The 72,089-nt window shown below is 43.1% G+C and overlaps 2 protein-coding genes across 3 annotated transcripts in view; one reads left to right on the top strand and one right to left on the bottom strand.

The window, feature by feature from the left end:
• stmn2b (stathmin 2b) overlaps positions 1-9,186 on the bottom strand; it is a 16,106-nt gene extending 6,920 nt beyond the window's left edge. The window contains exon 1 of the mRNA XM_079522787.1: positions 9,116-9,186. Within this exon, the coding sequence (XP_079378913.1) occupies positions 9,116-9,134 (19 nt within the window). The 5' untranslated portion in view covers positions 9,135-9,186. The remainder of the gene's footprint in view (positions 1-9,115) is intronic.
• A 12,906-nt stretch (positions 9,187-22,092) lies between these two features.
• On the top strand, positions 22,093-57,370 carry LOC306938609 (Y+L amino acid transporter 2). 2 transcript variants are annotated; one of them, XM_079522870.1, is made up of 12 exons: positions 22,093-22,219; positions 29,519-29,989; positions 30,630-30,805; positions 33,962-34,104; positions 41,108-41,233; positions 41,904-42,048; positions 43,786-43,909; positions 47,164-47,267; positions 47,605-47,701; positions 49,342-49,491; positions 51,223-51,406; positions 53,266-57,370. In XM_079522870.1, the coding sequence occupies exons 2-12, from the start codon at positions 29,861-29,863 to the stop codon at positions 53,358-53,360; spliced, it is 1,473 nt and encodes a 490-aa protein (XP_079378996.1). In that variant the 5' UTR covers positions 22,093-22,219; positions 29,519-29,860; the 3' UTR covers positions 53,361-57,370. The 2 variants fall into 2 exon arrangements, with proteins under 2 accessions (XP_079378996.1, XP_079378997.1); XM_079522871.1 differs by having other exon boundaries at positions 22,094-22,219; positions 29,522-29,989.
• The last annotated feature ends 14,719 nt before the right edge of the window (positions 57,371-72,089 follow it).

Consider the following 72,089-nt stretch of genomic DNA (forward strand, 5'->3'; position numbering starts at 1 on the left):
GGCAGTATCCCAACCTTTTCTGGCTCAGGACCCACGCGTTTGTGGTTCCACTCATTTGACCAAATTATGCGCCAGGCGCCAGCGAATCATTGGGTGTCAGAGCGATCGTAAGGAATCAGACTTTGGTAAACACATTGGTAAACACATCGTGCACATGGATGGTGTTCTGGCTAAGATAAACAGGTCGGCGACAGAGTAGAGCATCTTGCAATGGGTCTGGTCCACAAGATTCGATACTCCACCAAGATACCCATGTACCTGTGTAGATACTTCCTTAATGTTAACGAAGTCCACACCCACAACACCAGAGGGAGTGCAACGAACCATGTTCAACCCAGATTCGGCACAAACAAGGGACTAAATTCTTTTCGCTCCTATGCCACCAAAATGTGGAACGCCCTACCAACAGTCATTAAGACATGCAAATCCCTTGACTCCTTCAATACCGCTCTCAAAGGGCACCTATACGGATGGCTGCAATTCGAAACTGGCCCCCGTAAAATCTGAATCACCCCCCACCGCCCCCCCCCCCCCCCCCCCCCCTTTTCCCCTCACTGTATATGTTTCTTTTCCCTTTTTACCTCCATTATGATGAATTCCTGTACTGTTCTTTGTCTATATAGAAGTGTCTATTTGTACGTCTCTTAATGTTTTGATGAATTGAACATGGTGGACCCTATTGGAAACAAGTGTAATGCTTAATTGGGTCGTCCACTCACAGTTAACAGCCTTTGTATTGAGTTTGTGCTTGAAATGTACTGTAATTCTGCAAACTGTTAATACAATTTTCAATTAATCAATCAAAACATGATATAGTTTACTTTTTGATTTCATCGGTATCACAGTGACATTGTTACTGTCCGGCAGAAACTTCTTATCTCGATGTTTTTGGTGTATTTCCGTAAATTAACGCCCTATACTTTATCATACCACAGCATAACACAAAATCTTCAAGTAGCAGACATATCATCTCAAAACGTGGCGCAAAGCGACGCCTTTAGAGCTTGTAGATCTGCTACTTTTGCTATTTTTTTATTTGAATCCTGAGAACTTTTGGACCAGACAGAGACGATATTAATGTTATATTATCATAAATCATATTTTGGACATAGTTGGAATGATGATTAATGATTAATAAAAGAGCGCTGACGCTCTTTCAGTTGGAAACATGCTGCTTTTCTAGGTCTACGCAGTCGACAGACTTTATACTAGTGGAAAACAACCATCTCTCTCTTTCTCTCTCTCTCTCTCTCTCTCTCTCTCTCTCTCTCTCTCCTTCTCTTGGGATCTGCAGCCCCGCAGACCGGCAGACGCCAAAGTAATGTGATCAAGTCTCTACAGCTCTCACCAACTCTCCAATGGCCTTGTTAACCCCCTTCCCTCGAGGAGAAAGAAAGAGAGACAGAGAGCGCGCAGCGGGGGTGGTAGAAAGATTTTGGATAAAAGGAAAGCCGGGGTGGTGGTGGTGGTGGGGGGGTGTATGGAGAGGGAGGGGAGTGTAGCTCGAAGGAGACGAAACCAAGAAAAATGAAATTTAGATGAAAGGATGGGAGGATGAGAGGATGGGAGTAGGGATGGGCCATATGCCAATATCAGGATTATTTCAAACTTTTGCGTAGCTAGGTTATGACTAAATAATACTAAAAACACGCTGCAGTGAGCTTGTATTTTTTGTGCCAGTATGCGAAGTATGATACAATACAATAAGACAAATGACTGTATACATACATGTATAAATCCATTTTATAACCAAAAAATCGGCAGATCAGTTATTTGTTTAACCTACACGAGCAAGATTAAGTTGGGTTGGTAATATCGGTTTCGATATATCTTAGGTTAATTGCTCAGCCGTAGATGGGTCGAGAAGGTGGAGGACATAGAAAGACGAATGGTAGAAGGGTGGGGAGGTTGTGTAGGAGGAAGAGAAAGTCAAACACCCTGGGAGTGTAATACATGTGTGTGAGGGCGAGGGTGAAGGCTATTCCAATAACAACCCCTCCACCACCACCAGTGCTAGGGCTGTCTTTTAGTCCATTAAACAACATAAACAAAGGTGATGGTTCTTTATAGGGCAGATCATTTATGATAACAATAATCGTGACAATGTGTCACATTGCAACGCATTTTGAGCTTTGAGTATAGATCAGCTTTTCTTTGCTAAAATATTTAGCAATTCTTTTTCACACCTCTACGGTAGACTTGTGCGAATGGGCAAAAGTTGCATCATTCTTGCATATTTGATTTGTTGCGTTTGCCTTCATACTGGCTGTGTCAAACTGCAGCAGGGAACGTTATCAATGTGTTCAATTCAATGAATTCATAAACTAGGCCTATACAGTGAAATATATGGTGTTAAAATATATATATATTTGAGTAAAGGACATAGGACGTAAAGTGAGGGTTACGAGGATGCAGTGTGTCGTTGGGGACTGGACGTTAAACCTGGTAGATTAATAGGAGTAGCACCACTGTCTACTCTACACAAACACACATACCACTTTTATCTGAATGACTCCAGATCAGCCTGTCAGGATTCCCGGTCCAAGTCTGTAGTACGAGCGCAAACCTTTTATGCCACATTGTGCAAATGTACGATGGAACCCAATCGCCTCCATTCTCTTGCTATATAATCCTGTACAATGCATTCATTCGTTCTTGTGTGTAACCTTCAGCATTTGATAAATATGATCGTCTGGCCATATTGCAAAAAGGGCTTCTATTTCTTCACGTCTGTCCATGGGTTATCTTTACGCTGCATAATAATGCCTTCTCCTTCCTTCTTGTGTGCCAAATACCAACTTCTTCATCCCACAATGGTATGCACAGTAGCCATATTGGAAAGACATTGGGCCGATACTTCCTTCACAGGTGTTACCATTGCCAATGATACTAATGAAGGTTTTGTTCCATTCAGGCCAAACTGATATTGTGCATGTTGGCTCACTGGAAACATTCTGCTACACGGTAGACCTCATGGTTCCTTGAAGGGGTTCCAAATGGCCCCTTACATGTCCATTTGGTTCCAAGAGTTATGAGGGTCAGAGTTACGAGAGCCTTCATCTTCCATCATAAGGAAGAGGCCCAATGTCTTTCCAACATGGCTGCTGTGCATATGAGCCTATTAGTAGACTGCTTGGGCAGGTTGCCGGCGGCCATTTTGTCCCCCTGTGCGCGACAACACGACGTGGTGCAATTGGCCGTTCAGCGGAGCAGGTAATTTGTGTTAAGTACCTACGGAGCGGGCGTCAGGAGAGGCCGCGAGGCGCTCCTTTGGTGGCTGTCATGTTTCCTGCATTCAGGGTTTTAGTCCAACGTTGTTGACCCGCTAATAGCTTGCTGTTTGAAGGAGGCAGGTAGGGTCATTTGGAGCGTCTGGTATAATTAGAGAGAGCAAGCGAGAGAACACGGGTCAGACGGAGGCAACGCGCAAGACATGAAAGATGAAGCCCTCTCTTAAATAAATGTACTTTAACACTTTCAACCTGGCATCCCTATTTTGGGCATGTCCTTATAACAACTATTAACTAACTATTATTACTAAATATTTTCAACAAAATATATATATATTATATAAAATGTATTAACCTAATATGTTTTAGCACACACATACAGTTACGAGGTTAATGTATTGTCTTTGAAACTACTAAGTAGCGATGTTAAATCAAGACAGAGTTTGAGACAAAAGAACCAAATCTCTTCTCTTCTCTTCTCTTCTCTTCTCTTCTCTTCTCTTCTCTTCTCTTCTCTTCTCTTCTCTTTTACAGCCTCACTGTTCTTTTAACCGGGCACTTACCTCTTTTCACCTTTCTTGAAACATCAATGATGAATGAATAATTTCACATTGTTCTTTACACCTCAACATAGAGTTCAGTTGATTCTTTGACTCTTCTCTTCAAAGACACCAATGCTTCTCATTTGACTCATTTGTTACATCTCGAATACCTTGATAGTCAAAAGCTCCTGTTCCCTTCATAGTTTGATGTGAAGAAGCAGACTGCAATTCCTCACAATTCAAAGGATTGTCTTCTCTGCTGTGCCGACGGTGTTAAATCAAATGACACAGCTTGTTGGACCAGAATGAAAAGGCCATGTAGCTTCAGAAATCACTCCAGTGGTCCATGATTAGTGATTACCGGACATAATGATGCATACTGATGAATGAATGAATGATAGCCCTCACACTGCCTCACACAGACAAAAATAGCTGATCTACAAGCTCACAACACGTCACGATGCAATGTGTTTCGCCTGTATAGGTCAGATATTGAATCGGAAATGTACATTCTTTGCGACATGTTGTGAGCTTGTAGACCAGCAATCTTGGTCTGTAGATCAGATATTGAATGTGTAGCCAAAGTTTTCACCCCAAAATCTACTATTTAAATCGATAAATAAATCGATTATAATTTATTTTTAATTCACTAAAGGGATTAGATGAACTGTTACACCCCTAGAGTTAAATGAACACTGAGTATTTTCCTGTGCTGCTGTCATGATATAAACACATTTTATCACCATATAATCGTCTTATTTCCTATGCCAGAACCTTCACGTCTCATAAAGCACGAAGTCCTTAAAAAAATAGGTTGGAGGGAGTTGGAGGCAGCCATGCCTGTGTGTTCCCAGTTACTCTACTGTCAGCTCAGCATCATACTGTGTGTGCGTGTGCATGCGTGTGCGTGCGTGTGTGTGTGTGTGTGTGTGTGTGTGTGTGTGTGTGTGTGTGTGTGTGTGTGTGTGTGTGTGTGTGTGTGTGTGTGTGTGTGTGTGTGTGTGTGTGTGTGTGTGTGTGTGTGTGTGTGTGTGTGTGTGTGCGTGCGCAACTGTGTGTGTGTGCGTGCGCAACTGTACATGCATGCATATTGTATGAGTGTGACACAATTTCACCCAGCACACTGGCACTTGCTGTCACACACTTCACCGGTTCGGTACATCCTCCACCTCAGTCTTATCATTATGCTGCTCCATTCCTCTCTCTCTCTCTCTCTCTCTCATCTCCAACAAGTACAGCTGGGGCATCAGGGTTGAAAAGTTTAAAACCACCATATAGAATAGTATATTGCTTTGGCAAACCTGCCCGGCAACACTACTGACTGACTGGCAAACCGTGGCTCCATAAATCACAGCGATTCTCAGACCTTGCAAAAACCCAGAGTTTGATATCAATAAGGCAACAGAACCGCATTTGATAAGATTTTATATTATCTATGTGACCTCAATCTACACCTGTTAACTTAACTCTGAGAGTGTACAAATGGAACCGGTGACCAAATGAACTATTACGGCTGTGGTTTTCAAACTGGTTTGAGAACTTCCGTATTTTGTTCCATTTTGTGCAATGACCCCTGGGTGTCCCCCAGACTACACATTGAGACCCACTGCCATAGATCATGGCGCTGATGGCCCTCACACTCACGTATACGTGGGCTGTGGGCCAGCTGAACAGGACAGATAAGTCTGCTGTAAACCAGGCCACTAGACGACAATATATTCACAACGTTACGAGGGTAATGCTGAGGCCCGATGTGAAGTGGGAGGTTATGGAACCTGGGGGGGTGTTAACGGTCAGATAAAACGGTTCCATGCTACTCTTTTGTGCCGAAGACATTTTCTTTTCCTCCAAACCAAACCACGCCCTGCTCTGTCATATTCCAAAAATCACACTCGTCACACACTTTATTTATATATGTATTTTTACTACATTTTTATCCCACGATTTTGCAACCCATTTTTTCACCCAGTGTCAATTGTCTAATGTAATCCTGGGCGCTACACTTCCTCTGCCAACCTGGGGAGGGCAGCTTCCTTCTATGCATGAGGAATCCAAGCTGCTTCTTTTCACCTGACAGGGCGTAGCGCGTGGAAGGAACTCGTTATTCCAACCAGTTCCTTTCCCCTCCATCAGTCCACATGACGTCTCACGTCGTAAATGTTTAACTGCTACCCTAAACAAACATTAAAAGTCCATAGACTTGGCTGCCATTTGATTTACGTCATAAGTGCTCTAAACGGTTTGTTCTCTCCAGCTCCGTAAACAGAAAATAAATTTGTTGGGTTGCCAATTTCAGCCAATCAGGAGAGCCAACCGATGTATCAGCTTAAAATTTGTAGTGTTCCAGTTTTTATTGTGTCTGCTCTGATCATGCATTTCATTTCTTTATGCCATCACTTCAAAATCCAATTGTTTATCCTGTATGCTGTGTGAGTTCTCTCTCCTGATTGGGTCAAATTGTTATCCTAACCTCATAAATAAAATATATTTTCTGATTACTAAAGAGTTGGAGAGACTATCAGTGAGTATAAGTGTCAGCAGGGAGTGTTGGGTGGGAGGATTAGAACGAAGGATCTATGACCTCCCGGTGCGGGGCTCCTCAGCTGAGGAGGACACAACAGCAGTGACAACACAGAAATGTGTGTGGGGAGGAATCAATTGGCATAACGACAAAAAAGGGGTAAAAAATAAGAAAAAGACTAAATAATCTGTCTAGAGTAGACAAATGACATTGGGCCATAAGTCATGTATCTCTCATAATCATGTCCATCAATGGGGTACTCTGTAATTTTGCAGTGGTTAAGAAGACCACACCTAGCTAGCTGAGTGAATGACAAGATTTATGCGTATGTCGTTGCATTCATTATGTCAATAATGGCACCGGTCATGAGTTGCAACTAAAGTGATGCCTGATTTAGACTTACATGTAGGCCTAATACTGGAAGGTGCAGTGAAGGTGAACTTTTATTTAAAAAGAAGAAAAGAAGAAAAAGAAAAAAAGATTACCTCGCCTGACACAAAGGAATCAATAGTGGGTCCCAAGAGATGGAACTCACATAATGGCCTGATGACTGTGCCGCAATGTAGGCAAGAGAGAATCTATTGGGAGCCTCCATACGGCTTTGTGCTTAGTTGAGAATTCCAGCCTCGACCTACAGCTAATGGCATAGTCACCACTATACCAGAAGAAATACTATTCAGTACGCGATCATCGAGAAATGATGAACGTATAGGTCGATGTCGACATATTTATCTGGCTCAGCTCGATGCCGGTATGGAAATATACAACTGGTGTGACACATCAATAGCCGTGGTCCCGTTATTGGGTGCTTTGCTGACCGACAGTGACCGGCTCTGAGGAGTGAGGATGGATTGATGACTGTGTACCTTCACTGCCAGACCCATGGCCCGTGCAGCCTGCACTGCCCTGCCCTGCCCTGCCCTGCCCTACCCTATCCTACCCTACCCTACCCTGCCCTGCCCTGCCCTAACACACACCACTATAAGAACCAACGATGACACCAATGTGTTAGAACTTACAAGAGACAATGTCGGGTTTCCATTGATTCAAGCAGGAAACCCAATGGATTTACTGATCGTTGATCAACAACGGCCTGAAAATACACATCACCGGCCCACTTTCAAGATTTCCACCCATCCAGAAAGAACCCGCTGGCCCGCTGGCTGACATAATATATAGGATGACTCCTGGTAGCATTGGTCAGCCGCTTATTATATTGCCGCCCATGGCTGCATGTCAGTCTGTTTGTCTGTCTGTCTGTCTGTCAGACTGCCAGTCTACCATTCATCAGCCGTCTAGTCAACTGAAAGATAAGCATTAAGTATAACCACACCTCCACCCTCTGCCCACACACGGGTTCAGATCTACGTCACGTGACCCGAACACTGTGGCTTTCTATGCCAGTGTCCAGGCAGGGACCCCCTAGAGGAGTCATTGAGGGGGGTTCCTCTTGGGGTCCCCACCAAAATGTGTTAATATAGCATCAAAAGCACGTTTTAACCACTTCTCTATGGTGTCTCAACACAATCTTTTGAGATAAGGGTCAACTGTCAAATAATAGCCTATACATATTGATTTAGGGGTGCTTGTTTGAGAGCCACTGTTCTACCAGAATCTTCCATTTCTTCATTGGAGCCTGGTTCAGCAACAGAGGACTGTTTGTCATCTGTCATACAAATAAATAAATAAATAAATGTCATCCAATATAATTTCTTCACATAAACAGTCATAATAATAAAGTGTCCAATTCATTTGTAGGTCCAATAAGATGTGATCAAGCCGAATAAATCACAATCATAGCAGCCTATCGGAGTAAAACGCACACAGTCGTTGCTCTTTCATTGCCAGTCATAAATCTCTCTCCGTTATAAAAAGAAAGAAAGAAAGAAATATACGCCTACAAGTCATGGATCAAGATGAATTTTCTCCCATTCGTGCTTCTAAGTCACTGCAACTGCACTGTCTGTTCATTAGCCTAATGGCCCAAATTCCCCGATATATACGGGCTTTGTCACGGCCAAAAATAAATAAATAATTGCCACCCGTCATGATGCGAGAGGCCGGTTGTGTCTGAAGGGGCCGGCAAGGCGAGCTGTTGTAGGGTGGGGTCGACAGACTCTGCATTATGCTGCGCGGCTGTGACAGTGTGGCTGGCACAACGGCAGGTGCATGCGGGCGTGCGGCAATAAGCGACGACACTATGAATACCGGTATAGTCACATTAACACGTAGGCTATTCTATATAGCATGTTTAGTTAATTTGCTCGTTTTGCATCAAATTTAAAATGGTATGCGTCAGGAATTGGGGGGGGGCATCATAAATTGAATCAAAGTATAAGCCCATGCGCGCGAGGGCGCTCGCGCGCGCGCACACACACACACACACACACACACACACACACACACACACACACACACACACACACACACACACACAGTACACACACACTAGCATTGGTTTCTTTGGGTGCAGGAATTATAGCCTATAAGGTGAATGATGATTGTGACAAATTGCACGCAGCTTGGTGACGATTAAAATACTTAATAATGTTTTTTGTTTTGTTTTTATGTTGAAACTATTATTTGTAGCATGACTTGCAAGAGGAGTTGGACCGCTCCCCAGTCCCCCGATAATCAATGCTGAGCATCCTTTTGTGCTAGAATAATGGGTGTCGCCGCCCGGCAGAGCTGTCCTCAGCACCACAACCCTGCGTGTAGCCTAATAAATAACAATATTCTTCTAATTGTCTATAGGCTACTAATCCTCGCTAAGAGAGTATAAAATAAATAAACCTACAAATAATAAAACATACAAAACTTACCGATCGCAGTCTTAGCCATGGCGGTTGGTTGGTGTGGTGTCTAGGTGAAGAGGTGGTGGAAGAGATTATGGGCGCGTCTGCGTGTGGCTCTTGTCCTGTGCGTGTCTGGAGGCGAAAGGACTGCTGGTAAGGCACTGAGTCAGCACTACCCCGGCGTGTGTGTGCGTGCGCGCGCATGTACGTGTGCGTGCTTGTCTGTGTGTGTGTGTGAGTGTGGGGGGGGGGGGTCGTTCGGAGCAGATTGGTTACTGCGCCTGCCTCCGCTCTCCATCCTTAGAGGCAAGAGGCGGCGAGGCCTATACATGCATTTTGAAACCTGCATGGAATGCCTTCATTTAATAGAAGTGGCTGAAGGACTGTGTCGGTTATTGCCGAAAACAACTGATATCTTCAAGATGTCACGCTTGAGTTGTTATCACCTTATAGCTTGGGCGAATGGCGCGATCGAGCGAGAGCATCCAATTACGGTATTTAATTGCATATAGGCTATTAGGCTCGACGGCACGATGCGCATTTTAGATCATTTATTGGTTAATTGTAATAGCATATATCTTACTGACATAAACCAGCTCTGTCTATTACCTGTATACTGTTAGTCCATAATTGGACTAGAAAGAAAGAAAGAAAGAAAGAAAGAAAGAAAGAAAGAAAGAAAGAAAGAAAGAAAAAAGAAAACTCTGGAGCATCAGAGTAGTAACCACTAGAGGGCGGCAACACATTACCGTATTTAATGTCAGTCTGCCTGCCTAGCCTTCTCTCTCTCTCTCTCTCTCTCTCTCTCTCTCTCTCTCTCTCTCTCTCTCTCTCTCTCTCTCTCTCTCTCTCTCTCTCTCTCTCACACACACACACACACACACACACACACACACACACACACACACACACACACACACACACACACACACACACACACACACACAGAGCCATGGTTTTAAACAAATCAGTTACAGTTTTTCACGATTGTTAACACACGTTTTTCACGTTTTTCCTGGTACCACAGCACCTCAAAGGCCCTTAAAACTAGGCTCCAGACTTCCCAAAACAAACTGGTCAGGCTCCTATTGGCCTCACCCCCCGAACCCACCTCACCCCTGCCCACTTTCACAGACTGGCATGGCTTAGGGTCGGCGACAGAGTACAGCATCTTGCAATGGGTCTGGTCCACAAGATTCGATACTCCACCAAGATACCCATGTACCTGTCTAGATACTTCCTTAATGTTAACGAAGTCCACACCCACAACACCAGAGGGAATGCAACGAACCATGTACAACCCAGATTCGGCACAAACAAGGGACTAAATTATTTTCGCTCCTATGCCACCAAAATGTGGAACGCCCTACCAACAGTCATTAAGACATGCAAATCCCTTGACTCCTTCAAAACCGCTCTCAAAGGGCACCTACGGAGGGCAATTCGAAACTGCCCCCCGTAAAATCTGAATCCCCCCCCACCGCCCCCCCCCTTTTCCCCTCACTGTATATGTTTCTTTTCCCTTTTTACCTCCATTATGATGAATTCCTGTTCTGTTCTTTGTCTATATAGAAGTGTCTATTTGTACGTCTCTAAATGTTTTGATGAATTGAACATGGTGGACCCTGTTGTAAACAAGTCTAATGCTTAATTGGGTCGTCCACTCACAGTTAACAGCCTTTGTATTGAGTTTGTGCTTGAAATGTACTGTAATTCTGCAAACTGTTAATAACATTTTCAATCAATCAATCAATCAAACCTAACCGCATTCTCAAAACTGCACACACAAATCTGAAAACAATACACACAAAATGCTAAACCCTGACTCTCATTTTCCATGATGACTCTTTGCTATCAAATCTCTTAACTGTTCCCAAAATGGAACTCGTGTTTTCATTTGGTACACACAGCCATATTTTCAACACACATACCATTCATTGAGTACACATCAACTAGCATTTGGCTACACAGCATTTACAGCACAATGAAGTGAAACATTGAAAACACAATCATATAAATGGAACACACATGAATGACAATGACTCTGGAGAATGAGCCATTTCTCCTTTTGTAAAATTACTCTGTGTAGGCCTACTTTTTCATATAGTCAAACATAAAACAGCACACAAATATGCAGCCGAAAAAAGGTTTTATTTCTGTTTTACTGTAAACCAGCCTGCTCAAAGCCGGCTCCCCAATAGGATTCAGGAAAGGAGAATAAGGTGGAAAAATTCTAATGATGCCAGCAACTGTGTAGTGGCTGAGATTGGGTTGGACCCTCAACCACAGTTGCCCGTTCTCCTTCTTCTTTCTCCTCTTCCTCTCCCTCCTCCTCCTCCTCCTCCTCCAACTTGTTCTCCTCCTCCACCATGTCCTCCTCCTCCACCATGTCCTCATCCTCCACCATGTCCTCCTCCTCCTAGTCCTTCTCCTTGTCTTCCTCTCCGTCCTCCTCCTCCTCCTCCTCCTCCTCCTCCTTCTCTCTGTCCATCTACTCCTCTACCTCCTCCTCTCACTCTTACCCCTCTCCTTCTCTGGTTGTTGATCTCTTCAAGGTTCTCCATTGTTCACCAAACAAAATGCTGCAGTCCTGATAGAAAATTGCTCACCAGACCTGAATGTTTAGAGATTTGACTATTTGTGTGTTGTAGGTTGATGCTTTGACATTTGATGTGAGAAGTGAACATTGAACATTGTGTGTGGTGTTTGGACAGCAAGGTGTGTTGTATAGGAGATTTTATGTGAGAAGTGTGTGCAACAACTGAACATTGTGTGTAGTGTTTGGACAACAAGGTAATGTGTAATTGACATCAGAGTGTAAAGAAAGAAAGTCAGAGTCTAATGCAGATAAGGGAGTGTGATGTAGTGCAAATTGTGTTGAGTGATTAGGTACATGAAGTGAAGGTTGTGCAAATTGTGCCAAGTTTTCGATTTTTGTGTGTTAACAATCGTGAAAAACTGAAACATTCTCAACATGCTTCGCTTGCAGGTAATGGGTCGATTGACTGTACTAAACCTATGGCCTTTATTTGTAAACTGTATTGTGGGTTCAATACAATTTGGAGAAGAGGAGGTTGTTTGATATTGTCATTGATTGTAATACCATGATCTGAGACAGATACAAAGTTCAATAATATAGAGATAAAAGGCTCTGAATTTCTGAAACAAGAAAATCTAGATCAGGGCTTCTCACGGTACCCTATAGGGCGCCGTGATGCAAGTAAGTCCATAGATGCCTCAGAATACGTGGATAATATTTGAAATGTATCAATGTCACTTCAGTTTAACCACTTAGACCCGCTATAGTAAAAATTGATCTGAGTTATTGTACTCGGTTCGTTCTTTTTCAGCCTTTTTCACCAAGCCTCTGCACCAAAAATAGCAGATCTACAAGCTCACAACGTGGTTGTGAACTTGTGATCTTGTAGATCTGCTATTTTTGGTGAATGTTTCCCCCAGAATAGGAATGCTGGGGTTAAAGTGGTTAAACCCTAGGGTGACCTGAGCCAAAAAGAATGTTTGAGAACCAGATACATTTCCCCCTTTCTTTGTCCCAAGTTTGACTAAAGGTGGCCTTACACTAGCCGATTTTTTTCAATCTGAAATCTGATAGCGCCACACACTACAGGATAATCGGAGCGGGGCAGAGCAAATATCAAACATGCTTGATGTTGATCGGGCCGATCCCGATCGCGCTTTGAGCGGCCCCGAGCAGATCGATTGAGTCGGGCACCCCCCGAGCGTCAAAAAATGCCCGATTATCGGCTAGTGTAAGGCCACCTTAAGTCAGTAATGTGGGAAGGACCTTTTTGAATTTTGATGGTATTATCTGAATTATGATTGATTGATTGATTGATTGATTGATTGATTGATTGATTGATTGATTTATTGATTGATTGATTGATTGATTGATTTGGAATGGCATGTGAACATTTTTCGAAACAGATGAACATTCTGCAAAACGCACACAAGCTCACAACACATCACAAGTGGTTGGCAGCCATCCTGTATACATTAATGTAGGTCTTGATATCAGGGTGAAGTTCAAATGTGGTTACAAGCATAAAGGAGCCATGCAGTGTTAAATAGCATTGCTACGTTTGCAAGCCTTAGGTTCAGATATAGGGCTAATGAGCATCGCACGATTTGCACCTGTCACAGATATGCGCAGAGCAAGTTCAAGTCAGGAAACTCAGTGCAGTTGCTGCCAGCCATTAATTGGGCCGCCTCAGCATCACGTTCTCAATCACATGATTCACTTCACCCAATCACACACTAAGTCCAGTTTCATACCGGCTATTTAAACTGTCAATCTGCTTGCTTACTTGCTGTGGCACACTGATACTGCTGCGCTGCTGCCTGCTTAAACTGCTGCTGCTCACCCTCCTCCACCCCAGCTACCACCTGTCGTTTTGGATCTGCGGGTACGGGGGATTCGGAGTCCCTATGTTTGGGACTGATGCACTTGATCTCAGTACCTAAAAAGCAGATCAAATTCATCGCCAAACCATAATAAATATATTGCTCATTTCATATTCAATAAATATATATATTCCATCCATTCTTGAATTGTCCTGACTGAATTAGATGTGGCTATAAGTTTGGCATACAGTAGGCTACACTGCTGGGGTTAGATATGCATTACGGCAGTCATTCTCAACCCCTTTCATTTCAAGAACCCCCAGTTTGATGTGAATTAGGCCACGAGTTCCCAAACCTTTCGGATCGTGACCCCCGAAAATAATCATATTTGAACTGGGGACACCCTCCCCCGACAAGCACTTGTAGGCATTACATTTAGTTTGACTAGGTTCCACATAAAAAAATGTGAATATAGCTAAACTACATACAAGCTCACAACGCCGAGGCGTTATGTAGATGGGCTATTTTCACAATGTTTTCCTCTTTATCATGAAATATTTGACAATTTACCGATACCGATTTGGTATTAAAAATGTTATAAAAGTCACTAAATTGTAACTACATGTGCAGATACCCTGTATACACTTACTATCTACATGTCGAAGTGTCCTTGGGCAAGACACTGAACCCCAAATTGCTCCCGATGGGCTGGTTGGTACCTTGCATGGCTTCCGCCGCAATCGGTGTATGAATGTGTGTGTGAATGGGTGAATGTAATGCACAATCTATGTAAAGCGCCTTGGATAAAGGCGCTATATAAATGCACCATTTACCATTTACCATTTACCATAAGGCCACATACCCCCCATTTCATATGATTTGATATTATCTCTGGGACCAGTGTACACCGTAAAATCATCAGTGTTAATTTAACTCTATGTGAGGGTCTGTTCGGTTCCCAATCCTCAATCATTTAGTTGGGGGACTCCTCATGGACAACGAGGATTAATTTAGCTGGGGGACCCCCTGGACAACCCTCAAGGACCCTGCTATGTTTGTGGAGATAAGAGGTAGCCTACCATTGCACTATGCCATTGTGTACTGTAACTGATAGACAAAAAGTGTGCTACAGTAGATGTGTTTCCGAGGCTACAGTAGATATGACCGTACAGCGTGTAGTCGCTCATTAACCACAGCACTGGCATTTCACTGTGTGGTCCAACATGTTCCACCGGTTGAAAACAAATTAATGACCGCCCAGGACAGCTGTTCATTTCGTCGACTAAAACAGAACTATGGCGAAAAGCCGAAAAATGTCCGTCTACGTTTTTTCACTGACGAAAACTAAATAATTTTTTTTATTAAAAACTAACTAAGCTATGATGACTAAATGTGATGGGTGTCAACCATGGTTCTTTTCTTTTTTTGTGTTTTTTCTGTGATGTAGGCCTATTGTTTTCCTTGGTTATTATTTCCATTTCTGTCTGATTGCTTGTCATTTGGTAGGATCTCTATGTGTGCACTAACTGGGTTGCCTCAGGACAAAGTTACGTCAACACACTGAGCACCTGACAAATTTGACACATGCGTTCCACACCACCACACAGAGTGTAGTGCCCAGCCTTGAGTCGGTTGGATGTCCAGAACCGCCACAACTGGTTGGTTGTCCAGAACCGCCACAAAAGGCTTTGGTCAGGCCCAAGTTCCCTCACCTGTAGAATTCCCAGCCTCTGCCTCAGCCAATTGATTGCTATGGCAATCGCTAAAATGTGTGTTATGCTGACGTTTTCAGAGATGGGACCAGCGTGGCCGAGTTAGTGCGCAGGGAGGACATGACCTATAGGCCTACGCTGTTACAGAACTGGACAGCACCAGGTTCGATTGCATGAGAGAGAGACTGCATATATTCGTGTGAAGATGGATGGAGTCCCGCTGTCCGAGCTACGGAAGCTCACTCCCCACAGCAGAAGCGTGTCTATGACAGCAGAGGAGCAGGTATTCTACAGTTGTTACCAGGGGAGCGGGTTTGGGTGAGAGGTGGGAGCGGAAGGGGCCGAGGGATGCTGGGCACTTGGTGGAATCCCAAACCATTCGTAGTGTTGTTGGGAACAGTGGGGGATTTTTTTTAACCGGAGGAAAACTCTTGTCTATGAGGTTTTCATTTGGCAATATCGGTAGAGGGTGCAGTGGAGTAAGTAAAAGTATATTTTTTCCGGTGGAAATGAAATCCCTTTCTGGCCAAAAAGTGCATTTTATACGTGTGGTGGGAGGCTCAGAGTGCGTCCACCGCAGAAAGTAGGCTTTCTAATAACACAAGCTGCCTTTGTATTGTATTGAGGACCACCGGTAGAGTACAGGCCAATTAAAATCTCCAGCACAGCAGCTGAAACAGTCTGTAGAGGAGAAGTCAAGGAGCACCGTGTTCCACACTTGCCAGCCAGCAGGTCTGCATCAACCAGCATGTTGCTGGAAGTGGAAACCTTCCGGAGACCACAGGAAGAGTGGTTGAGGATTAGTTAAATAAATCATTTACGTGCGTTTATCCTACAATCTCCCTCACTCCCTCCCAAACTCCCTCCTTGCTGGTGCTCCGGCATCTGCCATCAGACCTCTGGAGCTTGTTCAGAAAGCTGCGGCTCGTCTGGTGTTCAACCGCCCCAAGTTCTCCCACACAACCATCCTTCTCCGTTCTCTACACTGGCTCCCCGTAGCGGCCCGCATCCAGTTCAAAACCCTGGTGTTAGCCTATAGGGCAGTGAAAGGAACAGCTCCTTCCTACCTCCGGGCTATGGTCGATGCCTACACCCCTGCCCGACCACTTCGGTCTGCCACCTCGGGGCGACTGATTGCCTCGTCACTCAAGGGTCCTTCTGGCCGATCCACACGGTCACGACTCTTTTCTGTTCTGGCCCCACAGTGGTGGAATGAACTCCCCACTGATGTTAGGACAGCAGAGTCACTGCCCATATTTCGCCGCAGGTTGAAAACCCACCTCTTCAGGAAACACTACCCTTCCTCTCTGCCTGACCTACTTGTTGTTAACTAGTTGTACGAACGCTTGTTTTCTATTGTTGTATTGTTTATTGGATCTTGTTTAGTCGATACACTTAATTGTTTTAGCTCATGCTCATTTGATTTAGCTATTTTGTCTCATCTGGTTAAGGAAATAGGTAGCTGATATATTGCACTTTTACCTTAGCGCTAGGTATACTCTTGGTTGCTTGTTTTTGCAGAAAATGCACTAAAGACTTCTGGTGATTAGTAGTTTTTGTTCCCTACCTATGTTGAATACACTTATTGTAAGTCGCTTTGGATAAAAGCGTCTGCTAAATGACTGTAATGTAATGTAATGTAATGTAATGTACAATAAATAATGTGATTAATTTAAGCTTCTTTTATGCTTTTGAATCCTGCCACTCCTTTCGATGTTGAATCAATCATTTGTTTTGACTGTGCTACTTTTTCATTGGCAAACCTCCAAGACTTTCTCATCAACATAGAAGATCTACTTCTGTCCTCAAGTAACACTGTCTTCTACAAAAGCCAACCATCTGCATAATAACCCCCCACAGCTTCCTCGTGTCCCGACTCCTGACACCTGCATGCAGCCCACAACTGACACAGCCCATGGGCATAGCAACCTGGCTACACTGAACTCTGAATGTTGGAATCTCATCTCATGTCAGACTCAGAGACACTTTCATGTCCTGCAGATGTACACCCTGCACAATGCACATGCACTTCTGTAGATGGAATAGAATAGATTGTATGCATACAATACAACATGAAGGGTGAAGGGCGTCAGTGGCTCAGGGGTAGAGTAGTCGGTAGAGCAGCCGGATGGGAACTGCAAGGTTCCCATGCAGTTCGACAAAAGTATAATTGACATCAAAATGTACTTAAAGTACTCATTGTGCAGAATGTCCCATTTCAAGTATTCAAATGTCAATGAGGTTTTCAAATAAATGTAGTGGAGTAAAAGTACAATATCCACCTCTTGAGATGTAGAGGAGTAGAAGTAAAAGTACTGGAAGTACTAATTTGTACTTTACTACTGGTAAAGTACAAATAGCCTATACTCAAAATTGTACTGTATGTAGAGTATTTATGTAAATGTATATACTTAGTTATACTTTACACCACTGCCTGTTTCTTCCAAATGGCTTGCTGGCTCGACTTCCCAAATGGAATGCTTGGTCTGTTACTTCAACTCAGCAGGGATGCTGAGCAACCTTTTCACACATCAGCATGTGCTCACCTCAGACCTGACAAAAAACATCTATTGCAACGCTGCACAGCTGATGTTTATTGCTCTGATGAAGGTCGCCCTTGACCGAAAACGTCAATCCCGGTCAACATTTTGATGTGTAAGTGTATTTAACAGTGTCGCAGATGGACTTTTACTTTGCTTAATGATCGTTCAACCCTTGACAAGTGCATTCACCTGCAGCTGCTGGCTTGCTTCAGGTGAGTAGATTTGTACTGTACTTACAATAATGTAGGCTAATTGAGTATGTCTATTTTTATTATACTTCTACACCACTGTATCTCAGAGGCAAATATACGTTTTACTTTAAACATATATAGGCCTATATCTATATGTCTATATTTTGTTTTACAATGAAGCCCTATTTTATACTTAAAGACGGAGTGTCGTGATTTTTGTATTTTTTCCAGTTTTTAATGTGTTTATGAGGTGACAGTACTTCATTAGACACCTTGGTGTGGTTGTTATGTGCAATTATGTCTTCCCTTTGTATTTAGGGTTTCTTCCTGGAGGCTGAAACCTTGACAGTCAAATGTGCCAATGAAAAAAACAGTGATATGAATATGACATCTTTATATAATAATAATAATAATACCTGATGATCATGTTTTAGGGTGGAGAAAAATCAAGGCACTCCATCTTTAATCTATTCAAAGACAGACAATATGCTCTGAATGTGTCACATCACAACATTGTGAGCTTATACGTCATCAGTGTAAGATGTGTTAGATTTTGACAAATGTTTTAAAACTTTTGAAAAAGCGTCTGCATAATGAGTACTTTTACTTAAGTAAGTCGGGTGGAAACCTCATTATGTCCAAAACTGTTACTTTTACAATTTACAATTTAGGCATTTAGCAGACACTCTAAATCCAGAGCGACTTACATTAAGCAAGAACAAAAGCATGGCAATACATCACATACAATAGAGTTGTTCGATATTTAACCAGCCGTGAGCCAGAGTCTAGCCAGAGTCAACACCAGGGCTGTTTTGATGAGCCAAAGGTGATTGTATAGCCTCTTTGTTTCAGTTCAAAAGGACAGTCTGATAGTGTGGACAATTTGGTCCAGAGGTAAAAACAGACAGAAAAAGTGAACGACAGAGATGTAGATGTTATAAAAAGAAAGATAGTGCAGAAAAAGGTCAAAGTAGCCTATGTTTCCACCTACTGTACCAAAGTGCAAATAACAGCAGATAACAGGATCAGCTGCTTCTTCACAGAGCAAGGCGTCTTGTCACACCGCTAGGTTTCAGGGTTCAAATGAAAAAGATCTACAAGCTCAGAACATTTGAGCTTGTGGATTTGCTACCTTTGATATTTGTGTGTGGCACACTGACACTGTGGGGTATTACCGAGTTGTTTTTAAAAACACAAAAAGTTAAAACATAGAAATAGGAGGTTTCTGCCTGACAGAAACCTATACTTTCTGTATAGGCCTACTTCTTAATTCCATCACTAGTTGATTCTTTTCTGTTTTACAGTTACAATGCTTTGAACACACAAAGGTTGCAGCATGTGACGAGACAGTGGGGAGGGGGCCTGTAGGACGGCAGTGGAAGATAGATAGTGGAGGATTTATTGATCCCACAGGGGAAATTAAGTTATCATGGCAGTACTGCAGTTATAAAACACAGGACACAATACTGTACAGAAAAGCAGATATCAACTACAGTTGGGGTAAAAGTAATTAAAATAAAACTAACCCAATAAGACCTATAATCGTATATGGTTCCATGATGACAAACCCTAAAAAAAATCATTGTTGACTTCAGGGAGATCCGAGGAAATCACATTCCTATTTCTATCAGTCATCAGTTAGTGTTTTAAGATTATTGTAATTGACGATTCAAGATGCAATATTTGCTTTGAGGATGTTGACAGAGAAGTTCAGAGAAGGTCAGAGGGAGCTGCATTGTGTCTTTGTAGAACTGGAGAAAGCATATGATAGGATGCCGTGGGAGGAACTGTGGTATATTGTATGAGGAAGTCTGTAGTGACAGAGAGAAGTATGTTAGAGTGGTGCAGCCAGGACATGTACGGAAGAAGGTTGTTGAGGTTAGAATTACCAAAGAGAAGATTTATGGATGTAGTGAAAGTTAGTTGGTGTGAGGTAGAGGACATTGATATTGTGGCTACCCCTGAAAGGAAAAGCCGAAAAGAAAAGAAGAAGTCATATAGGCCTATATATATCCCATGCATTGGCGGTCCTTTACGTGAAAAGGTTTTGAGAACCACGGCCTCGTGCCGTTCTTAATGGGTTAAATTGTGGACAGTTTCAAATTTCTCTGTATACACTTCTCACACACCCTTAATTAAGTGCTCTCTCAACAGCAAGTGCATCCTCAAGTAAGCGCAGCCGCAGCACAGAGTGTACTTTCTGAGGCACCTCAAGAGATTTGGTATGTGAACATCTGCTGTACCACTGAGAATGTTCTGTCAGGGTGTGTCATTGTGGTTTCGGCAGCTTCGACTGCTCAGGACCACAGACCAGTGGTTCTCAAACACAGAGGTCAATGTTTTTCAGGCCCCTTAGCTGAGAGAGAGATGAAACAGAGACCCCTGCAACCTTATTGTTTAAAATTGTGTTGCAATTGAAGATTGCTGTGTATTTTCAGATATTTAACCACTTGTCTTAAACCCTCAATACTTGACCTTTGCCTCTGTAGTTGGTTTGCTCCTTTTCTCTTGACACCAAACCACGTGTCGTTGCCGTAAATAGCCGACCAAGTAGCAAGCAGTCTGGTTCCCAGGCTATTGGGGGCCACCCTCTAGTAACTCTGCGGACCCCTGTTGAAGACGCCTGGTTGTCTCCACCAGGCCGAAGGCATGGGGAGAGAGTATGTTTTGCACTCCGTCCGTGTGTGTGTGTGTGTGTGTGTGTGTGTGTGTGTGTCCGTCCGTCCGTCCGTCCGTCCGTCCTTCCGTCCGTCCGTTACCAGCTAATCTCCGGCACCGTTAACCCGGCCGATGCCAAACTTTGCACACACACTCCCTGGATGCCAACGATGAACCTCTGCCCCGCATTTTCCAGAACGGCCTGTTATAGCGCCACCATGAGGCAGCTTTTCACTTTTTTTTTTCCTAAAACTGCACCGATCTGCGTGAAACGTTGCATGCACACTCCCTAGAGGCCAAGGACAAACCTTTGACCTGCATTTTCCGCATCTGCCTTTTATAGCGCCACCAGGAGGCCGACTTTTGTAAAAACACATTTTTTTATATTACTCCTCCACATTCTGTCCAAAAATCTCACAAATCGTTACACAGTATCTCTATGGTCATGTGCTCAAGTCGGATCTGTCCGATATTTCATATTCCATCCTAATTGGCTATAATTGGCTTTCACAGTTTGCAAGATTGCCCCGTTTTGAACAAAAGCCTCAAATCATGAACGCAGCATGCAATTTAAATCATCCAATTGCCATCAAAGGCAAACATGTTTATATTACTCCTAAACATTTTGCCAAACATCTCACACAGTCCTATCCTCCTGGTGGAGACCTGTGCCCAGAAGGGCACTTTTTCTAGTTAGAGTATGTTTATGTGTTTATCTATCTACAATAGAGAGAAAGAGAGAGAGAGAGAGTGTGTGTGTGTGTGTGTGTGTGTGTGTGTGTGTGTGTGTGTGTGTGTGTGTGTGTGTGTGTGTGTGTGTGTGTGTGTGTGTGTGTGTGTGTGTGTGTGTGTGTGTGTGTGTGTGTGTGCGCGCGTGCCTTCGTGCTTACAATCTGTTGTTCTTTATTTTGCAGCATGAAGCACATTCACAGGAAATCTGTTATACAGTACAGAGAACCAACGATTGATTTACGTTGAATGGAGGCGCATGTAGTTCATCTCTAGACCGTACATTTGCAGGAAACCTGTTAGTGCAAAGAAAGATTGATTTATTCACAGAATCAATCGCTTAATGTATGTTGATTGAAGGCTCACACACTTCAAAAAATATGTTATGCAGAATAAACACTGACCAATAACTGAGCAGTTGAGACGAAGAACCATCTAAATCCATAATTTATTCTGACCCCTCATTGAAAAGGCCTATCTATCCTGAGTCCTGACCCCTATGCCCTATCTATAATGCATAGGCCACATGTGGATGGACTAGTCTCTCCAGGAGGGGTCGGTCAGATGATTGATAGATCGATCAAGATTGATTGAATTTATTGATGATGACACTTATGTCACACGCACGCACGCACGCACGCACGCACACACACACACACACACACACACACACACACACACACACAGGCATATGCCTAAGTAGTACTGTATGTTGACAGAAAGGTCATATCTCTGTCCAGTCTGACGACACACCGCTGCTTGGTTTCATACATCATATGCAAGACAGTTTAGGAGGAGGAGGAGTCAACAGCAGCCCCTCTGGCATTGGCTGCATGCACTTTGTTAAATGTGGTCAAAAGCGACACATGTTCTCTTCTCTCTTCTCCTGCAGTGCTGTAGCTCCAGAGACAAAGACCATAAACCTCCAGACTCCAGGTACTGTGTTATCGATCCGTCTTTTATTTACTATTATTGGTGTTATGAATTTCAATTGGGGGATTCATTGATTGGTTGAGGATTAGTGAGCATGATCTCTGAGTCCATGTCGACTGGACAAGAGCTAATCATTAGCTAAGATAGCGTCACAGACTCAGCCACATCACATCAGCATTCGGCAGCATCATGTGTTGGTGACAGCTGTCGCTTGGCGAAAAGCGCCGTCGCGTGTTGTTGCATGTCAGCTTGTACTTGTAGATCAGCGCTTTTCGCCAAGCGACACCGTCGTACTGAGGAGTGTGAGGGGCAGGGGGGGGGGACAGCAAATGCTAATTCCTATGTCATATAGAAAGTACATGTCATGTGTTCTAGGCCTATTTAGAATAATGTGAATATCAGTGGTTGTTTATTTACTGACTACAATGATGGTTTAGATGTTTACATTGAAGATGTAGTCCCCATCCTTTTAGTTTAGCTAGTTGTCCGGTATGGGTGTTACACCGCAAATGGCAACCTATAGCGTTGTGTGTACCGTACCTGCCAACTGTGCATAAATGTGCCAGGAGTCAGGACACAGGAGGGGTGTTTGGCCGCTTTCGGGACACTATTTACCTTTTTTTTTTTTTGTATTTGGGAAGGAGGTTTCCAATTGATACACAAAAGGTAAATCGGGATGTATCGCAAAGGGCTAGTAGTGTGTTATGAATGATTATGTTTTAGGTTACTAAAAGGCAGACAATGCTTTATTTTATTACTTGATTGTATTACAATCTTATCAATTGATATCTGTTATATTTCATTTATATATTTTAGAAACATCAAATTGTGTTGTCTATAAGCATCCTTGCGATGTCGCAGGATTCGATGGGTCACCGATGTCGGCGTTACGCCAGGAAGTGTAAAATATTGAGGCAAAAAATGCAAAATGGTAATACTTTCAGCGAAGAAGCACGGTGCTGCAAACCGGAACTTATTTTAATGAACAAGATGTAGTGTGGAAGGTGTAGTGCAGTGCACCCATGCTTCACTCTTCAACTGAAGTTTTAATGTTGTATTTTGAATGATGTGATATGAACCTTAATGTCACATCGCAGACCTGTGTAAAACAGGGGGTGACATTATTTGTCGTAAAAGCTCCCAATCATTGGTAGTTTTCAGGAAAGTGGAAAAGAAAAGATGGAAAGAAATCAAAGAATATATAATATATTAAATAATTTGCTATTCTCTCTAATATTAGCAGTTAGGGTGATTATGTAATTGTGACAGGTCTAATCAACATCTATGACACATCTTCCTAAGATGAAGGGTATAATAATATGTTGCATATTGGTTCTAGGGATGGGAATTATCGATTAAATCATTAATTGATAAGTTTTGATGACCTTATCGATCTATCTATAAGTGCCTTTTTTTTTAAAATCTGGGAATCTTAATTTCCCTCAATATCTATAAAAACCACCTTGCTGATATGCAGAAAGTTTTGATGACCTTATCGATCTATCTATAAGTGCCTTTTTTTTGCCTTGATGACCTTATCGATCTATCTATAAGTGCCTTTTTTTTTTAAATCTGGGAATCTTAATTTCCCTCAATATCTATAAAAACCACCTTGCTGATATGCAGAAAGTTTTGATGACCTTATCGATCTATCTATAAGTGCCTTTTTTTTTAAAATCTGGGAATCTTAATTTCCCTCAATCTATAAAAACCACCTTGCTGATATGCAGAAAGTATTATATTAATCAAATATGTATTTGACCATTTGCTATACAGGGACAGGCAATGGCATCTTTGTATGAGGAATACAAAAAATGAAAAGTGCACTGTCTTGTCTGTCACAAATCATATCGCAAAACTCAGACGTTTCTGTGGGGGGGACCTTTTTTACCGGCGTTCCTCAGGCCGCATGCAAGCGCAGACTGCACAGAAAATCACCCAATGATGGAACCGCAGAATTTTAAATTAATTATTAACTGTTAAATTTAATTTATTAATTTCTTAACGGCGATTAATCGATTAACTATTAACATCCCTAATTGGTTCTCAAAGTGGGGTCACACGCTATGAGCTTGTAGATCTGTGCATATCTTTGAATATACCTTGTCTATATTTTTAAGCGAACATTTTTAACCCCAATCTTTGCTTCTAGTGATCCCTGGCACAAAATAGTTTTGAGATGGCTCGCAGCCAAATGCATATCATTTTGGGGGTTCTTGACATGAAAAGGTTAAGAACCACTGAAAAAAAAGTCATCTTTCAAACTTTTTCATCTATGGCACCCCTGAATTACATTGATAGTAAGTATTAGTAGCACTAGTAAGTAGTAGTAGCACCTAACATTTATGTCACATTACGGTACATAAATATTATTATTATATGTAAATCTTTCCCCCAGTATCCCTATTCACCAAAAATAGCCATTTTGTTTTTCGGAAAAATAACCTACCAAGGAAAGTGCAACTCAAGTCTGTTTCACTCTGTAAAGAGGGTCTAAAGTGGTTAAACTGAAGTGATATTGATAAATTCCAACTATTCTGTGGCACCCCTGGACGTCTTTGAGAAACCCTGCTCTACTGTTGTATCTCCTGCGGGGGCATGATAGCCAGATCAGTACAAAACAGACCATGGTCTTAATCTGATTGGGCTGCTGTTCACTGGCGCTGGTCTGTTGACTCCTATAACCTCACAGCCATTACCACCTGCTTCACATGAGAGATAAGTACGACCGAAGCCAACCTTTGTTTCATAACGGCTAATTGGAAACAATACAATGATGACAATCAAACTTTAGTTATAAAGCACAACTGAGATCGACCTGTACAGTGTAAAAAACATTCAACTTATCCCCTGACCAAGCAGTCAAAAAATAAAGGAAAAACAGCGCCCTCTTTTCCTAGTTGACGTGAGTCAACAGTCTGTCTTGAGAGACTAGCTCAATGGTAATGGTGTCAGCACTTCCGGAGTAGAAGAGGAAAGTCGCATAGTGTACCTTTTTAGTAAAGACCTAAAAACCTTGATGGGCTTTACAATCTTTTTTTTTTTAAACAAATTTTATTCAAAGAGTATGACATCATATTATGCAAGTTTCACAGAAAGAAAATACAACTCTTTGTTTTTTAACTCCTTTCCCAATCCTCCCCACCCACCCACCCACCCACCATCTTTCCCCACGAGGCCAGACATACAAACAACATAAATTATATACAGGTATAAAACCAATAAGTTGAGTACATAACTAAGATACACACAACATATATACAGGTATAAAACCAATAGATTGAGTACATAACTAAGATACAAAGAAAGGGATCACATGGTTACGTTCACAGAAATAATTAATAAACAACTTAAAAGGGGGTAAAATAAGACATAAAATTAAAAAAAAACAAAAAAAAAACAGTAAATAAAAATAATTCAAATACTTATATATAAAGCTTGTAAGAGCTTAATTGGCTCATTTCTCGACCCTCATGTGTAATGATTTCCAATATATTAGGCTATATATCTTGCACCAAGTAGAGATCTGCACCACCAGAGCACACCAACACCATGTGTCTTCAGTCAGGTGAAAGTGATTCCAAACTGCTTACATACGATATTAAAGGTTGCCAATGGTTATAAAATTTATCAGAGGACCCTCGAATTGTGAATTAGATTTTTTCAAGTTTCAGAAAGGACATAACGTCAATCAACCATGATTTGGCCGAGGGAGGGGACTCTGCCTTCCACTGTAAAAGTATCCTCCTGCGGGCGATTAATGAGGCGATGGCAATAACATTAAGCTGCTTTTTGGGTAAAACTACATCCTCCTCCGGGATTCCAAAAATTGCAATTTGGGGGCAAGGCAAAATGGTTGTCTCCAGCACCTCAGAAATGATGTCAAAGAAAGATCTCCAGAATGGTAACAATTTGGGGCAAGACCAGAACATATGGGACAGATTTCCTGGTGATTGTGAACATCTATCGCAACTGTCCGTCACGCCCGGATATATTTTAGATAATTTTGCTTTACTGTAATGAGTTCTGTGGAGAACTTTGAACTGAATGAGGCTAAGCCTAGCACAGGAGGAGGAGGAATTAACCCTCTCCGTTGCCTGCTCCCACCACTCGTCTGAAAATGTGATCCCCAATTCGGCCTCCCAGCCAGTCCTAATCTTATCCAAACCCGGGTCTCTGTGGGGGATAGTCTCATAGAGACATGCAACAACACCTCTAGCTAGGCTCGCTGCAGGCATAAAGACCTCGACACCCGACCGCGCAGGTAACTGCGGGAATGTTGGAGAGTGGGTCTTAACAAAGTGTCGAACCTGAAAATATCTAAACCGGTCAGGGGCTTTACAATCTTGCAAAATAATTTCTTGTGCTCTCAAATCAAGTACTCTCCCATGGATGGAACACCATTCACATAGAAAAACTCTGTAAGAGTTTTTCTATGTTTCTAACATGTTTCTATCTATACATGTTATTTTGTCCCATGACTCCCATCTGTATGGTAAAATAAGTTATGCAATGTAACTTATAGCAGTGGTTTTCAAAGTGGGATCCAGGGACCCTCGGGTTCCTTGAAGGGGTTCCAAAATGCCCCCTTAAGGATCCACTTTGGTTCCATGTGTACACTATCGGAGATGGGCGTCCTTGAAGTGAAAATGAGAACCACTGACTTATACAATTGGGGTGGCTGTATTTAGCCTCCCTGCTGTTCTGGGATATTTCACATCTGATTTCTTCTCCTGACTAGCGGGGACAATATTTCTAAAACCTCACAATTTCACATTGTGTTAATTGTTGTGATTCAATGTACCAAACAGTGCTATTGGGGTACTCCGTTCACACAAGTCCAAAGGACTTTGCCATACAAAATGTTTCAGTTGTAAGATTTTATTCAGCCATTTAGACTGGCTGCCGTGTCCACGTTACTTTATCTCTGAAGCTGGGAATGCGTGTGCACGAGGTTTCTCAGACATTTGTCTTTCATAAATCTCCCTTAGGTTTTAGAAGGCCTTTTCAAAATAGGCCTCAGGTCTAAATGGTTTAAACTAATAAATCCATGAGATTGCACAAGTTGACTCAATACTGATTTACTTACTATGTGCACAAATGACATCACCATGGCCCACATACAGGTACAATTTACAATTTACAATTTAGGCATTTAGCAGACGCTCTTAATCCAGAGCGACTTACATTAAGCAAAAACAAAAAGCATGGCATACATCACATGTATAAAAAGTAGTTATCATGAATCATGCGTAAACTAAGAACGTAACAGTGGAGTATCTATGTAAACTATACATACTATACTATATAATATATTATACATGTGTACTATAAAGTGCTATGACTACATAAAGTGCAATTCTAGAGCTGTCTACATAACAAGCTATAAGTCTGTTTAAAATACTATCTAAGTCTACATAATGTGCTATCTAAGGGGCTAGGCTAGGGCAAGTGCTACGGGCCATGGTGGAGTCTGAAGAGGTGGGTTTTCAGACTACGGCGGAAGATTGGGAGTGAGGCTGCAGTTCTGACTGCAATGGGAAGTGCATTCCATAGTTTTGGAGCCAGAAGGGAGAAGAGTTTGGGACGTGTGGAGCGTTGTCCCGGCGTTTTTAGTGAAGGTACCTCCAGCTTCCCTGCGTTGGCTGATCTGAGTGAGCGGGAGGGTTTGTAGGGTACGATCATACTTGTGAGATATGGGGGGGCCATGCCTTTGGTTGCTTTGAATGCCAGCATCAGAGTTTTGTATTCTGTGCGGGCAGCGACCGGGAGCCAATGGAGCGAGCGGAGAAGGGGGGAGACGTGTGAGAATTTTGGCTGGTTGAAGACCAAGCGTGCTGCGGCATTTTGGATCAGTTGGAGGGGCTTAAGTGCACATGCCGGTAGGCCAGTAAGGAGGGAGTTGCAATAGTCACGTTTTGACAAGACTGTTGTCTGGATTAGGAGCTGGGCTGACTCCTGGGTGAGGAACGGTCTAATTCGTCGTATGTTGTAGAGTGTAAACCTACAGGATCTAGTGACAGCTGTGATGTGTGTTTTGAACGAGAGCTGACTGTCCAGGACAACACCAAGGTTCCTGGCTGTCGGGACAGACTTTACCAGGGCGTTGTCTACGGAGATAGTTAGCTCCCGCATAGGGCAGGACTTAGCTGGGAAGAACAGAAGCTCAGTCTTGTCTGGGTTCAGCTTGAGGTGGTTGGAAGACATCCACTGTGAGATGTCAGCCAGGCATGCAGTGATGCGCTCTTCTACCTGGGTGGCAGAGGGGGGGAAGGATAGAAACAGTTGTGTGTCATCGGCATAGCAGTGATAGGATATATTGTGAGCAGAGATGATGGTGCCAAGGGATTTAGTGTACAGTGAGAAGAGGAGGGGACCAAGTACAGATCCCTGTGGGACCCCAGTTTGGAGGGTGCGGGGGGGTGATAGCAAACCTTTCCAAGAAACCTGGTAAGTCCGGTCAGAGAGGTAGGAGGAGAACCACTTCAGCGCCGTCCCGCCTATGCCTAGATCAGCAAGACACCAGAACGGGAACAAAGCACAGGAGTCACAAGACCCCTGCAGGCTTCTGGTGTGATGGAGCCATGACTTGGAACACGCTCACACTGATACACAGAGGTGGACAGTACTTTAGTAAATGTACTTAAGTACTGTACTTAAGTACAGATTTTGTACGTTACTGTCCACCTGCTGATACACTTAAACCACATGAGCCCTAGCATCCCTGTTCTGGGGTGACTGACATTCCGTGAAAATAGCAGACCTACAAGCTCTGTGAGTGTAGTGAATGAGCTTGTCTGTTAACAATACAATTAAAACTAAGTGTTTTTCAGTTCAATCCATCACTAGATAAGACGGGTCTAGTTACTCTGACACTGCCACAATAGCAGCTATCTCCCCAATTGCTGCTAAATATTTTTTTGTACCTGCCTGTAACAGGTTTTATCATAGCTGTCATTCTTAACCTGTATTGTCTTTATGTTTTCCATATTCTAACCTTGTTAAAAATGTACGCCCTATTTGATGATCACACTACAGCGTCACACAAAAGTAGCAGATGCACAAGCTGGAAAAGTATCGCAAAGCGACATGCCATTTTTGAGCTTGTAGATCGTTTTTTGAATTTGAATCCTGAAAAGCAACAGTTTTAGACTTATGAGGTTTCCACCCAACGGAGACTATATTGTATTGCTGCTGTTAGCACAGTCTTTGTGGAACATGTTACACTCAACATTTTGCTGCTTGTACCGGTATGAGTAATTGACAAATAAACCCTTCATTTATTTTGATGCTTGAACCCAGCAGGTCGTGTGGCCCTGCACCCCCACCACGATGACTGCCACCTGAGATGGAGGAGAACTTCCCACAACACCACCCGGCTCCCCCTCTTCTTCCCGCTCCTTCATCCGTCCTCCCCTAATGCCTCCACCCTACAGTCCTTGAATCCTGATTCCTCTGCGGAGGCATCGTGGATCTTCATAAGGCAGCTGTTTTTGAGGTGCCATAAGGCTGCTGTGAGCTTAAAGGAGGTCGCACAAGGCCACTGGTGAGCTAAAAAGGAGGCGCGCCAGCAGCAGGAGGTGGTATTCTTAAGCTGAAAGGAGGTGCATAAGGACACTGAGCTGAAAGGAGGCGCGCTGCAGGATGGGAGCTGACGGGGATACGTCGTCGGAAGGCAGCGGCGTGCGTCTCAAGCAGGAGATCTCTCTGCTGCACGGCGTCTGTCTCATCGTGGGGAACATGATCGGATCGGGGATCTTCGTCTCGCCCAAGGTAACGTAAACAATACAGCACCACCTGACTGAAGAATAGTAGATGCAGTCGCCAGTTAATGCAGAGTAGCGGCCAAACCGCACCAATGCAACTAGTCGCAACTCCTTGCAACAAAACAATTTGGAGGTCAACCGCTCCAATGCAACTCCTTGCAAGTCATTGGGGATAAACCACTTCCTCCGTGAGGAGGAACCAAAAGCTACAGACTGCAGTAAAACCTGAAAGCAGGGTTTTAACTTTAAAATCAGCCTTGTATGGTGCCGATGCTGAGATGTGCGCTATAACTGTTGTTCAGTGCCAACGTCGCCGCAACGCGCAGAACTGCACTTCTGGTCAGACGAAGGAGGAAATTTCATTACTCAAATTTCTGTCTGCTTGCCTCCATCGATCGTACTCCAGCATGCAACAGTGACATTTGTTGGACTGTCCCGCTCCTCCTATTGACTCTTATGGACCGCCCCAATGACCTGACACAGTTTAAAGCATTTACTGCGCCATGACCCGATGTCTAATCTAATGTACCCAAATGGAATGATGCTACGTACAAGACAAATGGGAATATTTTATCATCAGTCTACAGTACGGTTCTGCAGTTTTTGCATGTTATAGAAGGCTCTCTCTCCCTCCCTTGTCCCTCCAGGGGGTGCTGTTTCACTCAGGCTCATTTGGCTTGTCTCTGGTGGTATGGGCCATCGGAGGGGTTTTCTCCGTGTTGGGTGCGCTTTGCTATGCCGAGCTGGGGACCACCATCCGCAAGTCTGGAGCCTCCTATGCCTACATCCTGGAGACCTTTGGAGGATTCTTGGCTTTCATTCGGTAGGTGGCCATTTTTCTTTTTATTTGTAAAAATAAATTGGTTTCAGCCTGATCCAACCCCCCGTGACTTTCATTATTACACTGATGCTAACCACATTGATATTCCCAGGGTGTCATAATAAAATAGGTTAACATTCAACCAAAGTAGGTGGATCTACAAGTTAAAAAAGTGCCACCTTGTGACTCGTGAGCTTGTAGATCAGCTCTTTTCGCTGTTTGACATGACTGTGTGTACATAGGGTTGAAGTTGTTAAAAAAATATGGAAATGTGTATATTATATACAACGTGAAATAGGTAAATTGGAGTTACTACCTTTCCCTACTGGCACCATGTACAAGAAATCTGATTCAGAGAGAGATTAGAGAGATTAGCTCCACACACGTGTGTACAGACTCTCTTTTAGATGGCAAGCCTCCTACAAAAACAAGCAAGCCTCCTACAAAAACAAGCTGTATAAAGCTAAGTTTTCTGCTTTAGGGGATAGAGAGGGGAAGCATTTGACATACGCATTTGTTTTCCGTGCTTGATTCTACACGGGTGCTAACACTTAGATAGAGCTCTGCATCACAGCCATAAATCATTGTAAACAAACCAGAGCTTTAGCGCGCTTCTCCAGGTAAGCTACAGGGCCTGTTGCAAGTACATGAAAGCGGAGAGAATTTCAGAGGACTCTATACTTAAAGGGACATTTCACCACTGGAAGAAACTCCAGTCACTCAATGTTAACACCTTAATTGCCCGGGGTTATTTAATACATTTGCCCAGCGATTTATAGCAGCGGAGCACTTTTACCGACGGACCAGATGTTATCCCGGATGTGTGTGTAGCAGCTAAATGTAGCCAAAACACTCTAATGGCGATCGAAAACAACGGGAGGTATGATTAAATCTACTGCTACTAGCGACTGGACAGCGGTGGGCTGTCTAACACATAATCATTTCTTTGAATTAGATGGGATGATTTAGATCGCGAGTTATTAACATTTTAAGATTTTCGGTCTCGTCGGCTAAACGGGGGGGGGGGGGGGGGGATTTTCGATGACATCCCACTGTTGCGCAACATCGGGTATTGCGAAACAGGTGCTCCTAGGCTGTGGAGCGATGCGATCGGTTTTTATATCATTAATCTCCGTCCTGTTAATCAATCTCCTTCCTGGGCATCAGAGTGTACTAATTAATAGGACGGAGACCTCCGTCTGGGGCCCTTAAACTGTTAATAGTATTTTAGTCAGATAACTCACGAATAGATTTAACCAATATTTATTATACAATGAGAATACAAGTGTGCATATAATATTTGTTCTTGGCGTTCGGCTCTGCTACATTTTTCTCCCTGCTCTGCACAATTAAACACCATGTTATAGTAGATAACAGTAGCACAATTTGAAATTTGCACTCTATGCCCAGAAAAATAATGTAGTCTGTGTGTTTGACTGCTGGATTACTACAATCACCATAATGCTTTGGTGCACTCACCCCACCTTGTGGAGAGGGGAGGGCTGTCTTACTGAGACATGTAATGGACATGTAGTCCAGGAAGGAAGTGAGACCAGTGTCTGTGGCATCACAGACACTTTGAAATACTAAAATATCTAAATCTAAAAACACACATTACCCACACACAAACTCCAGGAAAGTGTTTCTTGTCTCTCAAAATGTATTAAAATAAGATCTGGTTGCGAAATGGGTGAAGTGGCCCTTTAACCAAGGATGTCGGGAGCGTGAAGGTTGTCTTTTTAAACCATGCGTTTATATCGTCTGTCGGGTGGAAACCTCATACAAGCTCAAAACGTGACGCTTCACACTGCATTTGATACTTTTGTGTGATTAGACTATGGAGATAAGAGGTTTCTGCCCAACCACAACAATACAGATGTTTAAATGTAGTCGAGTGGTTCTCAAACTATGGGTCGTGACCCCCAAGCTGAAGGTGACCTTGCAACTGAAAAGATTTGGTAAGACTGTATATTGTCAGGTCTACAATGCATTATTATAAGCTAACGAAGCTTATGAAGTGTTACAAGTGACTGTCATAATGCTTTATAAGTGAAGTGGAACAGCACATTTTTAAGTACAATAACTTGGTCGGTTATGAAGTGTTAAGTTATGCATAATTTTAATATAAACATTTATACATGTGATTATTGTAGACACAACCTTGACGATGCCCTTTGTATTGTCAATGCAGTGCAAACTAGCACAATTAGTTTTCGCATACTCTCAGTGTGCTCGGAGCCCATTTCATCACACAACAATGGGCTGCTTTACCACACTGAAGGTGGCTATATCTGGATCTCCATGCAGCATATTAAATCAGCTGTTTGAACTCGGAAGGAGAGTGGAAATTTCTTGCAGACAGAAACTGCCCTTTTTGGCACAGAGCCAGACATGTAGGTACTGATAATATATGGCTGGCATATTTAGCCAATGCTTCTAAGTCTGGGACTCCAAGGTCGTCGAAACTGGGGTTGTGGCATTCCAGGATAATCGGTGGAGATTTGGCGTTGTGTGCATCTATTTATAACGTACTGATGAGCAGGAAGCAATGGCCACTGTGCGTGTGTGTGGTGTGGTGTTTTTTTTCTCTTTTTTTTTTATTGGAATATTTTGAAATTAGAAAACCTTTTCCACTCCTGGAAAAAGTTTGGAATTTAGTAAGGGTCCTGGAACTATTTGGCTATGCATTGTTTTTGGCAATTGATTCAGTTAATAAAAAACACACCTGTGTGAAGTGAGGGACGCTCTTATCATGTGTCATCATACAGCCTCTCATTCTGGCCAATCACAATTTGCGTCCTCATTACAATGTATATAAATGGCACGACATTTGGAATGGCTTTATACCATTCTTTGCATTATTTTTGCTATTTTTTTCCCTTTGGACATTGCACATATAGGAGTAAGACTCATTATTGCACCTAATGATTGTTATGTAGCCCTTGACATTTTGGGAAATTCATTGGTAAAAATGTGTGAGAATCCTGTAATGCACATCTCTCTTATCTCATTCTGTTTCTTTTGGGTGGCCAACATCGGGTGGGAATGGTCAGAAGTCCAGCGTGAGCGATCAGGAGCGGGACTAAGAAAACAGTCCAACGCATTGCTGTATTGTATATTATAATATAGCAGATGTTTTGTTGCGTTTTCTTTCCTCAGGTTGTGGACATCGTTGATGATCGTGGAGCCAGCCTGCCAGGCGGTCATCGCCCTGACCTTCTCCCAGTACCTGATCCAACCCTTCTACCCTACCTGCCATGCCCCCTACGATGCTGTCCGCCTCATCGCTGCCATCATCATCTGTAAGCCTTCGTCTCGTAATCTCACGGCTGAAATGGTTTATGGTTGACCTTGATATTGAAAGCTATACTTTCAAGGGCATTTCCTTATTGAAAACAATAGGCTCTATGCACAGAAGCCATATTGGAAATAAATTGGGCCTCTTCCGTACTTATCAATTATACTAATTAAGACTCTATTATACTTATACTTAGCACAGTGGTTCTCAAACTTTTTTATTTAAAAACTCTTGAGCGTGTACAAATGGAACCAAATGGACTTTGCACACTACTGCACACCTGTAAGGGGACATTTGGAACCTCCTCAAGGAACCATGAGGGTACCTGGTCCACACTTTGAGAACCACTGGTGTAGCGGTGTTTCCAGCGAGCCAACATGCACAGCACCCTGACTCTGTTTGAACAGAGCCTTCATTAGTATCATGATGAAGGCCGACACATTTTTAAGTTTGAGGGCGCAACTAATGTAGTGTAGAGTATCTTTACAAAACCTCTCTAAAAGGGAATACCAGCACTAAAAACGACCATAGCCACCTTTCACATTTGTGGTCACCTGGAAAAGTGGCTATGGCTGTTTTTTTTTGTCCAATGAGTATTTTCGTGCAAATAAAAGGCTTGCAATGGATTCAGAATCATGGGGGGGAAAAAAGAGAGAGAAAAATAAGTTTGACCCCTGCTCACATGCTACTTAAAGCAGAATTAAAAATTGTGAATTTTGCCTGCATATAGTTATTAATGGAACACCAACTTTCAGAAGCTGTCATAGATTCACTAGGGAAACTGAATTTCTGTCTTTGTGTGTGTGACCTTTACAACACATTGTTGAAGACATTTCTTGGCAAGGCATTTATGCACAGATTAAGAGCATACTGTAGCTGTGACACCATACAGAAGTTTAGTACATGCTGCCTAAATCAATCTTCAGTTACTAGGGCGTGTTGAGAGACAGACTTGTCTCAGGTGGTTACCAATACATGCCCTTAGGGCTGCAATTAGTTGTAACTATTATTTTCCTAGTCTATTGCATAATCGAGAAGCATGTACATCAACATGTCAACATGGAACAAATTGAAATCTATTGAGTGGTGCAACCACTCCTATAGACAGCTATGTGTGTGGCTGTGTCCCTGGGTCTGTCCCTGTGTCCGAGCACGAAAATAGCGTTTGTTTACCACCAAGTGTCACTGTTGCACATTTTAACACACAGGCCAGGGAGGAGGGCTTGTACAGTACAGCACCACTCACTTCAGACTGGTCTGATTTTTTTTTTATCAGTCTGATTATCCACTTATGCCCTCCTTACTTTGTTTTATAGCAGTTCTACAAACTTGTATATAGGAAACAATATATCAAGTATTTATAATTAATAAATTCAATCAATTAAAACGATGCCAGTACATAATCTCATCCAGAGTTGTACAATCCTTTTCTCTTTCTTCTGGTGTCCATACAAATCCAGACAGTGCATAACCTTTGGCTATTGTCAATGACTGACTCAAGATTTCTTCCTATTTTTGGAAACCGGGAAAAAAAAAAAAAAACCTGCTCATCGTATCACAGCTGGTTTGCGGCTTGGCAAGCCGCTGGTTTGCGGCTTTCACCAGCTGGTTTGCAGGTTGCAATAATTGGCACAAGCCTCTCTTCGCCTGTACAGTACGGCCCATTGTGCATGAGAGAAAAGCTGAGCCACCATGCTGTAGCTTGCATAATACAAGAGGCAACAGCCATCATGCTGCAGCTTGCATAATACAAGAGGCAACACAAGGATGTCATTGTCACCACGCTTGGATCATGACTCCCGCGTGTCTCTTGACGAGCTGGATGGCACGTACTGTCCTGGTGTCCGCCTCTTGATCACTCACCAGATTGGCCTCCTGTAATTTGGTACGTTTTGTGCCCGAGATCATCAAAGCACTGCCAATGCACCTGTGTCTTTTGTATCTCATGTTGATTGATGGAGTTCAGTTTGGGTGCTCAATGCTCATATTGGTCATAAACGCAATGTATTTGTTCCTCTACTGATAGCTGTGAAAAAAGATTCCTGCAACCCATCTGAAAATGTTTTTTGTTGCCAGGGACCCCCAGAAGAGAACTTTCAAACAAATGTTAAAATATAGCAGATGTACAAGCTTGCAGCACGGATGCTTCATACTTATGAAGCAGTTTGAAAGTTGAATGAAAGAGCCACATACTTCTCAAGGCCCCCTGGAGGTCCCCAGACCCCACTTTGAAAACCAGTGCAGTAGAGGTTGGGGATCTTCAATCGGGATACCGTAGTTTCATAATCGCACCCGGAAGATGGTGTCTGATTGGCTGCTACCTAGAACCAGAGCAGGGTGAGACTGATTGGGCGTGAGCTAGGGCTTTAAGCAACTAGTCGACTATTCAACAGAATCATCATTATTGTCACGTCACATCACATCACAGGGCTACAAGTGTAAAACAATGGGGGAAGTTTTTGTGCAAGCTCCATTTTTTTGTTGTTCCCAGAAAGCGAAGATGGAGAGGGGTGGGCGGGTATACATGCATGTGTACATAAGGTGCATAAGCATAACTGGTATAGGCTACTGTTCATGGTATATGGGGGGGGGGGGGGAATTGTCCCCTGCCTAATCCAGATGACAATCCAAGGACTTAAGATCTTTTAATAGGCCTACCTCACAAAGAAAAAGACCATTACTGCATCAAAAGTAATAAACAAACTATATATAGCCTAAGCCTTACTAGTAAATCCACTAGTTGACCTCGTTGGTACTAGTTGATAAGAAGAACCCCCTACAAAAAAGGGGGGGCCTTTTTCCCTCCTGTTTTTGTAGGCCTCAAGATCAGCTACAATGCTGTGTACAAATATACCCCCCCCCCCCCCTTTTTTTTGTTTTGTTTTACATAATAGGTAGTTAAACAATGTGTCGACTAGTAAACTAGTCAACTAATACAAAATACTAGAAGTGAAAGCCCTAGCGTGAGCAGACATTCGCTGCACAAAACGCCTCCTCCAGGCGTCTCTTCCAACAGGAAAAGGAAAAATGTAGCCATATATATGTAATGTGTGTTGATAGTGGTACCCCAACTTTCATCAGCTGTTGCAATGTTACCTAAGGAGGTTGGCTTGGAACAAATTGATAGCCTTTATGAACACACAAGCTAGTGGTAAGCATTTTTTTTTTTGCAGATTTGCCACAGATTTTGCTAGCTTTCCCTAACTATTCAGGGACGAATGTATACTAATCTATAGGTCTACTTGGTTAATGGTATTCCAATGGCCGACGGCAGCTGAGTATGTACATTATATGTCATAGGGTTAAGCAACCAAACACTAGGGGACTGAAGTCCCGAGCTGAACTTGCTCTACTGACGCTTGATTAAGAGAAGGACTCTCAGTGAAGTCTATAGAGAAAGGGTCTGCACTCACAGGGTAAAATGTTTTTAATTTACCGCAGCTGTCATGACAAACTGATGAGTTTCGGCTCCTCAGGCCTTGCGAACTGGTTCTCTAGACTTATCTTAAGCAACACCAGTTTGCTAGAAGCGGACATGGTCCACACAGGACTGTGTGAAGTTGGACCAGCTGTCAAACACTTGCTGTGTCAATGTTGACACTGTGGGAATGGAGAGGCCAAAGTTCACATTCACAAGGTGTGTCAGGAGAGAAAGAGGGATATCCAGGTGTACCTTGGGATTTTGTGACATCTACAAATTGTTGTTGTAATATGCTGTTAGCCCAATTCTCCGCCATTAGTGTAGATCTATGCCAATTGGTCTTTTATAGTATGATTGATCGAGTCGTGATGCTACTTACAACGCTGTAATGGTCAGGCTTTCTCATTGCCGACCGGATGTGGATCCGACAACACGCAGTGTAAGTAACATTTGCAACATCCGGTTGTGGGTTTTGGCTCTTCAAAATAAGGGTTGAGCGGGGGGAAATCCTGGCAGTACGAGGTGAATTAATTAATATACAATTAAGTTATGAACTATCTTTATTTTTAACTATTAAAATAAGATACTGTACCCACTCTTCCCACAACAGCAGCAATAATAATTATTATTCCAATCATCGCCGGCACAAAGTTCTAAAAGTTGCACCCTATGTCATAGAAATGCTACTCCGCTCTAACAAGCTGCACGACAACAGTGTGTGGTGTAACGGTGACACAATGTTGTATGGCAAAGTCTAAAGTAGCTTAATCAGACTAATCAATTTAGTCTATTAATCCATTAAGACCTGAGGCCCACATGCCTTCTAAATCAGTAGTTCTCACTCTTTCAAGATTTTTCCAAAATGTTCAAAAAGTCAACAGCAGATGTACATGCTTCGAGCTTGTATATCTGCTGTTTTTGAACAGCTAGAATCTAAAATGACACCAATGCTTAACTGGTTTAAAAATCTGAATTTAGCTTGATTATGCGATAAGAAAATAATCTGTAGTTGCAGCCCTATTGTTTATACTAGTATGATGGGGCTGGGAGACATGACATGAATATCACAATTTTTCAGGATTAAATGGTTAATCAGACAAACCAATATAGTCTATTCTAAAAATATATATTTGAATGCTTTCCCTTATTTGTTGCTTTTAAAGGAAAAAATTAATAAATCGTCACAAAAAACCTGCTTCTCGGATAATCTATTAAATCTACAATGATCAAGATGAAATTATCATTATTGGTTCTACTTCTGAATACGAACGTTGATATGTTTTCGGCTAATTGATAATAGTATATGATATGAAATAATTAACTTTTTGTTTTGGCAGCACAGCAGTGGTAGACCTCCCAGAGAGGGTAGACGGATCATAAACCATGCCCTCATAATTAGCTCTGTGCCTGTGGGGTTGGGAACATGCCTGTGGGGTTGGGAACAGCAACATGCTAACTCCCAGCAACCTCTCCAGTCCCCAGCACACTATATTTATAGACCCTCTTAATTGTGTCTGGACTGTATACACTGGGAGATATTTAAATCCATACTCCATCCTCTTGCCTTTATGTCCACGGTGCTTTGCAAGTAGCACAACCTTAACTCGAGATCCTGGGCCAAAACAAGGTGCTTTTGCCAACGTGATCCCGTAAAGCCATGCACGTGAATTCAAGCTTAGCGTGTCTACCTGCATACAACTTATCATTTCTTTGTAATGCTGAGCTTTGTACTACTGTACAAGCAATGAGTGTATAGTCAGGGAATATTATCAGAATAATGTCAAATCTGGGAATACATTTCTTACCAAGAATTTTCTTCACCAATGTGTTTGAAAGGTGTCTACTAACATATCCTACATTGGTTTCTATTCAACCACCCTAGGGGATTTTTTGACAGCTGCTGAAAGTTGGAAACCTCGTATGTGCAAACCGGTTACTTTTCAGGATGAACATTCAAAAATGGCAAAAGTCAAAAGTATTAACATGACTAAAAATACTCCATTGGAACAAAGGTAATGACTGTTTTGGACATACATTTAGGCCTGTGACAATTATTACATATTCGCCTAATCGTAATTATTTGAGATAATCGCAATTATTTTTGCATAATCGTCTATCATTTCCATGTTGTAAAAAGGTCAATCTATTTTCAAGCATTTTTCAAAAATAGCAGATATACAATCTTACAACACGTCACTTCATGATGTGTTGTAAGCTTGTAGATCACCTATTTCCGCTATTTTGTAGATTTGTTTTTGGAAAGACAAAATTCTTAAATTTGTCAGTGATTTCTTTCTATATTTAAGTTATTTGTGATATCTGCTGCTCTGTGCAATTTGTGATTATGAAGCCTAAAATGCAAACAATTAAATCGTTAATCGCAATTATTTGTATGACAATTAATTGTCAACTTAAATTTGTAATCGTGGCATCCCCTACATCCAGTACAAGGTTTCCTCCCGACATTGACCATATGCATGTCCATTGTGGGGCAGCCGGCACTGGGCTGTTATTGCATGTTTTACTGAGGGACTTATTAAATTCAGACAGAGTAACGACCCATCAGGTAACTGCAGAGAACTCGGCCAAGCTTTTATAGCCGACAGAAGCAGTCCCCATTTGTCTTCTCAATGTTGTAGAAAGACTGTTAATTACTCCCCTTGTCTGCCCTATTCCATGTTAATCAACTGGAGTCTCTCACACTTTCACTCACTCAAAGAGGCTACTTTCACTGTGCATCCAGACTAGATGCTTCTAAAATCAGAAGGAGTGCGGTGGTGAAGATTTGCCCTGAAGTGCAGAATTATTAGCAGTAGTGCAAGCCTGGTTGAATTGTTCTCGAGCTGTGCAAAGAACAGACGTGCATGCACATCACATACATGATTTGTGAAATGTATAGACAAATGGATTTAGTTTCCTATGGATAAACTCGCATAATAAAACTACTTGTGGTTCTAAAAAAAATTACTTGACCAGCAACTTGACCCTATACTTCGCTGACCGGGGTCCCCCAGGGATCTATACTTGTTCAAAGCATGTATGTATGCATGCATGCACAACTTGATGAAAAAGGTCGGTCAATGTTTGGACATGACCCCTCCCCGGCAAAACAACAGACGAAGTCAAAAGGGAACACGTGACGTTTGTCAGCATGTGTGTAGGTCATACATACAAACTGTTAGCATTGTTAACTGTCTACAGCGCTGCAGTCACGTCTGATAACTGGTTCAGCCTGTTTCACTGGAACAACGGAGCATGTAAGGCTCACCTGCTGTATGTGTTCTGTTAACGGGGAATCTAATCCCATGGATTAAAGTTCTCTGTCACCGTTCCATGAAAGATCTATCTACAAGATCAGTGCACTTATTCTTCTAACTCCTCCGAGGGGGAAAAAAAAAACTAAATGTATTTAGACCTGGTTTATGACAACGTTGATTCTTGGAGCACTGTGGTGCTGAAAGAACAATGTTACTCTATACTGTACGGAAATATTATAAAGTATGTTCAACTCAAACCGATCCAATATACCATTAGTCTAATGTTAATGTTGTTAACGTGTGTGTGTGTGTGTATGTGTGTCTCTCAGGTCTGTTGACGGTGGTGAACTGCATGAAGGTGAAGTGGGGAGCCATCCTGCAGGTGGTCTCCACCGTGGCCAAGGTATTTGCTCTCATTGTCATCATCGTGGCTGGCATGGTGAGGCTAGGACAAGGTGAGTCTGTTTGTCTGTCTGTAACCACCACTGACCACAACTGTTAAGTCCTACTTTAACCACAACACTATACCTATACCAGTCCTTTCTGTTGTTGTGGGGAAAGCTTTCGCTGAAAATAGCCGATCGCCATGAAGCTCACAGCTGCGAAAGTCTTCCCCACAATAAGGATGCTGGGGGTTTAGTGTATGTCCATAAGTGTCCCTCGAATTGATGCGTATTAGTCGACTGACCCCCAGTTGAAAAATAATTTACCATGTGCTGGTGACTCCCGTTACAGAATATTATTGTTTGTCAGATTAGATTTAGTACAGAGTTTTACAACTGTCTATACTCTACTCTAGGCGGAGAGAGAAACCTATGATCTGAATAGTAATTTAGTTCCATTCCCTCACTTCTAGCCGGTGAAATAATAGTTCCTAAACTGTTCCTCAGTTTGTTGTGAACCCCCTCATGGACCACCGGAGGTCCCTGGACCCCACTTCTATAACCATTGACTTAGATCGTTAATCACAATTAGTTCTCGGACAATTAATTGTCAACTTAATATTTTGTGATCGTGACGGTCAGTTCACAATGGTACACACACGAACACGCATGTCTCTAACAGCGGCCTGTGTGGGGAATTGAAACTTGAAACTGTTATAAAACACTCTTGTGTGTTTCATAGGCCACACCCAGAACTTTGAGAACTCGTTCAAAGGGTCCAAGCTGAACCCGGGCGACATGGCTCTGGCTCTGTACTCGGCGCTGTACTCCTACTCTGGCTGGGACACGCTCAACTTCATCACAGAGGAGCTCAAGAACCCAGAGAGGTAAAAACGGCACTATTCCGTTTCTCACAGCCATTCAATGAGTGAAATCATCTTTGAGCTTTTTTCCTTAAATTAACACCCTACTTGTCCTTGATCATACTACAGCGTCCCATAAAAGTAGCAGATTTCGGCCTGGGCTGTGGCTCAGCGGTCCAGGCACCTTGGCCGGTAGTCCGAGTCTGGCAGTGTGCCTTTACTGCATGTCACCCCCCCATCTCTCTCCCCCATTTCCTGTCAGCCTACTGTCTGTCCCGCTATATAATATAAAGGTGAAAGCCGCAAAAAAAAAACATTTAAAAAAAGTAGCAGATTTACAAGCTCAATGTGCGGCGCAAAGCGACTCGTTTTGAACTCATAGTTCTGCTACTTTTGCTTTTATTTTTTTAAGTACATTTTGGACATATGAGGTTTCCACCCGACAGAGACTAAATGTCAATTAATGAACCAATTTAAAAAACATATTGTCGAATTTGTGGCCATCAGGTGGAAACCTTGCATGTCCATAACCAACCTGGCCTCTCTAATTTAACTCTACAAGTTCACAATGGTGCAATGTGTTATTATGAGCTTGCTGATTTATTATGTATGCTTCGCGCCACATTTCAAGCTTGTGGATCTGCTACTTTTAATGCTTTTATGTGACGCTGTAGTTGTGTAGTATGAGCAATCAGAACTGCAGACTCACTCCCAATCTTCCGCCATAGTCTGAAAACCCACCTCTTCAGACTCCATCTTAGCCCTTAGCACTTGCCCTAGCCTTGATGACCTTACAGGCGTATGCATAGGCTCAACTTATGTAAGTTGGATAGCATTTTATGTAGTCATAGCACTCTATAGTGCAGGGTTTGCCAATACATTTTCCTCAAGGGCCATATTTTGACTAGGGTACCAGGCTGGGGGCTGAGTCTGTGCGCGAAAAATTGATTTATTAATTTTGTTTTATTAATTAAGCTTAGAATAGATGTAGAACAGTGGTTCTCAACCAGTGGTCCTGGGACCACCAGTGGTCCTTGAGGGGGTTTCAGGTGGTGCCCAGCTAATGATACCAAATGGACCCTGGTAACCAAATGGACCCTTATAGATCTTTAACTCTTGAGAGTGTAAAACGAATTCATTGTTAGATATGGCAGTGCTCTAGCAGTGATTCTCATTTTAATTTGAAGGATGCCCAGTTTGACATGCATAGGCTACTGACCCCCATTTAATGCCATTTATATCTGGGACTTCAATTTATTATAACTTTTATTTTTATATTGTAAAATTAATGTCGACTTAACTCTGAGAGTACAAATGGAACGAAATGGACCTGATATGGTCCATTTGGTTCCAGTTGTACACACTCCATTTGTGTACACTGTGTGCCAAAAGCCCTTGAATATTATTAAGGATTACTTTCATTATGGTAATCTCACACTTCATATCGCACATACCATACCTGTAACTTTTTTTTCCTTTAACTTTTCTTCCAGGGGGCAGGGGCCGCCAATTGGGGAACCCTGCTATAGTGTATACGCATAGTTTCATTATATAGGTATTTGGTGTATTACCATGTTTTTAGTTACTGTAAATCGCTCTGGATTAAGAGCGTCTGCCAAATGCCTAAATTGTATGAACAAGTAGGGCGTTAATTCCGCCCAACGGCGACTATATCAAACTGGAGAGGTCCTTGAAATTGAAAAAGGTTAAGAATCGATCACTGAAAAGGTCGTTTTGTTTTTCCTCTGTCTTCCCGTGCAGGAACCTGCCTCTGTCCATCGCCATCTCCATGCCCATCGTCACCATCATCTACATCCTCACCAACGTGGCCTACTACGTGGTCATGGATGCCGACACGGTGCTGGCCAGCGAGGCGGTGGCCGTGGTGAGCATCCCGTCATGAATGTGTAAATGCCTGTCTGTCATCCCAGAGGTGAGCCCAATTAAACCTCTGCCATCCGAGACGTGAGCAGAATTAAGCCTCCGTTATCAGAGGAATGAGCAGAATGAAGCCTGCAGCATAGTACAGACCAGTGGTTCTTAACCTGAGCTCAGTAAAGACCAGTGGTTCTTAACCTGAGCTCAGGTCAGGATTTTGTCGGCCGTCCCCATATGACAATGAAGTGTCAATGTAAGGACTTTTAAGACCTTTTTAATACTTAAAAAAAATTAAGGAAAGACAAAAGACCATTACTGCATCAAAAGTAATCAAGAAAGGTAAGAAAGCAAAGACAAAAGACCATTACTGCATCAAAGGTAATCAACAAACTATACTATAGTATTAAAACTGGTCAAACATTGGCCAAAATGTCAAATGATAAGAAAGAGGCAAAACAAATAAATAGCCAACCTTCTATATCTGCTATTTTCACATTATTCATCTGTGGAACTGAGTCAAACTAAATCATATAAAAGTACAATTCCAAGTGATTGTCAGGGTCCGGGTCTCCATTTAAAATATGATTATTTTGGGGGGCCGGTTGAGAAAAGGTTGAGAATCAATAGTACATCCATCCATCCAACTTTCTGAGATACTGAATTCTTGAGATGCCCTGTCTCCCATCCCCATCTTCAAACGGTCCTGTGACTCTGACTAATTCAGGGCTGAGCATGTACAAACTTTTGTAAATTATTTTATATAATAAACTGCATTTTTATTTCACTGGTAATTATACTATATATTAAAATTGAAATAATCTTTAATTCTCTTAAATGTAATTATTTCTGTGGACTGAAAATCATTGTTCTATTTAACAGACTTCCCTGGCATTTGACATTTATGCCCTCCAAAAATGTGACAAAGTGTCCTTTTCCCTTAAAATAATGAGATTCCTGACAGCAGCCTAACATTTTCTCTATTCTTCACCATTGTAACCTAAAGCGGTCTTATAAAATACCTCTAACGTACCGTTGCTGAGGCATGGCAGTAAGTCTTGCATTCTCACGGCCGTCTGAGAAGTGACCTTCAAAGCGGTCGAGACATGTGGATGGAAGGCTTAACTCTGGTTAATGAGTCGAGTGACGGACAGCTTCCGCTGTGCCGCGGGGGGAGGAGGAGGGTGACAGCGGTCCACCACTGTCGTCTTTTTGTCAGTGTAAATTAGGGTCCCAGAGATGCTGTCGGCAAAGACCTCCTTTATGCGTATTCTAACCTTTTGTGTTTCTTTTTGGAAATTTACACCCTACTTGATCATACTACAACTTCACACAAAAACATCAAAACTAGCAGATCCGCAAGCTCAAAATGTGGTGTGAAGTGACACATTTTGTTCTTGTAATTTTGCATAATTTTTTATTTGAATCCTGAAAAGTAACGGCTTCGGATATATGAGATGATATCAAACTGGTGAGGTCTTTCTTCCAGTGTTCTGGCTGTCAGACGGACTCCGGTTTGTCCCGCCGCCGTTGTCTGGCCTCTCTGGGCTGAAAGGTCGCCTCTCTGCTGTCAAGGAGGAGGAAGTCTCCCCCAGTGGGTCTGGGGTCTGACAGCAGGAGCACAGGATGAGGATAAGGAGGTTAGCGTTCCTCTCGTAGGAACAAGTGGGCAGATGAAGGCTATTAAGGAGCCCTGCTGCGAGCCGGGGATTAAGCTCAATTTGTGCTCAAGTTAACGTCCTGGCGGTGTCATGCAGCGGAAATGGCCGATCTACAAGCGAACCCTAGCATCTCTGTTCTGGGGCAAAAATGGGTCTACAAGCTCACGGCAGATCTACAAGGGATCTTCAAGTGGCGAACAATTGCAACATTTCAGGATTCAGATTTTACGGGGGGCAGTTTCGAATTGCAATCGTCCGTAGGTGCCCTTTGAGAGTTGTTTTGAAGGAGTCAAGGGATTCGCATGTCTTAATGACTGTTTGTAGGGTGTTCCACATGTTGGTGGCATAGGAGCGAAAATAATTTAGTCCCTTGTTTGTGCCGAATCTGGGTTGCACATGGTTTGTTGCACTCCCTCTAGTGTTGTGGGTGTGGACTTCGTTAACATTAAGGAAGTATTTAGACAGGTACATGGGTATCTTGGTGGTGTATAGAGCGTCGCAGTCCCGCCCCCTCGAGAGACCCGGAAAATAATTCCCTGTTCATTTTCCTCAGACTTTTCAAAAAGTATTTATTTAAAGACATTTACGCCGCGGACAAAGCCAACTCTTGTCGTGACAAATCATGACAATAAACACAATGTTTTGGGCCGAACAAATAATTAGAAAGAAGAAAAAAACGGCAGGTTACAACACTTTTTGTTTTTTCTTCTTTGTAATTATTTGTTTGGTCCCAAATATTGTGTTTGATGTCATGATTTGTCACGACTCGAGTTGGCTTCGTACGACGCTTAAAAGGTCTTTAAATAAATACTTTTTGAAATGTCTATGGGAAAAATGAATTGGGAATTATTTCCTGGGCCTGGCGTTGTCATGAAAGGGGGCAGGACTGTGACGCTCTATTGAATCTTGTGGACCAGACCAATTGCAAGATGCTGCACTCTGTCGTCGACCCTAAGCCATTCCAGCCTGTCAAAGTGGGCAGGGGTGAGGTGGGTTCGGGGGGTGAGGCCAAGTAGTTTTGGGAAGTTTGGAGCCTTGTTTTAAGGGCCTTTGAGGTGCTGTGGTACCAAGAGGTGCATGCATAGTCGAAGAAACCTTGTACGAGGGCTCCTGTTAGGGTCTTCACAGTGTTTTTGTTGACCAGTGAGGAGATCCTGTAAAGGAATCTTGTTCTTTGGTTGACTTTTTTGATTACGTTGGTGGCCATTTTATCACTGGAAAGATTAGCCTCGAGGATGGAAGGTACCTAGCTACCTAGGTACCTCGGTAGCTAGGTACCTAGGTAGCTCACCTAAGTCTGGATTCTTCCTGCGTTCCTTCCTCTGTATGCGTTCCTGGTGGTTTGCTTCCACCGCCACCCCAGCACCACCAGTAGGCTCTGCTATTTCTGTTCCCCATGGGGGGGTTGTTATTGTATATCTATCTCCCTACTCTTGCTCTGATCTATAATTGTGCCGAACAGGGAGAAAAATGTAGCGGAGCTGAACGCCAAGATAAAATGTTATATGCACTTGTATTCTCATTCTATAATAAATATTTGTTCAATCTATTCGTGAGTTATCTGACTGAACTGTAAGGAAGGTAATTTTGAATGTGTTTGCAGACCTTTGCTGATGACGTGCTGGGCTGGGCTCGCTGGTTCATCCCTCTGTCAGTGGCCATCTCCTGTTACGGAGGACTCAACTCTTCCATTATTGCTGCATCCAGGTCAGAAACTTTGCCATGACATTTATGCACAAAATGTCTATATTCAATAACCTTTATTTTGTCCCATTTTCTGTAGACGGGCCAAATTACCAAACTATTTTTGTAGACTTACTACAGTATATTCGGAGTATACATTTAGCAAATGTCAATGATGGCAATACAAGAGAGTATTTGAAGTAGCAATAGAATACATGTTCAGAAGCATCCATAAAACCCTAATGGTCTCTGATAATTCATAAAAGCAAAGGATATATGTAGAACAGCAAGAAAATGACTTATTAGAATTGTGTTTATTGTGCTTCATTCCATGGACATCAACATGTTTCTCTTCTCCTAGGTTGTTCTTCGTGGGTTCTAGGGAGGGCCACCTGCCCAACATGTTGTCCATGATCCACGTCAAGTGTTTCACGCCCATCCCGGCCCTGCTCTTCAACGTCAGTACCTCATATCTCCATAGTTCAACCTTGTTTTTTACGAACTTAAATGAACATTCTTCCTTAAATGAACATTCTTTGTCATACAAGAGTGTTGTACAAAAGTAGTGAAAATGGCAGATATACAAGCTCATAAACTTGTGAGCTTGTAGATTGGCTATTTTCACTATTTTAAACTGTTTTTAAAATGATGATTTTAAAAAAAGGAATGGTTTTGGACGTACCTCCACGGCAACAAAATACTCTATTCCCTCTAAATATGCGTTCATGTAAACACACTCGCTGGTAACCCCACAGGCTAATCGGGTCTCTGGCAAGGAGTCAGTCAAATGTTTACTGGTGCTGTTGTGTTGGGTATTAACCTGGTTACGTGTGTGTGGGTGATTTAAATCTCGTCCTGTTTTCCATGTTCTTATCTTCCTGATGACATTGTTTTCTCCAACAATCTAAAAGTAGATCTACAAGCGTGGCTATTTTTGGCGAAGCGTTTTGGGGTGGACAGGGGAAAAAACAATAGTCTAGAGAGATATGTGGTTAACCCATTCAGACTTGAGGTCGATTCCAAAAACGGCTTCTAAATCCTAATAAAAAAATTCTGAAACAAATCTAATCTGTAAATTAAAATTAATGTTGCTATTTATATTGCAACAATGAATGTGACACTGATGCTGTCCCGGATTGATCGGGTCTAAATGCGTTAATATGAATGGGGTAAAAACACCTGTGGGTACAAACCTTGCTTGCAGTTCTTTTGTTCTGAGTAGTCTCGCTTAGCCAGACAACTATGACCGATTTATGTAATCGTTCTGCGACATGACCGATTATGTAATTTTAACAAAATGCATTCATCTCTTCGGGGCTGCTAATTGGACTATTTATGGGTCAGTTCTGGCTGTGTTGCATGTCTTTGATGTGAACATGTGATGTTAATACACTCTGGAAATGGTGTCACCAAACATTCTGAGCTGTGTCAGAGCCCACAGCACAGAGAGGGGGGGGGGGGGGGGGGGGGGAGGAGAGAGAGGAGAGAGGAGAGAGAGAATCCTATGGATAATCTGAGTCAATATTCATTATAAGGAGGTGAAATAGTTGCACCCTACCTGAGGTAATGACAGTTGACCTAAAGGCTAGCATTAGCTTCATATGGTCTCATCTGCTAGCCTGGTTTCTCATCTCAAAACTTTCATCACATCCGTCTGTGGGATTTTGAATGGCTGTCAATGCTTCTATCTTTTCATGAAGATCGTGCTCGACTATACTTGTGTGGACAATTTGAGTTAGAACTATTTTATTTATATTTTAGTTTTACTTGAGGCTTTTTATGCCTTTATTATTCATAGGAAAGTAGGCTGACAGGAAATGGGGAGTGACACGCAGCAAAGGCCACCATGATCGGGACTCGAACCCAGGCTCACAATGTAACATTGTAGCCTAGGTGCCCGGGTCAGAACGATATCGTTCTTGGTGTGAATGGCCCTTACATAAAGCAACAAATGTCTCAACTTACTTGTGGATGTGAATATTACAGTGGAATAATGAGCCTTTGCTGCTTGCATTTTGTACTGTTTGCCCATAGCTTTTTTGTTTTTTCAATTTAGTGCACAATGAATGTGTACAAAGTAAATGTGTGTATTTCACAGGGTATCATGTCTCTGATCTTCCTGTGTGTTCGAGACGTCTTCAAGCTCATCAACTACTTCAGCTTCAACTATTGGCTGTTCATTGGTCTGTCCATCTGCAGTCAGATATACCTGCGCTTCAAAGACCCCAACAGGCACCGACCTGTCAAGGTATACTAGCACTGTTGGCACTCAATCCATAGTAGCACACTGCTAGCACTCCATACAGTAAGTAAGTGCTAGCACTCAATTTATACAGAACAGCATTTGACATAATGTGTGTTTTCTTTTTTGTTATTGCTATTCGACAAAACTAATGATGTGTAAGACTCACTCAGACTCGTGTCACATCATAGGTTTGCAGGTGTAAAGAAGTAGGTGACATTTGTCATCCTATTCAAAAGAGAAATAAACAAACAATATATCCAGATAGAGTATGTAATGGTAAGTACTGTATGTGCTTGTTTAGCCATGAGGTCGTCCAAATATCTGACCTGTCTGAAGTGAGTGGTGCAACAGCGCCCCCTGTTGGTACCCTAATGTTTTTTGAGTTTCACCACTCAAAAAACATTAAATAAAACGAGCAGCAGACCAGCAGTGTAGACCAACAGGAAAGGTAAAAACTAGACCCGTCTGAACTGAGTTGTGCTGTTGGGGTGTCTGACTAGTGGTTGTCGGCTTTCAGCTTCCCACTCTCGGCTTCCCAAAAAAGCCTCCCATCATGCACCTGTGTGAACTGTGAAGCTCAACAGCGCTGCTTTGTCACCTTTTGGTACCCTAAACATACAGACAGACATAGGGACAGACATTGTTGGTCATTGGAGTGGCTGCACCACTCAAACCACATATTTCTCATAGTTAATTCCACCTCAGGTGAAACCATGCCAGATGGAATCTGCATAAGGCAGTATTAATGTAATCTACTACATGATGGAAGGTAATCCAGGATGGGGAGAATAGACCAACATAAGGGAAGCATTCCAGCTTGGCGACAGGCGTGTTCATGTCTTCAACAGGTAGCTGCTGGGTATAAACTGTTCAGAAAATGAGTGTAAATATGTTTGTGTGATTGAGGGGGAGGACGGTGGAGCGGTGAGGATGCAAGGAGGAGTAGAGGTGGCAAAAGTGAAGGGAGTTTTTTTAAATGCATGGGGTCAACTCTCCAAAGTAATGAAGTGTGGAAGAGCGTGCAGGCAGGGTGGAACGGATGGAGGAAAGTGTCAGGAGACATTTGCAAGTGAGAGGGGAGGTGTATAAAATGGTAGTGAGACCAGCCATGCTCTGTGTACTGCTTGGAAACGGTGGCACTGACGAAAGGACAGGAGGCAGGGGTGTAGGTGGCACAATTGAGGATGCTACGATTCTCATTAGGAGTGACAAAAGGAGGGACAAAATCAGAAATGACTACATTAGAGGGTCAGCCCAGGTTAGAGGGTTTGGGGATAAAGCAAAAGAGTCAAGGTTTGGAGTGGATATATGCAGAGAAGGGACGAGGGGCACATTGGGAGAAAGATGGAGCTGCCAGGCAAGAGAAGAGGAAAGCTCAAAGAAGGGCTTTGATGGATGCGGTGAGAGCAGAGGGGGCATGCCATGCAGGTGGCAGGAGTGACCAAGGAAGGAAACCGGAAACTGATGATCCTCTGTGTCGACCCTGATGGGAACTAGACTAAAGGAGAAGATTTGAACGTTAATTAATAATCATTTCTAACGGGACCCTGCAGCATTCCTTTTTGAACCATAAATTATTCAGATAAGTTCAGCATCGTTTTAATGACTGGAGAAAATATGAAGCCCCTTAATCTTCTTTGAGGTTGCTGGTTGCATTTCTCAAGTCTTTGAAATTGGAAAAGGTTGAGAATCACTGACACCCCCCCTCTCTCCCTCCTCTCCCCCTCTCTGCAGCTGTCGCTGTTCTTCCCGATCACGTACTGCCTGTGCAGTGTGTTCCTGGTGGTGGTGCCGCTCTACAGCGACACCATCAACTCCCTGGTGGGCATCGGCGTGGCGCTGTCCGGGGCGCCCGTCTACTACTTCTGTATCCACCTGCCGCCCAGCTCCAGACCCGCCTGGATGCGCAAACTGCTGGGTGAGAGGACGCCAAGGCCGTTGGTTACCACCAGCCTTTTCTTTTTAATTTCTGAAACTCAAGATTTGTTTTTGTTTGTTCAGTTAAGCAGCACGTAACCCTATATACTCACTGTTCAGTTAAGCAGCACGTAACCCTATATACTCCCTCTCAAAGGGTTCCAGGGGGGGGGGGGTCCCCCCAGCCAAATTATTGATCGTTGGGAATTCAATTTAACCCTTTTGTTTGTACCAATTGGTACTGAGTTGGTATTGAGTTAAATTAAAGGAGCATTCAGTGATTTGGGTGATTTGGAAAAAACCCTGGTCCGCCCCGGTAACAAGATGTGCACATGCACACGCTCTACAGTGGGGGAAGTACAACAGACCAACCGCACGTGCACCAAGGCCCGCCCCACTCGATAATGATTGGAGGAAGGTCCCTCACATCCTGATTGGATGAAGGCTTTGCCACCCAAAGCCCAAACCAAAACTAGGGTTTTTTGACCCCAGGGGCTCACTGGGGACAGGGAGGAACTCCTTATATGGTCAGCACACTTTATAGTAGGGAGGATTATCCAAAAAATAAGTGATATTTGAATTAAGTGAAATCACTGAATATACCTTTAACACTGATGATTATACAGTGCAGATTGGGGTGGTCCCAGAGATGATTCTACAGTGCAGATTGGGGTGGTCCCAGAGATCAAAACCGTATCAAATGAGGGTCCGTGGCCTAGTGCATATCTAACTGTGGGTCCTTGAAATTAAAGAAAAGTATAAGAATCACTGCTATGGCCATAAACAAATCTTCTGTTATCGTGGTCCCTGGCAGATCTTTTCAAAAGGGGTCTGCAAGCTTACTGTATGTGTCAATTTGGGGGTTCTTGACAAGTTTGCGAACCACTGCTACTGTATATACTTTATTGACCGGAATCTGCCAGCCATAGGCTATGACTATTAGTATGATCTTTGGAATTGGAAAAGTTTGGGAATACCTAGCATAAGACATGGTCTTGTAGTGACCACTTTCTTTTCACACTTGCATACAGTGCAAAACACTTTGTCAGTGGGAATTAGGTTTTTAGTCGGGACTTAACACATAAGTATTAGGTCAGGGAATTACAAATCATCCATAACTCGGACTCAGACTAATCTCTGTCTGACTTGCAGTATACTGTAACACTGGCTCATTGTCCAGCATGCCTAAACGACTGTATGTCGTTGTATCCCTTCAAAGTTGAGCTTTCCACCTTCAAATCCAGCTCATGTGCTGGTTTCTGTAGCATGAAGATTGTGAGCATATACTGTAAAGCAGAACATTATTCACACGTGGAGTAAACACACATAATGCTATTAGCTTAATGCGGAACGTTGCCACTAGAAAACCATTTTCTTTTTAAAGACACAGTGCCATGATTTTGGTACTTATTCTGTTTTTCATTTGTCTAAGCAAGGACTCAGCATTTTTTTAGAGTCTAGACCACCTGATGTGGTTAACATGTGTGAGGATGTCTGCCTGTTTTCCACATAACCATTGTAAGCTTCGGTAGCGAATGAGTGGTTAATAGGAACTGCCTGGACTTCTCAAGTGTTGGAACATTGACTAAATATTGAATCTATTGAATCTTCTCACTCAAATAAATCATGTGGATGCACCTCAACAACCAGAAATTGTGTAAGTACTAATCCAGGGGTGTCCAGACTTTTTTCAAAGGGGGCCTAATAGAAAATATGAAAACACCCAAGGGCCAACTACTGTACATCTCCTACCTATCATAATGCACTTTCGGACCATATTAAAGTCACATACAAATGCATACAATTTTATTTAATTCAGAGTCTTCATTGATGATCTTCTCACTTTGTTTGGGTCCGTAGACAAGATGTCCCTGTACACCCAGAAGCTGTGTCTGTGCTGCGCTGTGTCGCCCGACATTGACCTGGACAACCCCGACCCAGACAAAATCGAGTGATCCAAGGATGGAGGGTCCCACAGAAACCAGAAAGGGTTTGGACGGGACGTGCCCTCCGCTGAAGCTGCCCCTCCCCTTCCCCCTCTCCGCACATTTCTCTTCTAAAGGCTAGGCTTTTTTTTACGAACAGTGTAAGGAAGGAATTCCGCCGTAGACGTGACTGCTATAGGATTGTGTTTTTTTTAAGAGGCGTTTGCGCCATGTGACATTCATGCAGCTTCCTCCGTACACACACGGAAAAACATACACTCACACACACACACAGACATTCCTGAAATATTCTAGGATACTCATGCAAAAAATGTACAAAAGAACAATCTTACAAAATCCAAAAAGCTGAAAGGCTTTTAGGTATGCACAAATTATTTGTCGAGTCGTCGTATGTCTCGCCTGTTAATGGCATGGCTGTCACAGCCTTGTAACTTTTCGTGGAGCCTTGGAGGTCTCGTACTGTCTTTATTTTCAAAGTCGGGGTGGGGGGGGAGGGGGGTCCTATGATCCAACCTTGCCATGATAAAGTACTGTATACAACCAATGAATCGTCGCCATCAAACCTGTCTTCATCCCTCCACTGGAACACCATTTATTCTCACAGTGCAATGTGATGTTTACTTAGAGATTTTCAAAGTGGGGTTCAAGGACCCTCATGGTTCCTTAAGGATGGGTCTACATGGACCATTAATGGTCTGTTACTCTGCGAGTTATGTGGGTGCTTGAAATTACGTTTCAGAGCCACCGTTTTAACCAAACCCTCCATCAGTTGCAGGCTGCAGCTATATTGTCATCTTTAAGCTCTGCTCCCCCTAGTGGCTACAGGTTTCTGTTATTCAGTTTTTTCACAGGGGGATGAGCTACAAAAATAACTCCTGTGACATTAAGATGTTGTAGAGGCCATTTATACAAAGACGCCTCACTCACAGCTCAGCATTAGCATGAACTGTCTTCAATGCATACAATCAAGCCTGGAAATGGCTGAAAAATAGCCAAGAGCCTGATTTTAACATGAATATTGTAAGAACTCATCTCTGTTCTGGAGGGACAGTTTGGAGTCCTGTCCTCTTCAGTCTCTCCACCAGCTCAGCCAAAAATGTTGTTTTTTTTTCCTTTTCTTGGTAGGCGTGAGATTAACGTCAGACAGATGGAACAGCAGAACCTTGCTGCGTCATATTCCGGCTGGCTGTCTGACAAACGGTCTCAACACTCATGGGAGTATTTTATCCTAGGACATCTTTTCGGTACATCTGCTATTTTCGGTTAGCTTCGGATGCTCGACACCGGTGCCCAACAAAGTATGAATCAGGTGTCGGGCAAACATCCATAAGCTTTTAGACTGAATCCGTGTATGCAATTTTTTGTTTGCCAATGTAAAATAATGTAGGTCATGTACACATTGGGGTTGTTATTTTTTCTATGGATCTATAGGATGTTCTCACAGCATTCAGATTGTTCGCACTTTTCCGTCTTTTTTTTCTTTTTATCTATGCTATGACGGGTAGAACCATCTATGTACAGTATACTATAGGTAGAACTCTCAGACAGTTGGGTCATTTGACCTGGATAAAACCAGCACCTTCCAAACCATTTATTTGTAAGAGATTGACATCACACTGTTGTCAGTTAGTTTACTTGCTGGAACTGCTGCGAATGAATGTCATTTCTGCCATTACTGTCCATCTAAACGTGCATGAAACTCCTGGCTGTGTGTCTCTGTCCTAGCTCCTCTATCCTCACTCCTACAAGGTTATGTACAGAAGGAAAGGACATCTATAGTACTGTTTCAAAATATGAGAGCATGTATTCTTGATTTAAGCACTCAAACTCACAGAAATGTTTACCTTTTAACACGCACATTTGAATCACAAAGTTAAGTCACGGAAAATAATTATTCACACGTGTACAGTAGATCGACATTTCCACAATTGTTTATTTGACTTCAAATGACAATTTACAAGCAAATTTCAATGTACATGTGTGTAGATCACATTTTACGAGTGCTCAAATCAAATCTACAAGCTCTCGACTTTTCTAACAATATGTAGATGTCCTTTCCTGGGAGCTAGCAGAATATAATGGCCTAGGACACAGCCCATGTCTTCCTGTAAAGAAAGATCAACTCCGCTCGCCGCGCATGTAGCACGTTGTCTTCACGTGTGCCTTCTTGATGTAAATCTAGGACCTGCTTAAGACCAAATATATATATTTTTTTTTCATATAGTCGCACATCATTTGAGCACAGCAGAGGAGTGTGCATTTTTAGCACATTGTGTCGATTGTCAAGGTTCACATGGTCCAGTGATTATGTGACGTGTTTTATGCCGAGAGAAATTTGAAAGGCTCTGTAGCTCACTTAATATGTATGTACCCCCCCGAAAGATTACACATGGATTTCATTCTACAGAAAGAACATCGCAGGTTTTCCGTTAAGAACCATATACAATCGTTCTGTATAGCTCTGGTTGTCAAACTAGGGACTGTGGTCCTTGAGGGGTTTCGAGGCGGTCGACAGCAAAATGAGAAACCGTTTAAACGTGTAATGTCTGATTAATACTTGGTTGTGCATCGTATCGTGCACCGACAGACTATCTGCAAGCTCTCAACGGGTGGCACCGCAACAAGTTTTGAGCTTAATCATACTATTTCTGGTGCAAGACACCGGTGTGCAACCAAGTATAAATCTGCACTTTTTTTTTTTTTTAAATGTTTTACAAGCTCACATAATGTGACACGTGAGCTTGTAGGTCATCTATTTTCGAAATGGATCACAAATCTTCCCTTTATGGGGGTCCCTTGTTGCACAAAATCTTTTCAAATGGAAGTCAGCGGCCAAATACATCCGGGGTCCATGACATGAAAATGTTTGAGGACCACTGTCGTATAGCACTTGTTTCATGGACCTTAGAAGCTATACAATATTTTTATTTTTTTCCTCCATTTCATAAAGAACCTTAGTGTAGCGCCAATGCACTTGGGGTTTGTTAAACCATCAGCAGCTCTTGCGCGTTCGATCTAGATTAAAACCCTGCCACCACATCAACAGTCCGATTCCAGCGAACAAAGCACAGATGTCATTGTGTGTTTATTGCCTTTCTTGTAGGATAAAGCTGTATAACGACGTGCGAGTGATTGTGGCGTCTGTATGTACGGGCCATCCATCTGGTTGTCAGTTTAGTGAGTTTACCGCCGTGGAAAATCCTGTTATCTCCCACAAGCACTTGGTAGTAAACGGATTTAAAATGGCAAGCGTTTTCAGTCTGTTATTTAGTCTCCTCAATCTCCTGAAGCCCGAAATGGAGGCTTTTATATTAGTTGTGGACCACTGCCGTCAGTGTGGGGCAGGTTATTTGTTGAAACTGGGAGGTCTAGATAACCTTTTTTGTCTTAATCGCTTATGTTCTGTCTTCTTCTGTGTATTTCTGCTCTTGGGTAGTGGCTCCTGAACCTGCAGTATCGTACCCACAATGCCTTGAGCCGAGCGGCGGGTTCAGCCAGACACCAATGTTGACCAGAGCAAGTCTCTTTCCTGGCTTGTACAGTTAACATCCCATCTAAAAACGTCCCATTATTACTCTAATATCGTACACGATGGCCTCCTTGACTATCCTGAAGTGTCTCTTGCCTATACTAGGTCTGCTGGTATATTATCTTCCCTTTACACCTTCACTGAAAAATACAGTCTACGACCATGCATGGTTTAGGTATGGTTTTGCTGACGTTGAGGTCACAGTAAGGATCTGCAATGGCTGTTTTGCCCTCAGTTAGACAATGACATTGCGTGACCTCCAACTCCCGGTTTTGGAGGCTTTAGAGATCGGGGTACCGGTTCAGGAGCCACAGCCTTTTTTAATTTATTGTATTACGACATGGACAAATGAAGTGCTTTACAATGCAATATCCTGTACAATCACTGCAGGACCCGCGGTGTGTTTTATTGTAATAAAGTCAAGTTATGTGGAATGTTTAATGCCTTGTGTCCAAATGACTTTGATCAATATTAAAGTTTGTTAATCACAGTGCCTGAAAATAAATGTATGTTGTATACATTTAACCATTCAATGAGAGGGTCTCAAAGTGACATCAGGCAAGGGATCTCCATGTATTTGCTTTGAAAACCTGTGGTTTATCTAGCGGGAAAAAATACCTCATTCACGTTTGTCTCTCTTTGGCTGCTGTAGTCTTTTGGGGAGCATGAATGGAAAGTGGACAGCTGTGTTAATTGTTTTGATAAATTCATCACAGGGATGTTGACCTTTTAATATGACCACCTACTTTATACAGCTATTATCCATCTGTAATTGATTCTGTCCTATGTAACTGTTCCACTTGGCTTACATTGTATAGAGAAACTGTCAAACTCAAAATAGGCTAGGGTCCTACTTGCCGCACAACAAGGATGCGAGCTGGAAGCGGCAAATGTTTACACCCCTTTTGGGATATTTTGCTGGGTCCTATACACTTAGCTCATGAACACAGCTTCTGTCAATCATTTGGGAAATTTTGCTGGTAGGCTACTAGGCTATTCGTTTTGTTTGTTACCCTTGATGGAAGTTCTCTATAACAAAATGTTTTGTGTAGGCCTACCTATGTCGAAATCTTCATGTCCTGTGTGAAGTGAAATGGTGAATACTACCTGTCAGGAGGAGACAAGGCAACCCTAAGCCATTCCAGCCTGTCAAAGTGGGCATGGCTGCCTCAATGCATTTCCAATGGGAGTCACATGGTCACACTAAAATGTTTGGGGAAACCATGTGACTTCCAGTGGAAATGCATTGAGGCGGACATGACACACAAGACAGGACACAAGTGTGTCTTGCGTGTTAGGTGTGAGTGAGGCCCTAGAGGTGCTGTCTACCAGGAGGTGCATGCATATAGTCGAAGAGGGCTCCTGTTAGGGTCTTCAAGGTGTTTTTGTTGACCAGTGAGGAGATCCTGTATAGTGTACAACAGCAGCAGTAGGCTATTGGCTATATTAGTATAGACCTTATTATTAATAATACATTTAATAATATTGCTACGACAGTTTTCGTTCGACGCCCCCGTCATCCTGAGCACAGAGTGGCCCGCCGCCCGCCTCAAAGTAGGCCTAGTCCCGAGCAGAGCCATAGAGTATAGACAGTTATACGCAAACTCCGTTCACTTCATGGGGCCAGTCCAATGGCGGCTTGAGCGTCGCAGTCCCGCCCCTACCATGGACCAAGGACTGTTTAAAGAGGACGAGACGCGAAGACCGTACGGGCGACGCCATGTTGCTTATGGTGCTCCATGGAAGGAAAGAAACATGCGCAGTTGAGACCAAGGAAGCTGAACGCGGAAGTGTTGGCTGCATATAGCCCATTGCGCATGTTTCTTTCCGTCCATGGAGCACCATAAGCAACATGGCGTCGCCCGTACGGTCTTCGCGTCTCGTCCTCTTTAGACAGTCCTTGCCATGGACCAAGGACAGTCTAAGAAGGATGAGACGCGAAGACCGTACGGGCGACGCCATGTTGCTTTGGAAGGAAAGAAACATGCGCAATGGGCTATATGCAGCCAACACTTCCGCGTTCAGCTTCCTTGGTCTCAACTGCGCATGTTTCTTTCCTTCCAAAGCAACATGGCGTCGCCCGTACGGTCTTCGCGTCTTATCCTTCTTAGACTGTCCTTGCCATGGACCAGGAAATGAATCCCAATGCATTTTTCCCATAGACATTTCAGAAAGTATTTATTTAAAGACAAAGCCAACTCGAGTCGTGACAACTCATGACAACACAAACAATATTTTGGACCAAACAAATAATTACAAAGAAGAAAAACAACAAAAAAAGTGTTGTAACCTGCCGTTTTTTTTCTTCTTTCTAATTATTTTTTCGGCCCAAAAATTGTGTTTGTTGTCATGAGTTGTCACGACCCGAGTTGGCTTTGTCCGCGGCGTAAACGTCTTTAAATAAATACTTTCCGAAATGTCTATGAGGAAAATGCATTGGGATTCATTTCCTGGTCCATGGTAGGGGGCGGGACCATAGAGTGTATATATATATATAATAGAGACTGAACTGGCGCGAAGCTCCGCCCCCCCAGCTATTCATGTCAGTGGAAGTTGCTCAGTGGCGTTTTGAAGCACCCGGAAGACTGCCGGAAGTCCCTCCCAGGACCTCAACTTTGAGGTCCTGAGTGACGTAGGGCAACCGAGCGCTCAACGTTAAAGCCCAGCTGCACGGGGTTTCCCGGTCATGAATCCACGGGTCCGCCTGTAGTCCCTCCTCCTACCACTAGGACCCAGAGCTTCAACGTTGGAAAGCCCATAGATATATATATAAACTCTAGATAGCTCACCCGCGCTGTTGGCCAATGGAGAGCGACGTCGTTACGTGGCGGCCATCTTACCTCGGGACACATAACATTGGGTATATGGGGCATGTACTCTTAAATGACCATAACTTGCTCAATTTTCAACCGATTTTCAAACGGTTTGGTTTGTTATAAACGTCAGAGACGTCCGCATACTTATATGCTTTTATACGACGTTCATATAAAAAAATAAATTAAGCAGATAAGCGTCCTGAATCATAGCCACGTTGACAACGTTTGTAATGAACCAACCCGTTTGTAAATCCGTCAAGATTTGAGCGAGTTATGACTGTTTCTGTTTGAGCTGCCATTGAACATACTGTACTGTATCCCCGATGTAAGACGGCTGCCGGGTGAACGACGTCAGAAACTCCGCCTTGAGCCATCTAGTGTTTATGTAAGGGATAATATCTGGCTAGGTGGTCATTGTCGGGAGATAATTCACCGACAGGGAGTTTAACCACCGAGGCGAAGCCGAGGTGGTTACACTCCCTGAAGGTGAATTATATCCCGACAATGACCACCTAGCCAGATATTATCCCGCTTATTACATGGCTAACTAACATAAATTGATCCAAAACACAACAAAAAAAGTATTCCATAACTTCGCGCTGGCTGCGTCTGCCCAGCTGCAGGGCTGAAGCACTGTCGGAAAACAAGGAAGTGAGTTGATCAAATAGAATCCATTTTCGGGTCCAGCTGCTTCGTCTATTTCTCGCTCAAATGTTTTCAAAAACATTTTTAAGAGCAATGTTTAGCTGTAAATTACATTGTGTGTCAGTAGTGTGTGTGTTTACATGGCTGTTATGTTGGAAACGGCAGTAAATCAAGCGGGCGCAGCCGCGCAGCTGGTGGTGCTCAGAGGGTTTGATTAGGCAGCGGTCATTATACAGCGGAGCGGTCATTATCATGAGATAACTCACCGCTGAATTAAGCGATTGACCAATCAGAATCAAGCATTCAACCAAGCCATGTAATAAATATATCTATGGGAAAGCCTGCCTGCCCCCTTGGGGCGGGACTGCGACGCTCTATCCCCATTTGAAGTCTGAAGTTTACGGAATGCATACACCACGTGCCCCGAGTTCTCTCGGTCCTCTCACTGCACACAGTGCACAGGTGGCAAGTTGCTGCTAATTTGCTCGATCAATAAAGTGTGCGTTCGGAAATGCGTACCGGGAGGCGGGAGCGCACTCGCCTATTATTGGCAGTGCGCTCAGTGTGCGGCCATTGGCTACTGTGCGATATATTTATTTAGACGGAATCGGCCTTTAAAGTGTGATTTACCTATTTATGTTGGGTTACCATATTGGCTACACGTTGTAGCTAGCCTAAAATGATAATTAGTGTACTGTGGTTGCAACCGACTATTGTAATTAATGGACTTAATAATTGCTGGCTCAAGTGACAAGTGAGACAACCGAAGCAACAGATAAAGATGGATATATTTGGACTTCTGTCATATGCTGCAGGTACATACAAATGCAACCCAACGTTCTACTACTTCTAATCTGTTGTTACCTGAAAATGTAATCCTGACCATTTCATTTATGCCCATTATGCCGCTATTTATTGGTTCTCTGTGTGCAGTGCTGTGTCTAGTATGCCACTAGAGGTCATCATCTCATAATGGAATTGTTTGTGGCTGTTGGTTTGTTGCAATCCATAGTAGTATATCAGGCAATATGGTATGCCCACTATAGCTATTTAAAAAGACCCGTTTAAATCGCAAAATTTTTTTGTCAATCTCAAAACGCCTTTAGCCATGGCCCATGTGCCCCAAAACAAACAGGATGCAATAAAGCATTTATGGTCCTGGCTGGGGTGTCGACCTGTGTCGTAGATGTCTCCTTGGTGTCCGTTCATGGAAATATAAAGTTTCACAGCAGAAGACAGTATTGGTTGTGGTCAACCCACAAGCCATAACTGCTATATGTAGAAAGAATACATGTAGGCTACTAACATGGTGAGTGGCAGCTGGCTTCAGTTGCACTGCTAACCTTCACATTGCCACCTTCATTTTAAGCTACTGCTTAATTATTTAGGTAAGAGTCTTATGTTATACGCTGTTCAGTCTGTGTGAATGTACAGTAGCCTACAGTAGGCCTATGTGGTCCGAATCTCGGACTCGGACCACATAAGCCTGTGTACTGTACAACTCAGAGAGGGTACTAATGGAACCTTGTGGATCCATTCGGTTTCATTCGTACACTCTCAAGTTAAAATTTACTTTGAGGATGTTGTAGTGTTGATTGGATTGTCCCATAGATATAAATAAATAAAAATCCCAACATATCAAATAATCCCCATTTGATATTATTATTATTTTATTTTTGTATTGTTATTTTTGCCTGCGAATTCCATCTATGACCCCCATACTGGACAAATGCTGCAGGGCTTTGTGGACAAAGATTGTTTAGTAGTAAGACCAGTGCTATGGTGAAAAGAAAATACACAATAATACTTGAGTGTGTGTGTATATATACATATATACACACTCAATTATAGCAGTGGAGTCAAAAGTACAATATTTGTCTTTGGAAAGGATGGTAAAGTACATATAGTTCACCCAAAAAATTAACTTAACTTGGACTCCGCCGGTCAACAAATGATTGGCTTGACTAGAGATGCGACAAAAACAAAAAGATCTCCATGAATTCAAGGCTTCATGGGATGTGTAATAATGGAAAATAAGTAATTTTTTGGTTGAACTGCTCTTTTAAGTAGCCTACAGTAGGCCTATTCTACAGTTCTACAGTAGGCCTTTGTTACTGTCCACACCACCTAGTTCCCTCCTCTTTTATTGGGCGACTGTCTAAGCTCCGCCTCCTCACTGTCTCTCACCTGTCCAGTGTGTGTGTGTGTGTGTGTGTGTGTGTGTGTGTGTGTGTGTGTGTGTGTGTGTGTGTGTGTGTGTGTGTGTGTGTGTGTCAGTCACAGAGGGCATCACATTTCACCAGGCAGCCAGCCCAGACTCTGCACTCTGGGTTGTCACAACGTGTCACCTATCCAAGAGCAGGCCATGTCACAATTATTACATAATATTATCACACCCTGATCGCATTGTTTCCTTAAGTCAATCGCCATTGTTTTGCATTATAGTTAGAATCAGTTCCATTCGATCATCTGTATAAATCTGGATTCAATTCACGGACATTTTTTAAACAATGTTTGTTGAAACATTGTTTCAGTAATTATACAATTAAGTATTTTCCCTTTTTTCCATAATGCATTATATAGTTTGATTATTGGTACCAGTCATTGTCAGTCATTTCTTTGTATATTTTTCACTAATGGGTATTTTTTTCTTCATATCTCACTGTGCAATGTTTAAAATCCCTAAAAACACAAACAGAATTGTATATTTCAATTATGCTCCAATGTCCAATGCCAAAAAACACAATTACATCATGAATCACAATTATACATAATACGTAACAGCCCCTATCTATCCGCAAGCACCCAGGATGAGACCTGACTCTCTGCAGCCTCCCCCCCTCCACAGCACCCAGGGAGTTGGGTTCCACTGACTCATGCATAAAAGATAAAGTCAGGGAGAGGGGAAGAAAATGTGTGGAGTCACAAGAGCCAGCAGTTCACTGCCCTAGAGAGAGAGAGAGAGAGAGAGAGAGAGGGAGAGAAACGAAATGTTTTTTTATCAGAACCTTTCTTGGACTCTATAGGTTTGGATCGGTGCGTTGGTCGGTCGGTGGGTGAGTGTGGGGGGGGGCGCGGTAACCTGGCACCTGTTAATGACGCCCACATTGAGAATCCGTCTTCTTGGGCATGATTCAGGTGGAGGCACCGGGTGAAGCCGTTCAGATTCAGGTGGTGGCACCGGGTGAAGCCGTTCAGATTCAGGTGGTGGCACCGGGTGAAGCCGTTCAGATTCAGGTGGTGGCACCGGGTGAAGCCGTGTGTCGCACATGATTCAGGTGGAGGCACCGGGTGAAGCCGTGTGTCGGATGAGCTGTGAACCCACCCACTGTCCTCCTCTTCGCCTGGCACCATGGAGCTGCCTCGACGGCTCAACTGGATCCGGGGCCGGCCCTGGAGGCACCGCGCGCAGCGCAGGGACTTCAACCGTGAGTGTTGGGAGTGGGAGTGGGAGTGTGTGTGTGTGTGTGTGTGTGTGTGTGTGTGTGTGTGTGTGTGTGTGTGTGTGTGTGTGTGTGTGTGTGTGTGTGTGTGTGTGTGTGTGTGTGATGTGCTGTCTGGACCTGTGGATGCATTATGCAGCTTGTTTTCCTAAAAAACATATCTTAACGTTGCTGTCGGGCAGAAACCTCTTATCTCCATATTCTAACGTGTATTTTCATACATTAATGCCCTATACTTGATCATACTACACTTCACACAATCCTGAAAAGTAACAGTTTTTTACATAATGAGGTTTCCACCCGACAGACGATCATTTATGCTGGGGAATATGGATGCACTGTGCTTTGATGTATGAACGTGTTTCCCTAACTAACCCCTCATGCTGGGAGAATATGGATGTAGGCTATACAATTGTTTTCCAACAACATCATATGTGACTAAATTTGACTGAGGGACTGCCATTGGATTTTTTTTTATTTTTCACGTCATATGAAAGCAGGGAATCAAACATATTGGTTGTTCAGTTTGACCCACCAGTTTTGGAGATATGGCTTATAGAGTAATGTCTTGCAGAAAACAGCGAGTTGAGAAAACAGGCTTGAAAGGTTCACTTCTGTGGTCTCTAACATTACACCTAGCTACATGTTTGGGCATTTATTTCATATTTACATGTCGATTTCAGCTCTGACATTTATTTCAGACATGCTCTAGTATGTGAAGAGTCTGCCTGTGCTATAAACTCATTTTGGAAAAACAAATGTATGCACCCACACTATGCTACAGTAAAACCTTGTTTTTCCTAAGTAGGATATAAACTTGTTTTTAAGTGGTGCAAACCACTTCCTTAAGTGACTATGTGTGTGGGTGTTCTCATGAGCTGGGATGTGTGGATACACTGTGCTAGGATATGAATATATTTTTCCTGACCCCTCTCTTTGCCAATGACACACTTTTGATTACGCTGCCTCTCAGACAGACAACTTGTGGCAAGCAATGGTGTGTGTATCGTTTCTGTCAGGCAGAAACCTTGTATCTCCAAATTTCAAATTTGTAAGTTTTTTCGTAAGTTAATGCTTCATCATACAAGTCTCACACGAAAGTAGTTAAAATAGCAGATTGCAAGCACACAACGCCTCACGATGTTGTGTGCTTGTAGATCGTCTATTTTCACTATTTTAAGATGTTTTTAAAATAATAAAGAAAAAGTAACGGTTTTGGACATACAAAGGTTTCCAACCCGACATCGGCGATATGCAGTATGATGGTTGGCGACGGTCTGCCTTCCCTCAGAAGACAGCGAGTGTCTTTGGGGTGTGTGTTTACTGTAACTGTGTATGATGCTTGCAGTGTAACTGAGATGCTCTCCAGTCTCCACCCGGACCGGTGAAGTCACTTCTGGCTGTAGTCCATTGCCAGTGGTTGGCTCCCAAACCTTTTTCAGCTCAGTCCCAAAAGATACATTCTGTGTCTCTCTGCGAGCCCCCCCTTCCCCCTCCCAAAAAATAATATATTCCATTATGAATAAACTAATTTAAGCCCTATTTTATAGTGAAAATAGAACATAATTTATTTTCAATATTTCTAATGTTTTTTTTTTTTAATCTCTGATTATTATTTTTGTTAAATAACTAGTAATGCTGCAAGAAGCTTCGCTGTATTTTTATTGCTGTCAACGTCACTCAGATCTTCATCCGACTTATAGCCCTACTATTACTATTATTTGTTTTTGTGAAAACCGTTTGAAATTATATAATTATATATACTTTGTATTGTAGGCCTACAGAACATCTACTTGACCTTATATATGAGGCCTGCAGTGTAACTGTACGAGTCTGTTTTGAGCTACTATAGTCGAGGCCACTCCCCAGGACTTCATTCTGTCTGTTCAGAACAGGGTTTGTTGATTTGTTGATTCGATTTGGCACAGCTAGCACTTCATGGCTGTCTCCACAGCACTGAGCCATTAGTGCTGCTAACACTGTGTGTGTGTGTGTGTGTGTGTGTGTGTGTGTGTGTGTGTGTGTGTGTGTGTGTGTGTGTGTGTGTGTGTGTGTGTGTGTGTGTGTGTGTGTGCACGTGCGTGCGAGCGAGCGAGCGAGCGAACTGGAGTTTCTCCCAGTGTTTCTGACAGTGTTATGTGATAGTTAATGTAATTTTCTGGTGGTAAGTGGCTAGTCCTTACATCTGCCTGAGTGGCTCTTGGATGTGTGTGCACGCAGAGTGTGCGCTCACACCGTGCATGTAGTGTATATCTATGAGTGTGTTTACAACCAATCATAATAGCCCAAAGCAAGCTGACGGAACACAACATGGATTTTGGATGTTTGGGAGTTGTGGCACATTTTAAACTTAAGTACAAGGGAAACTGTTGTGGCTTTCTTTGTCCTTTGTTCCGGGTTGACTGCAGGTGTGGCAGTCTCAAAAACATACAAGGAGAACTGGCAGAAAAAGACTCGCTCGCCAAATAAATACTTAAGGAAGACTACAGCTGCACTGTAAAATCCTCATTGTTAATGTATCCATTTTGGAACTTAGATCGTCTACAACTGTAACCAAGTGGACCTGGGCTGGGGGGGTCCCCAGATGTTCAAAATGATTATTTTGGGGGGTCACGGCCTGAAAAGGTAGAAAACCACTGCCGTAAGGGATCAGAGTTAAATGAAGGCTGTGTGGTTGACAGTGCGGTGGTGGATGTTTAATTCACCTGTAGCTGTTGTTAGAGGGGGATCAGATTGTACCATCAGAGAATGGATTACAGCATGCATGGCTCTACTGCAGGAGAGAGTTCCCAAACTCCTTCAACTCCAGACCCAAAAGAGACACGTCTCATTATGAATATTGATCACTTTCTTTTTTCACCACAAGCAGGGACCCCCACAAAATACTAATATTTTAACTGGGGACCCCCCACCCTGGCAAGCTCTTGTGATGTAGTAATTGAAGCATTTAATTGTGTTGTTTGACTCGGTTCCACTGATAAATATTGTGAGCTTGTAGATAGGCTATATACAAGAAATTGCCTCTTTCTTATATTTTTTGAAAAGTTGGCCAATGTTTGATCAGTTTTTATAGTATAGTTTGTTGATTACAGTACGTTTGGTGCAGTAATGGTCTTTTTTTCTAAAAGCTTGCACTTTGTGCTGCGCTGCGAGCTTGTATATCTGCTATGTTGCTTGTATATACAGTAGATCTGCTATTTGTATATCAGCTTGTTCATTTGCAATTTTGTTTTTAAATTTTTGATAAATGTTGAGTGTCCATCCATCCATCCATCTTCAACCGCTTATCCGTAGTCAGGTCGCGGGGACAACAGCTCCACCAGAGAGCTCCAGAATTCCCTCACCAGAGCAACATTAGTAACTTCCTCCTGGGGGATCCCGAGGCGATCCAAGGCCAGTAAATCGATGTAATCCCTCCAACTGCGCCTTGGTCTGCCCATGGGGTCTCAGTGGGGACGTGCTTCGAGGTCGAGGACCTCCCTAGGGAGACGCTCGAGAGGCATCCTGACCAGATGCCCGAACCACCTAAGCTTGCTCTTTTCCAGGCGAAGAAGCAGCGGCTCTACTCCGAGTCTCTCTCGCGTGACTGAACTTCTCACCCTATCTCTAAGGGAGATGCCAATTGCCAGCCACTCGTCTGAGAAAACTCATTTAGGCCACTTGTATTCGCGACCTTATTCTTTCGATCATTCATGACCCACACTTCAAATCATGACCATAGGTGAGAGTAGGAACGAAGATTGCTCGGTAGACAGAGAGCTTTGCCTTCTGGCTCAGCTCTATTTTCGTCAAATATGAATATTGTATTAAAATCTCTGTCATGTCAGTTATTTGGGGGCCATTTACAATTTCATCAAGGCTGCGGCCCACAGGTTGAGAGCCACTGGCTTAAGAGACCCCACATCTACACACAGTCATACAATGATGATGTACTGGCAACAACAAATGACCAATCAGAAGCATAAGTGGTTATTGATGAAAGGATAAGCAGCATCTTGATGAGCTGACCAGCTGTGCTGCATCAGTGGTTAGCAGAGTGCTCTGTTGTCTCCACTTTATAGTGTGTGTGTGACTGTGTGTGACTTTGTGTGTGTGTGTGTGTGTGTGTGTGTGCGTGTGCGTGTGCGTGTGCGTCCGTCTTTGGATGACACCATTGCTAATTGAGCACTCAGTTGCATTTGCTCGCGTACACAAGAGACATGTCAGAAATAGCTGAAAACTATTGTACAACAGTACGGGTGCTTGTAGTAGCTCTCTCTCGTGTGTGTGTGTGTGTGTGTGTGTGTGTGTGTGTGTGTGTGTGTGTGTGTGTGTGTGTGTGTGTGTGTGTGTGTGTGTGTGTGTGTGTGTGTGTGTGTGTGTGTGTGTGTGTGTGTGTGTGTGTGTGTGTGTGTGTGTGTGTGTGTGTGTGTGTGCGTGCACGCCTAGCAAATCAAGTTCTCCACATTACAGCATTGCTGCCTAAGTGGACAGGGAAGGAGGGGTTTGGTGAACACAGAAGCATGTTAAAATTGGATTGTTGACAGAGAAAAGATGGTTCTTTGTTTTGGAAAACAAATGTGCCCCAGCTTGATGTTTTCTGAACCCTGGCATTCTTTAATTGAATTCACTGCTCATATACACTGCTAGTATTTGAGATACTGAAACATTTCTGAGTAGCTTCTCTTCCTAGATCATATTATCTCTCTCTGCTTCCCTGTTGTCTGTCTCTCCTAAGCTGACTTTGAGCTGTCTCTCTCCTAAACTCTCTATCTCTCTCCCTCAGCTTTACTGCTGTCTGTATCTCCTACGCTCAACTCATCTACTCTCCCCACCCATCTGACAGGGCAGCTGTGTTTAGTGGTCAGATGGGTGAGCCACAAACACCTTTCAAGTGGGCCCTGATTCAAAATAGTTTGGGAACCGTTGCTTTACAGTATTTTAAGTTTACGGAAAATGAAAGTCTGTGTTGGTAATAGTTTCTATGGATGGACAGCTGTGGGCTCATCCTCTTTATTTTCTGTGAGTTGTCTGTGTCCATGGAGGTCATTCTACACTCAATCTACAGCTCCTGCTGCTTCCACCACACTGTAGCCTATTTCACACCTGAAAAGACCATCCAAAAATCATCAAGTTCAGTTTAACTGAGACTAGAGAGAGAGAGAGCTAGAGTGAGGAGAGGACTTTTGATGAGCTTTTGTCAGGATGGGTTATTTATTTTTCTAGGCAATTCTTTTTTACGCCCCTTTTCTCCCCACCGGCACACATTTCTGTGTTCCTGTTGCATCCTACTGACTCACCTGCCAGTGAGGAGCCCCCAACGGGAGGATGCACAACCTTCGTTGTACTCCTCCCGCTCAACACTCCCTGCTGACAGGTGCCGCTCCATGCAGTCCATAGGAGTAAACGCAATGACCAATATCATCCTCCCCTCCCCGCCCCAGCTTCCCACCCACAAACACAGGCCAATTGTGTTCACATAGACGCCCGGCAAAGTCGAATGCATCACGGTGGAGTCGAACCCACAACCTCCGTGGTGGGGTTGGTGGGCACCAAATTACCTTTTCACCCTGATTTATTTATTAGGCACACGACTGGTAAAGGCTGGTAAACTGATGCCTATCTCGCCCCAATGAGGCTCAGGCACTATAGTTTGGTATTGTAAAGCAATTCATTGCCTCGTCCTAATTGGGTAGATACAAAATGCTAGCGCTAATAACCTGACTAGAGTTCCTTGGCATATCCAGTATCCAGTGCCTTGTATTGATGTGGAACCGATTCTCAACCGACAAGCAATGGCCAGCAGAGGGTGTCCTGTCTGTAGTTTGTCCAAACACACCTTGATTCTGTATTGTGTGTGTGTGTGTGTGTGTGTGTGTGTGTGTGTGTGTGTGTGTGTGTGTGTGTGTGTGTGTGTGTGTGTGTGTGTGTGTGTGTGTGTGTGTGTGTGTGTGTGTGTGTGTGTGTGTGTGTGTGTGTGTGTGTGTGTGTGTGTGTGTGTGTGTGTGTGTGTGTGTGTGTGTGTGTGTGTGTGTGTGTGTTTGTGTGTGTGTGTGTGTGTGTGTGTGTGTACTCTCTCGGGCACCCCTGAGGACCAACACCAGTTTATGAATAATTCACACGCTGAGAAAGATTATCCTGTTTTATCTGACACACACACACACACACACACACAGCACACACACACACGTGCGCACACACAGGCTACAAGATCAATGAGAGCAAACTTTCTCTGTTACAATTTTGTATATTTCAAATTTGATCTTTTTGTTGTGTATATTGTCTACAGTGATCTATGTAAGCCACCCACAAATCCATGTTGAGTTCAAACACACAGCCTATGTGTGTGTCAAATTTCTTGTGCACCCTGCCAGTAGCCACAGAACTACTCATTTGTTTTCATATGTTTTATACCTTTTGAAAACATTGACTTGCATTTTATAATGCTAGAGGTCAGTGGGGCTGTGATTCATGGGCATTTGGGCTGACATGTGGAGTCATACGTCATAGAGAGTTAACATCACTGACAGGACTGGCCACATGAAGTCTGAGGTCCATCCGCGGAGCCACACTGTTCCTATATGTATCCAGATATTTATGTAATTTCCTAATTTCATTTGAAGAACCCTCTCGTTTCCAATCTCTCCGCTGCTCTCCTCTCCAATCTCTCCTCTCCTCTGTGCTGCGCTGCTCTCCTCTCCTCTGCTCTCCTCTCCTCTGCTCTCCTCTCCTCTCCAATCTCTCCTCTACAATCTCTCCAAACTCTCCTCTCCAATCTCTCTTCTCCACTCCAATCTCTCCTCTCCGCTCCTCTCCAATCTCTCCTCTCCACTCCAACCTCTCCAATCTCTCCAATCTCTCCTTTCCTCTCCAATCTCTCCTTTGCTCTCCAATCTCTCCTCTCCAATCTCTCCTTTCCTCTCCAATCTCTCCTCTCCGCTCCTCTCCTCTCCAATCTCTCCTCTCCTCCACTCCAATCTCTCAAAACTCTCCTCTCAAAACTCTCCTCTCAAAACTCTCCTCTCCAATCTCTCCTGTCCAATATCTCCTCTCCTCTCCAATATCTCCTCTCCTCTCCAATCTCTCCTCTGCTCTCCTCTCCTCTCTCTAAGCTCTTTAGTGATGGTACTTCCGCTCCATAGCAACACTCCCCGTCTTGACAACGGCCCACGCAGCAGGTACCTCTGACAGGCACATAACAGCACTTTACAGCATGTCACATGTTACATCACTGTCTGTCTTCCTGCTTTTGTCCTCCTTTGTTCTCGTTGAGGATTTACTGTATACCGGTGGTGTGTAACTGTGAGACCTCACACTCTTGTAGATGCGTGTGAGCTATTTACGATATTTGTTTTGATAAATAAAAATCACACTCGTGTGAAGTTAGGGGTGTTCTTATCATCATACATGAGTCATGACAACATTCCGGGAATCGCAATTGGCATCCTCACATTTCTGTCCTCACTTTTTATCCTCAATTCTGTACTCAGCCAATCAAATCATCGCTATGGAGTACACACAAAGTTGGGCATAGGAGGGGCTAGCCCCTCAAAATAATTGGTTCAATAATCACCAATAAAATAGACGCACGCACGCACGCACGCACGCACGCACGCACGCACGCACGCACGCACGCACGCACAAAAGAAAAGAAAGGAGCCCTGAACTATTCCCATTCACAGACTGTCAGCGCCAGCATGGGAAGATCTGGCAACCGCCGGGGCTCATGAGCTCATGGGTTTTCATGTTGCCAGATGCCCTCCCTTTGTACCATCTCAGTAGAACTCCTGATGGTGCTTTCATGGTGTACAGGATGTGGCTTTATGAAGAGGCCGTTCCTCTCCTCGGGATGCCAGCCTGGTGGCTATAGTGTGGCTGTTCTTGGTTCACGTCCACCCTGGCTGTGCTGATGGGAAGGAACATTCACATGCTGATGAACCGCATGTGAAGGACTCTCGGCCTAGACTGTGAGAAAAACTCTCTCTCTCTCTGTGTGTGTGTGTGTGTGTGTGTGTGTGTGTGTGTGTGTGTGTGTGTGTGTGTGTGTGTGTGTGTGTGTGTGTGTGTTACTATAGGAGAACCAAATGTCCCCACAAGTATAGTAGAATATGAGAAACGAAGACTCTGACTGTGACAAGACTCTGTCTGTCTGTCTGTCTGTCTGTCTGTCTGTACTCGCTACTTTTCCACTTGCTTTGCCACCCCGTTTCTCATCTCTCTCTCATCTCTCTCAGACTCGGTCTTTCTCTCTTTCTCAGGAAGAAGGAAAATAAAAGCCTGTAGATTTGAACAAAATAAGTTCTGTTTTGGTCTGGACAGAATGTTT

The sequence above is a fragment of the Electrona antarctica genome, assembly GCF_951216825.1.
Source record: "Electrona antarctica genome assembly, chromosome: 15".
NCBI classification, from domain to species: Eukaryota; Metazoa; Chordata; class Actinopteri; order Myctophiformes; family Myctophidae; genus Electrona; species Electrona antarctica.

Bases quoted from the DNA above. Each gene is read 5' to 3' on its own strand.
- LOC306938609 (XM_079522870.1), top strand. From the start codon at position 29,861: ATGGGAGCTGACGGGGATACGTCGTCGGAAGGCAGCGGCGTGCGTCTC. The intron at 49,492-51,222 runs GTATACTAGCAC...CCCTCTCTGCAG, and splicing joins ACAGGCACCGACCTGTCAAG to CTGTCGCTGTTCTTCCCGAT. The intron at 51,407-53,265 runs GTGAGAGGACGC...TTGGGTCCGTAG, and splicing joins CTGGATGCGCAAACTGCTGG to ACAAGATGTCCCTGTACACC.